The 72089-nt window shown below is 41.6% G+C and overlaps 1 protein-coding gene across 1 annotated transcript; it reads right to left on the minus strand.

Annotated features, from left to right (window-relative positions):
* Window positions 1-17279: 17279 nt before the first annotated feature.
* On the minus strand, window positions 17280-49416 carry LOC147641506 (GRF-interacting factor 1-like). Its single transcript, XM_086784285.1, has 4 exons — window positions 49097-49416; window positions 19131-19207; window positions 18103-18190; window positions 17280-17996 (listed from the first exon to the last, which is right to left on the minus strand). The coding sequence occupies exons 1-4, from the start codon at window positions 49244-49246 to the stop codon at window positions 17526-17528; spliced, it is 786 nt and encodes a 261-aa protein (XP_086640411.1). The 5' UTR covers window positions 49247-49416; the 3' UTR covers window positions 17280-17525.
* Between the last annotated feature and the right edge of the window lie 22673 nt (window positions 49417-72089).

A 72089-nucleotide genomic window follows, 5' to 3' on the forward strand; every position in this document is an offset into this window, starting at 1 on the left:
TTCTTTCCTTTCTTGGGACCTTTTGAGACATCCTTCCCAACAGAACCAACCTTCTGCATACCTTTTCCATTTGTCTTTTTCTGCCTAGGAATATCAATCTGAGCATTGTAGTATGGACAAGGCCATCTTGATGTCGCGCCTTAAGCGCAACCCATCATGCATTTAATTGTCTTCAAATCTCCCCCAAGATGCCAATCCACCTTGAACTTTCCTATGTTTTCTACATTTAAAAGTTGACCATCAATTTGCTTAAGCACAACCCATCATGCATTTAATTGTCTTTAAATCTCCCCCAAGATGCCAATCCACCTTGAACTTTCCTATGTTTTCTAAAAGTTGACCATCAATTTGCTTAAGCACAACCCATCATGCATTCAATTGTCTTCAAATCTCCCCCAAGATGCCAATCCACCTTGAACTTTCCTATGTTTTCTACATTTAAAAGTTGACCATGAATTTGCTTTTTGATTATCCAGGGAGTCCTTTCAAACATCCATGTCAATACCTCATGTGTCTCCTTTGGTACCTCGAATGCACCAAGCCACCAAACCTCTTTCTCAGATTACACACTAAAACTTGGATTGGTAGTCTTTTCCCATGCACATATCATGGCCTCATTCATGAGCGTAATGCTCATACATTCCAGCTTCCGACCTTTCACAATTTGGTACTCATCTAGCTTGAGCACAAATGAAAGTGTGCTCCCCAAAATTGCAAATAAACGATAATTTGCAATATTCAAAACAAAATAATCATCTTCATTTTCTATTGAAAAACATGAATAGTAGCAATTGCAAGCTCTCACCTTCTGGTGAAAGACCATAGAACTTCACCATAGCTTGTTGTATGTAAACATCATAGTGAAATTATGTACTTGTTGTCTTGATTTTCTTTCTGCTTGACCCTATGTCTAATGTTAGTGTGCCCTCAACGTGATAAAACTGTCCTACTTATACTTACATCGTGGTGGTGATGTAGCATTATGTCCATGTTCATATAAACATGTTGCACAAGGACCTTGATTGCACCATTTGGCCACCTCATTGTGATCCAGCCTGACTTCCTGAACTGTTGAGGGATCCAACTGCCATCAGCATTCTTCCTGTTGAAAAGCTCCACACTTTCAATGCTGCAGATGTGTTTTCTCCTAGAGCTCATCTACAAAGGGAAAATAGAACATTATTACCATTTTGTTGTTGGGCTCAACAATCTAAATAATGAAAATAAAACTTTAAAGAAATGTTGTGAACCTTGCATTCCGTTTTCCTTGTAGTCAAGCTGACAAATAACCCTGTAAGTTTTCACAAATGATTTAATAACCTTACAGGGTCAAGACGGTTAACGAACATAACAAAAAAAATAAAATCACAAAGAAATCATGATTAACAAACATAGCTTAACGAAGTTTACCTGACTATTAAGATGGAAGAAAAAAGAGGCTAAGAGAAGAAGAAGAAAAGAGATGAAGAAGATATGGTGGAAATAAGTGACGATGTAAGAGAGGCGTGAAACGAAGAGAACTAAGCTCAAATTATGGAGAAAGTCTTCAATCAGACAAGCTTTCAAATTATGGAGAAAGTCTTCAATCAGACAAGCTTTCAACAATCAATCTGGCCTCTTTTCCTCATATTCCTTCTGACTGGTAGGTGGTATTCAGGCCTGACATTCTTCTATTTTTGAGTTTTATGCCAATATCTTTTATTAAATTTTTTGAGCTCGAAATTATGGGGACCATTCTAACAAAAAAGATCCATGTTACATGGATCTAGAATCCAAGCACTCTCATTGGCTGGCCTTATATTATTAATGGACTCTAAAAGGGCCCATTTGGACCTCAAATTTCCCCTAATGGAAGATATTTTCCCTTTCAAATTTGGGAACTACACACATTGTCACTAGGATGGGAGAATTTTTAACCTTATTTTTTGTGAGGGAGAGCTTTCAAGCATGACATTTTGATGGGAATTTTTACCATGGTTGCATTGAGCTTCATGGATGATGGTTCACATTTCTTTCTTTGTGGAAGATTGAGTGCATACTTGTGTTCATTTTTGAGGGATACTTTGCCTTGTTCTTTTTACAGTCAAAGTGGTAGAATTTTTATGAAATGTTCGTAATGAAGAAGAAGTTGCAGAGTGTGTGAGTGTGGAATTGAAGAGTGTGTGAGAAGAGTTGGGAGTTTGTGTTAGGAGTTTGTGGTGAAAAAGAAGTGGAATGAAGTGAAGTGTTTGAGTTCTATTTCTTCATTGACATGATGCGGTTTCTTGAAGGCAAAGATTTCTTTTCAAAGTCACGGGGACGTTTGCAAGCTGTGGAGGAGGAATGTTAACCCCCAAATTTGTGCATTAATTTGGCACACTTATGGGCTCTTCATCAAAAAAAAATTAGCATTTTGGTTATTAAATCATTTTATTTTATAAGCTTTAAATGTAAAATGCAAGGTAAATTGTCATCAATTATTTAGCAGGTCTGCAATTTATTAAATCCATGGTAAATAGGTGTGTGTGCGTGCGTGCGTCCGTGCATGCATGCGTGCGTGCGTGCGTGTGTGTGTGTGTGTGTGTGTGTGTTCACATTTCAAAAGAGAGGGATAGGTGAACAGTTTTTCAAATTCAAATGGTTTGTATACCATTAAAAAATCAAATGTAATGAACTTTACATTTTAATAAAATAAAAAAATGAAGGGGTGGATCTAGTTGAGGAAGTTATGCATGACTCCTTTTTATGCATTCTTCTTCCTCTTCCTTATCTAAAATCAAAAAATGTAGGAGTGGAGTTAGTTGAGGAGTGGAGTTAGTTGAGGAAGTTATGTACAACTCCTTTTTGTGCATTCTTGTTCCTCTTTCTTTCCTCTCTTGGTTGGCATAACTCTTGCTTTCTCCTCTCTTTGTGTTTCTTGTTTCTTGAATCAAGGAAAAAAAGGGTGAGGATGGTGAGGATGATGACATTTTCTATGCGCCCAAATTCTTGAGAGTGAGTGGGCTTGATTTGCAGGTTTCATGATGGTGAGGGTCTAAGCCCTAAGCATATATTTTGATGCCTAAATACCCTTACCTTCTTTTGTACATGCTTTGTGTGTGATTAGAAACTGTTGAGTGTCTATAAGTGATCAGACTAGCGAGACAAGACTCAGGACCAACGATTGGCCTTCCTAGTCCCCAACGATTGAAATTCTAGTTAGCTGATTTTGTCTGGAAAAAGATGAGATTTGCCCATATCAGTGACTTTCTAGTCCTCTTGATCATTCATAATTGATCGGACTAATGATTGGACTCTGGACCAACAATTATACTTCCTAGTCTCCAACAATTGGAAATTCTAGTGAGTTGATTTCCTACATAGTTTTACCTTTAACCCCTCTTTTGGCCCAGATTTATCACCCAAACTCCTTACTGAATAGTTTGAGGCTCAATTTGATGGAACATTGCTATCAATTAAGCATCAAACACTAAAAATTCAAGAAATTTTGTAAAAGATTGAAAGTTTCTATAATAATGAAGCAAAAATTGGGCAAAATTAAATGAATTGATGCTAAATTGTACTTAGGGAGGCCATGGGACTTAAACCTAAGCACATGGAGGGTTGCCTATCCTTATTCCATCATCCATTGATCAAAACCAAGAAAATAAAGGACTTGAAGATGGTTAAAGTTAGCAAAATCCACTCAAACACTTCTTACTCTAATCACATTTTTACCACACTAATCACGCCAAATCTCAACACTAAGGCAATCTACCACAAGTTTTATAACTCACGGGAAAACTAAAACAAATAATGGATCAATAGAGTGTGTCTAAATTCCACTCCAGGACTAGTTTTATTCCCCATCAACAGTGCCTCTCTTGTTCATGGAAGTTCAACAAGAATTAGTATAATCCGTCTAGAGTGCGAAAGCACATTGAACATGGGAGGAATGGAAACCTCAAGGGGTGTTTAAACCCTCAAGTTTTACCAATCCAATGTTTGGACTTCTGTAACCTAATCACACATGAGGGAGAAGCTATCAAGCTTCCTTTCTTCTCTCTCTCTCTCTCTCTCTCTCTCTCTCTCTCTCTCTCTCTCTCTCAATCACCTTCCACATCTAGCTAATCGTATGCATGAATCAAGCAAGCTTACCTTAAGCACACACACTCAAGCACTCACAAATGCAAGCAAGAAACTCAAGAAGACTCCATAGCTAATGACTAACATAAGCATGAAAGGATGTAAGAATTAATACAAGCAAGAAATAAGGAGCTCCCAAGTTGAGCTCAAATTTAGATTGTATTACCAAAATTGTCTTTACACACCCCCATAAGTCTTCTATATACAAGTGGGCTTTTCTTGGTCCCCTGCACTTATTATGGGGTGCCCAAAACATGTTCTCAATAGAACTCAAGCCTTATATGAGCCAATTTTGTTACAATGGTAGGCCTTTGGCCATGTGTAATGTGAAATACCTAAACTAGGGCAGGGATTACGAAGTGGTATAGAAAAGAAGTAATAGTAACCAGGCAAGTAGTACTGCAATTAGTAAAAGTAGAAAGCTATGTGATCCAGATATGAGCCTTCATTGAGATAAAAATAAAGTGTGATATACTCCATGATCTTGGTCGTCTGTGACAGTGTGATATACTCTAGATATGAGCCTTCATTGAGATATACTCCATGATCTTGGCCGTCTGTGAATAATTAAGATGATGATGAGGTTGAGAAAGCACATCACACTGTCACAAAATATGGAGTAGGGTTATCTTTCCATTATAGGAGTAGGGAGAGTATGTACGCCATGAAGCCATGGAAACAAGAGTAATTTACCTGTTGGAAAGTTGTAGACATAGTTGGAATCGTGGCATTAGAGTTTATGAAACTCCAAACATGACCACCTTCTCTCATGTGGCATGTAAGTGGGCTCAATCCTTGAAGATTGAGGTGCATTGGCATAGATTTCTAAGTAGTAGCCAATTCTTTCTCCACTCCGGTTGATCACCATACCATCCTTTCTTCTATGTTCTTCTATGATTGTTTAACCCCCTATTCACACTGCATAGATCAATGTTCATTCCTCCACCTTTGAAAGCACTTATAAATGATAAAGATAACTATTATGAACTCCGATGGGTATTTTGAGAGATTGGCATTGCCAATATGTCCCATAGTGCTTTAGCTCTTGATGTCATAGCCATAACTCTATGATGACCTATCTGTTCACACGTGGTGCATAAGCCATAAGTGTCCTCTTCATGTCATCTTTTGGCAAGGTCAATTTTCCTAGGGGATCATATGGGGTTACCCATCTCCTAGCATTGTACAAAAGATCTGGCCTTTGATGGAATAGTTCCCCATGTTATAAAGTCATATTCCCAATATTCTAAGCTACCAAATATGTCATCCCCCAAGGTGATCTAACATTATGTTACATCTAGAATCCCTAGTTTGCATACAAAGTTGTTCACCTCATACGTAACCACAATCGTGTGGGCTTAACATCCCATTCCTCTTCTTCCTCAATTCCCACAAGTTTAGCCATTTTTGTGTGTATCTTTCTTTGGCCTCTTTTTGGGCTTCCCTTTGAAGCTCCTTCTTTTTCTTAACCTTCTCTTGGGCCTCATGTATTTAAGAGTTGTTCTTAAGGGCCCATAGTAATGGTGGAGGTTGTTGCCATTAATGAAAGTCTCCACTTGGACACACCTTTGAGAGTTTCTAAGCACATTGCTCTCTTGGAGAATTCATCCACTTTGTAACCTCCTAGTTCATAAAGTTTTAGTTTATTTTTTCCTTTCTTGATATTATACATCAATACTAGGTCACCCACATGAAACTTTTGTTTCTTCACATTGGCATCAATCCAACACTTCCTTCAGCACTTCTTTCTCCACATTCCCACCATTGCCCCATCCAATTTTTCTAGCTCTACCAATCATCCAGATAGATCATGTTTGTTAATATTGGCTTCTTTTTCTTCCCAAATCAATAGGTCAATATAGGGGTAATAGCATCTATTATATAAACAAAAGGTGGAAAGACGTTATGCCAGTTGCAACTTATAAGTTGTACGATGAGCCCAAAGAGTAGTTGGAGCTTTTGCTCATAGCCTGTGTACGAGGCTTCAACTATCTTTGTGAGGATTGAGCAAATGACATTGTTGGTGCTTTCAACTTATCTATTCACTTGTGGTGTTGACTTCCTATGGATTACCATGAATTTATCCACCAACAATAAGAAGGCCACTACCTCAATTAGGAAGTGCATGCCTTGGTCACACTATTGACAATCACTCTACAAGTGCTGAGTCCTTTACTAACGATTTTTTAGGAAGGCCACTACCTCATTTAGGAAGTGCATGTCTCACTGATAAATCGCTACAACCACTTGGTCCTTTACTAATGGTTTTTTTAAAGGAAAGATAGATTTTTTTTTCTCCCAATCACCATTAGATGACATTGGTATATATGTGTCAATATATATATTAGTAATAGTGTCAATATATGCATCGGTATATACCTCAGTAAAAGCGATGATATGTGCATTGGTAAACTAGAAAAATAAAAATTATTTAAGCATCAATTTTTTGAGAAAAAATCATTGACAATTGATTTACATAAACTTCATGATTGTTCATCTTCCACAATATTCATTGCTCTAAAGATATCAATTTCTAATGCTATGTCTATATTCCCTGCATCCCTACATCTTCAGCGGCCCGACCAGCATATGATTAAAAGGTAATTCATTAGAACCCATGGAAGGATGTAAGGAGATACTATCAGTGGATTTGATGGAAAGACATCATCATCGTCTCATCATGGTGTTCAGCATCATGATTTTCGACATCCTCATGAATTTCTTCATGAATATAATCCACTTCTTCCCTTGGAGATTCTATAGTAATAGTTTCCTCCTCCAAGTCTTTGTCTTTAAAAATTTATTTGCTATGAGAAGCAACTTGAATTATGTACCACCATTTCGAATTTAAAGGGTTTGGTTGAAAAATTACCTATTATTCTTTTAGTATGTGTTATTCTCTCACTAATGCTACAAAAGATAAAGGAATAAGAGGTAAGATTTAGAGAAAATAATACATGCTTCTTATGTGGTCTATATGGGGGATCCATGTGATCTTTTTTATGGTTATTTCATTTGATGTGTGGTCTAAATGGTTTGTATCTTATGTGGTCTATATGGTCTAAATGGTTTGTATCTTATGTGGTCTATATGGGGATCCATGTGATCTTTTTTATGGTTGTTACAAATGATGTGTGGTCTATACAGTCTAAATCGTTCGTATGTGTGGAAATATACATGCTTTTTATTTGGTCAATGTACATATTGCAAGTGGGATCCTTATATAGTCTATATGGTCCATATGTTCTATATATGGTTGGAATGGCTTGCATGCAATTTGTATGTTCTATATATAGTTGGAATGGCTTGCATGTAATTTGTATATGGTGGTTTTATTCTTGTCTAATTTGTTTGCTCCATATGATCTATATATAGTAGGGATAGGCTTGCATGTAATTTGTATATGGTGGTTTTATTCTTGTCTAATTTGTTTGCTCCATATGATCTATATATAGTAGGGATAGGCTCCATTTAATCTTTACATGCTTGATATAGTCCTTTTGTGATGCATATCATGTTATCGCTTTATGTAATCTGTATATAGTAGGGATGGACCCATTTTTATGTGCTTGGTATAGTCCCCGTGTGATGCGTATGATATTTATACTTTTTATAAGTTAGGAATTAATTTCATGTGAGAGTTATACTTGCATGAAATACATTCCTCATGTATGCACAAATGCATGAATTAAACATTCTCTTAGTGACAGAATATGTGGGAGACATTGTGTAGGTATGTATTTTTGTCACGATGTATGCATGAATGTGTACTAAGAATAAGTAGAAAATTCTTGCTTAGCAATGTGCATGCATGTCTATGTGACTTTGATATTGTTTTTCTTTCATGGCATATTGGCAAAAGGGCCACCAACAAACCATGGTGAATTGGCAAGGCATTACATAGGGCGGCAAAGATGGTATTGCTGATAGTTGGCAAAACACATTGGAAACATAGGAAATCACACTTGAAGGACAAACCACAATGCAATTCTTAACTCATAAAGACGTTTCATCAAACACCTCCCATGATCATGGAAATTTAATCAGTATAAGAAATTCACACTAAGACCTACCAACAAAACCTAAAATCAGATTTTGTATTTCCACAGCCATTATACAAGTGTAGAAAAATGATATGAATACAAAATAATATATTATTTAAATATTTTCGTTTATCCCATGTTCAATGAAGCCATGGCATGAAACCCATGTGAACAAAGGTATGATATTCCGACACCAGCTATGGCATTTTGAAACTTGGCTTAACTAATTTGGTTCCCGTCCCAAAGCAACTCTTGGAAGTTCATGAGGTGCCGCTCAAGAGAACCGATGACTTGTCTTGCATTTTCCACACTTTTTTCTTACATGACTCAAGCATTCTCTCGCTTTGGTTGACTGGCACTAGTAACATCTACATGAGATAAGCATGATCAAGATATTAAAACCATTACAATATCCAAGCTGTAGTGTACATTACAATAAGAGTATTCCCGCATTCTCTCGCTTTCGTTGACTGCTGCATTGGTAACATCTACATGAGACAAGCATGATCAAGATATTAAAACCATTACAATATCCAAGATCTAGTGTACATTACAATAAAAGTATTCCCCGTGAATGCATCTCTGATCATAACATTAAAACAATGTAGAAAACATGTGACGACAACATGCCAAAAGCACCACTTCTTACCCTTAGAGGATATCTTTCATCCACTATCCCTAGAATGCTTTTGAGTTGTGGATCTACTAAAAAGTGCCCAAAAAAAAAACTTCCTCTAACAAGCCTATGGGAAATTGAACCTCAAATCTTAGCATACTCCTTCCTCCGTGGTTAGTACAGGTTGAAGATAAATAAAAATATTGAGAAAATATACAAACCTATGCATATGTAGCCACATTGTATCCCCATATTGAAATCTCAAAAGAGAGTTGTCTGTATTTTGTACATCTACATAAAAGTATGTAATACACGTAGACAAAGATACTATTTTTGGGATGTAAAGGCAAAAGAACATTCAACTCCCTAAGTGTACAGCTTTAGATAGGTTGTGATGATGAGCACACAACATAATGAACATAATGTGAGATCAAATATATACAATGGTCAAACATAACCAAAGACAAAAGGCCAACCAGAAACCTTGTAGCTCTTTTTCTCACATGTATCGATGCAATTCTCCCTAGGGCTAGTGATCGATCTCGACTTGTGTGGTGGCTATACGGCTCCTAGAACAACAGGTGTGCTCGTAGCCATGATGGTGGCTACATCGACTCCGTCTGCTATGGCTACAGCTGCATCCATGGCTCCGTTCGCTATGGCTATGGCTATGTTGATGTGTGCTACTGGTGTGACTACGGCTACGTTGATGACGAGGGCCCCGGTTACATCGATGGCTCATGCTGCTATGGTTACGGCTACAGCTTTAGTTATGGCTATGGCGTGAGATGGCCATGCTTATAAATAGCATAAAACTCTTTTTCTCCTCTAATATGTGTCATAGCTTTTATTATGAGAACGCTTGGAGCCACGCTCATTGCGAGCAAGAGTGGACTAAAAAGTCAAAATTGGGTAGTTTTGGTCTATTTCGAGACTCACATGGCTCACGGCTCACGAGTTAAGGATCATATCTTTTTGTGTGGGATTGTGGGCTTATTGTGGGCTCATGTCCCCTACACAAGAGTTGATTTGGCTTGGTTTTTGGTGGTTTTTTTTAATTATGATTTTTTAGACTTAATAGAGTGTGTTGTTCTTAATCCTGATTAAAGATTGTGATACAACTAATTAAATGGTTTTTTAATTGTTTTTAGATGATTTTTCATGCTTCTTAACTACCAACTAATCAATTCATAAATAAATTATGAAAAAATATGAAACCCATGAACAAAAATTGACAAGTTCACTCTAATTCAACCTAATGGAGTTTTCGGAGTGGATTCCACTCCTAATCACAATTGTTAAGCTAATTCTTAGATCAACAAAATGAAATCTAAGCCTCTTTTGGGTTACAATTTCATGCAAATCATAAAAAACAAGGGTTTTTTCCAATAAATGAATATAGAATGCCCCGATGCGAAATAAACTTCAAATGGAAATCAAAATCAATAAATAAATACATCCAAGGGGCTGCAAAACCATATGTTTTTTAGAGTGTGATCTCCTAATCAACACTAAGCAATATTGGGCGTGATCCCAATGGCTTGGAATGGATTAAAAAATAGAGCTATAAGCCCTAGGCTAGTCCCCGACAGCAAAACGGCACCAAATATGTTCAAGTAAAGAGCTTACCTTAGCCTTGCCAAAGCATGTGTCATTGGTACTTGCCTTTGAGCTACAAATGCAACTTCCCATGTGGATGTGCTAGCTCGCCTGTTGCGTGCTCACTCCATTGTCACAGCATGATGCTCCTTGCCAAAGGGGTGAAGGGGGAGTTATCAATGCCTAGATGAAGGTGATAAGAGATGATTCTTTGCAATGGTTATCCCTCACAAACAACAGGGGAAGAAGAAGAAGCTAATTGTAGAGGTAAGCTTTCAAACAAACCTACTCAAGAGATGATTCTTTGCTATGAAAAGCAGGGGAAGAAGAAGCCAATCGTAGAGGGAAGCCTACAATCAAACCTACTTAAGCATGCATCCATCAAGTAAGCATGAATTCAAAAGCATACAAGAAATTAAGAAGAGGGAAGAAGGAGAACTCATAAGTAAAATATTACAAGGGAATGATTGTGTATTGCTTATTGTTAAAAATGACGTATATACAAATGACTAGCTTTCACACTAGGTTAGCCAAACTAAAAATGGTCCGGTGACCTCTATTTTACTAGTCTTAAGTGACTATGTACTAACTTTATAGAATTTTTCTATTAACATAGTAAGGATGATTTATATGTTTGAGCGCCATCTTATAATAGTTAAGTATCCGTTCTCGTGCAGGTAAGATGGTAAAGCATCTTACTGTAGGTCGACAGTGGGTCACCTTTGGAGAGGTCACCTTTGATCACAATGTTTGCTATGTCTCTTGGGTGTCTTGTCCTTATTTAAATCATGGCTCTTAATTCTAGGCAACCTTAGTCTATCTATTGACGGGATGCCAGTAAAGTTATCATCAAAGTCTATGGCATCCAAGTAACATTTCACTAGCATTTGATGCCTTTTGATGTATAATGCATTGTGTAGTTGTTTCCTTCTCAATCCTTCTAAGACTAGCAAAATCAACCTGGTTTAGCTTAGTTTTTCCTTTGTAGGGAACCTTGATTAATAAAGTCTCCATTGGTATTTGTTTAAGCTACTGAATTAATAGAGTTGAGTTATTGAGATACAATTGACACATGTCTTAGAGACTTGTCATAAACGCTAGCTACAAGTCTTCCATGGTTTCTCATTGGAAATCTTCTAACATTTGAAACCAAAGCAAAGTGTTAACATTTGAAACTAGAGCAAAGTGTTGTTTTCTGAAGGTAAGACAAAGGCATCTATCTTTTTTTGCTTGAGGACTATCCACCCTTTGCACGATATAGTCTTTTTTGAAAGCAGCTAGATGTAGGGATCCCCTAGCCCATTGAACTTTGAAATTAGTTTGGCTATGAGAGAGGATCTTATCCTAGGATGTACATACTCTATTTCCTCCCTCAATACCTTGGTAGGTTTGATTAGTTCTAGAACAACATCTATGTTTCTTCTAGTTTCTTTAGTTATATGAGTTTTGAGCACCCAGTTTCAGTTGGTCCTACAATAGGCTCTGGAGCCATTACGATTATTTATCTAGGTACCGTTCTCCAAGACGTACGTACTTGAGTGTAGGATGGTCCCACATAACCATAATTTGGCACCTTAAAATATGCTTCTCTTAGTTATTTAGGGGGTACAAAGCCTAAATACGTCCTTGGGTACCCATATATCAGTGCTCCTTGAGCTCTCGGTACACGTGTTGAGGCCCTTTATTTGTGGCTCTTAACTCTTCTAGTTCCCTGTCCTAATTGGATTTATACTATTGGCTCAACTTGGTACACTTGTTGAGGCCCTATATTTGTGGCTGTTATCTCTTTTAGTTCCCTATCCTAATTGGATTAATACTATTGGCTCAACTTGGGTTACCGATCTGATTCTTTCTAAAGGATCTCGCTTAATGGTTCTCATCCTGTGGAAGTTGAACATTCCTTCCATATAGGGTCTAACATGGAGGGAAGCTTGACTTCAACTTCAGGTGCGTGTGGGTCATTTTCCTTGTGGAATGGAAAGAAAATTCTCCCCTCACCATTGCACTTCCTAGACTTGAGGTGATTTCCTCACTTTTCTTGGCCTTCTCTAGGTCTAGATTGGATGGGAAGTTCCCCCCTAGTAAGATCATTCTATCCTTCTCATTCCTCAGCTATTCTTGAGATGTTTATGTTACCATAATCATCTATATATGTCAGTTGAACATTGGCAAGATGATAATACTTGCTCACTAAAGCTTTGATCGACTCAAACTCTCCTTGGGAAGAATTTGTCTATTACATTTGGGGGTTAAGTCTCAAGTGGCTCCGTACAATCTCTTGAACTTTCGACGAGGACTCTATAATGTCCATGTGCTCCTATATTGGCACACTAAATGATTAGACACTAGAGAATTCATGTGTTGAAATATACATATTTCCCTCTGAGTCTACATAGAATTTGCGCCCTATCACATGACGTGAACGACAACAACTTTTGGGGTGCCCAAGATCTCTGTTCATGCCTTAGCATTGTTGAAAGTGTCCGTCGCTCTAAGAGCACCGCATTATGGTCAATGTAGATTGGAATGTTCACAATTTGATGACAACTGTAGCGCAGTAACATATAGGTTTCACTTTCTGTTTGAGTGTGAACTTGTTCCCCAACATTCTCACGAATGGCTTGTATCTCTACAGTTTGGCAAGCTGTTTGAGCTCTTTCACCACCTAGGAATACCTATTGATCTAGGTTCACCTATAGAAGCTCTATAAGGTTTATACTCCACAATACTCATCTCGTCTCCTTCGTTTTTGACTTGGTCTTTTGAATTAGTGTCTAGCACAATTAGGGAGGTCAACTCCACACGTGGTCCAATACCACTCCCTAATGGCAAAGTGTGAGAGATGAAGTCTCATATTTAAAGATGGGGTTTGAGTACGACTTGATTGGAAATGCATAAGAACTTTTTCAATGTCATAATTGTTTGGCTGAGATTCTTTTTTATGAGAATTTTATGTTTTTTGAAGTTTTTATGGGTTTTAGCTAGAAATCTTTAACCACCCTCTTCTTCACTCTTGCTCAATCAAGCTAGTAATCATGCACACTCAGCACATTCTAATCACTCACACTCAAGCTAGTAAGCACATGAAAAGAAGAGAAGATATAAATATTTGTCATAGCCTATAACTGTCTTTCTCCTCCAATGTGTCACAACTTTAAAAACCTAGACTAGAAGGGAGTTGTATGTTCTTTATTTCATGGAAACTCGGTACAGAGAATGGTGACCCTCACGGGGGAAACCATGATCCAATGGAGCTCCAGAATTACGCATGTGACACACTAGTTTGCATGTTGATGCTAATGTAATGGCGACCTAGATTTGTTGGGATCTTGGTGCACACAAGAGCCATGTTCTTGACTCCTGCTTAACATTCAATGACCATATACTTGTTGTTTGTGCACATGACAACAAGGGCATTGCGTACAAGATGATTGGGACAAGATAAGTTCGCTACTACAAGAGAAACATAAAAAATTCAATTGGCACAACAAGAAATGTATGTGCAAATGTTTGGATGCCTTTCTATGCCTCATCGAAATGGTGTCTAGGATCCCTATTTCATCGAGAGAAGCACTTTGCTACCCTCTAGAGTTTCCCGCATAAAGTCTAGAAATTGGTTGTGAGTGCCGAATTCGCATAATCCATCTACCATCTCATGTTCTAGGTTAGGGGCCACCTACCCCCCGCGCGTACAAAGAAACACACAACAAGGTCACATCTTTGAAGCAAGATACACGGCATGGATTATTGATTGGATGTTTTATTTGCACCTTCTCAAGGGATCCAGCATAGGTTTGTCGAAAGTTATGTCCTTCCTGAATAATCAACGTGAGGGTATGGAGCCTCAAAAATCCAGTAGACTTTGTATGCTCAATGACATGGTGGACTTACTCTATCCCACATGTCATCATAAAGAAATCATCCCTCTTTCAGGATGGCCTTTGATATGTTGAACAGGTGGTGTCATCTAGACAAATGTGATGCATATGATTTATATGCAAGGAACATGACAAAAAGTTGGGCCGGAAAAAGAGTTAAGAACCACTGGGTCTTATGGTTCAGATATATAGACAATAACATCTATTATGGGTCAACATTTCTAGGTCAAGTGACGTGACAGATGCATCAGATGGCATCTCCTCATGGTCTAGGAGACCAAGGAATACCTCTACGTTAAAGGAATCATCTTCAGTCTATATGGAGGGGGATGGACGTTTGCGGTGTGATAGGGTGCACAGATGGCCAACATGGCATTTTTATATATGTTGCATTGTAAACTGAGGAGTAGTTTTGGTATAACAACTTCATAAGGCCCAAGTACATAAATTGGGCAACCCATAGGTCAAACCTGACATAGAGCTAAGGTCTTTAGTACCCCCTCTCCCCCGACAAGGTCCAGGGCGGCAACACGATAGAGTTTGCACCAGCTAAACACAACCCTATTTTTTATGTATATGATGCTTAGGATGACTCAAACATGGGATTTGATGCTAGAATGATTGGGCCACAACCGAGCACACATGAGACAGGTCAAGGTGACATGCCATGATCTCAGCCCCACCACAGTGGCAATCACAAGGCTACTGACAATGAAAAGTAGCCATTTTTGGCTTATCAAAAACCTAGGCCACCACCCATCTCACTTTCTTTGTAGGGCTCCATGGTGGCAGACTTGACAAATCCCCCACTCCCACCAAAGACCCTAATAGTTGTTTTTTGCATAGAGTGCAGGTAATTGGTTTTCACAAACATGGTTGACACATCGGCCCATCACCGGCTAGAGAGGACTTTTGCGTCTCTGGATATGGGAGAGTTGCCCATCTTTAGTGGGACCTTGGAGAGTGACTTTGGAAGGACCCCCTCTCACGTGAGGGAGCCCCCGATGTTCTCTTTTTCAACTACTCGACTTATTTGTGCTATAGGATCCAAATGCTTGAGATTGAAAGTCTACAGGTTCACATGTCCACGCTCACACTACAACAAGCTGACGTCTCTGAACTCACATCTACATGCTCACGTCTTTGAACTCATATCTACATACTCACGTATCCACCCCCCACATCTTTTTTCATGAGATTATGGGCTTACATTCTTTGAGAGTTGGTTTGGCTTGATTTATAAAGTTTTTAGATTTTTTGGAGTTAATGGAAGATTAAAAATCCTAATCCTAATTAATTATGATTATATAAGTAATTAAGTATTCTTTTATTGATTTTTGTTGGATTTGCATCATTCTAAGCTACCAATTCACAAAATGCATGAAAAAAATATAAAATGTATGAACACGATTAACTATCGCACTCTAATCAATACCTATGAAGCTTTAATGCTTATAGTTTCGGAGTAAATTCCACTCATAAGCACAATTGCTAATCTATTCCTTGACTCATTGTAAGAAGATTAAAGCCTTATAGGCTTCAAACTTATGTAAATCATGAAGAAACCAAGGTTTTCTCTTCCAAGATAAAAATCGAATGTCCTAATGCATCAAGCTTCAAATCAAAATCAAAAGCAAAACTAAACATATCCAAGACTCTAAAACCATATGTTTTTTGAAGTGTAACCTCCTAATCAACACCGAGCAATATTGGGCATTCCAATAGCTTGGAATGGACGGATGAACGTAGCTTAGTCCTCGACAAAAGCACAAAATATGTTCAAGCCAACATCACTAAATATGTTCAAGTTCAGAGCTTACCTTAGCCTTGCCGAATCATGTATCATTAGACCTTGCCTTAGAGGTGCAATTAGATATTGCCTTAGAGGTGCAATATTGCGCCTTCCCAATGTGGATGCGCTAGCTCATCCATCACATCGTCACTCTATTGTCCCATCGAAATGCTCATTTACCAATAGGATTAAGATAAATCTCTCATCTGTCGCATTCTCTCCGTTGTCACATCAGAATGCTCCTTTACCAATGGAGTTAAGATAGAGCTCTCTATGCCTAGATAGAGATAAAAAAGGGAACGTCCTTCACGGTGTTTCTCACACAAAAAGAAAAAGAAGAAGAAGCTAATGCAAGAGAAAAACTTACAAACCTATCTAGCATGCATTCATCAAGCAAGCAAAGTTCAATACCGTACATGCAAGCAAGCAAAGAGAAAGGTTCACAAATATTCTATTGCAAGAGAATGATTTATGTATTGCTTACTGTCAAAAATGACACATAAAAATGACTAGTTTCACACTAGGCAAGCCAAATTTAAAAATAGTCTGACATCTATTACTAGTTTTAAGTAAGTATATACACTAAGTCCTTAGACTTTTCCTATTTGACATAAAGCTCAAGGTAAGGCACTTTAACATGTTCCAGCACCATTTAACAAAAGATAATTGCCCATTCAAATGAGCAAGATAACAAAGCCCCTTACAGTACAGTAGATCGGGCGAGTGAAACCATGTTAACTTATGGAGTGGTTAACACCACACAAGTGCTTCCACAAGGTCAATGTTCTTACCATGTTCTAAAGACAAACAAGAAGTTTGGATGTCAAAGCACAATTTGCATTTGAAGCTTTCAATGGTGAAGCTATCTCAAGGCTACTGAATGATGATAATGGGACAACCCCTAGCAAAAAACTACAATGCTCACAACTAATAAGGCCACTGTACTGAATGTAATTTAGTTGAGCACATACATTCCCACAGCCCTATATTAATATGGGTAGACATTAGACGTGAACTATTCCAATGGTCTATCAGAGTTTGTTTTCCTTTGATTGATGATATTCTTACCTGAATCATCACTTACCTCACCCACATGGTTTAAGGCCACTCAAACCACATCATATGTCACCTTATAATACCAAAAACACTTTAATCACACTAAAGCACAGCATTTCAAGCATGCCTAGCATCAACCATTGCTGCCCCACAAAAAACACTCAAGTACCAACTTTTTAAGGCAAACAAAAAACCCCACAAAATCTAACTCATTAGCCCAAAAAACAGAATCAACATCAAATTTTGGCTTTCTTCAAGACAATCAAGCATATGCCAGCTGCAGTTTGCTGGCAACATCCAAAACTTTTAAATCGTGTCAAGACACAAAGCTGCAAATACTTGGAGTTAAGTTTAGCACATGCTACAAATGACGGCAAGAGAGAAGCCACATCACAACCGTGTGTGGCAGCACAAAATGAACTGCAAAGAAATACTTTTCAGTTTCCTTCCTCTTCAGAACCTTTTAAATAAGATGTCTCCGACTCCTCTGCAATATGCCCAGCACCATTGCCTCCATTGCCACCACCTGATGTGCCATGGCCAGCTTCTGTGGCTGATATAACGTCTGACTTGGCCCCTCCACTTAAACCCCTGCTCGCCTGTACACCATTGCCTGTGTTCCCACCACGACCGAAGTCAGGGAAGGCCCCAGAAGTAAGGGAATTGTTCCCTCCCATGCCCGACTCAGAGGCCATACCACTGAGAGAGTTAGTGCCCCCTGAATTCATTCCGTGCTGTGCCTGCATTGCCTGCTGCTGCTGCTGTGCATGATGCAGTGATGGATACGACTGCTGGGTATATTGAAGAGAATTCCTCGCAGCCATGAATGACTGCTGTGCCATCTGCTGCTGTGCTTGCTGATGAGCCATGTAGTGCAATCCAGGCTGCATGACTGCAGCTTGAGGAACCTGCCAGGAGAATCACGAAAAACATTCTTGGAGGTCTTAGTGCATATTTACTTGAGCGAATTTGCCTCATCAAGAAAGTCAACCATAAGAACTAACTTGAGCACACCTGTGCTGCATGAACAGGGGGTGGTTGAGGCTGAGAGTCAGCAATAGCAGCCAAATACATAAGATTTGCCTGCAACCTTGCTTGATATCTGCATTGAAAGATGGTCAGTGTCAACTTTAACAAACACTCTCAAAGTTTTTTTGGAAGCTATTGCATTAACAACCTGAAAATTAAACAAAAAATTGGCAGCAAGATTTGGTCGCAGTGCCCCCACAAGGCAAGAGCTTCAATGGCAAGGTGAAATGCTAGGACAGATTACAAAAAGGGGGGTACAGAGGTTACACTGAACAGAGGAAGTTGAAGATGGGAAAATTCCTTTATACACCTGGGAAGCTAGAGTGCAGCCAGGAAGACCAACTTGATGTGGTCGGCCATACTGCTTTAAACAATGGGCCCCATCAATACCCCCTAAAGGCTGGGCACTTTCCGAAGCCGCAGCTGCCATTGTAAGCCCACATGCATCCTAGGCCTTGGCAAGCCATGTTCGAGCTCATGTGAGATGTCCACCCTGAATGAACGTCTGCAATGACAGGCCAGCTGCTCAAATGGTCACATTGGTACTCCCATGATGTCACATTGCTCTGCCGCACCCGACCCTATCACAACCATCTGATTGATCTAATCTATGTCAGGTACTGAGTTGCTCAAATTGGTTTGTCTCCTCATGAAAGGGCTTGTTGGAACATTGATTCTTAAGATACCCTTCAAGAAAGCTCTCTGCTATCAAGGAACTTGAGCAGGACGGATTTGGGAAATTAAAAGGTCATGTGCATTAGCCACACTCCCATGTGATGGTTACACACTGCCACACTCAAACAACGCTGCTCTCTACAGTAAATGCATATGTACAAGAAGGAGAACCAGAACGGATTAAAATGTCATGATAAACTGGACATATCATCATAATAAAGCTACATGTTTGCAAGCATTTTATGAGACAAACACATCAATGTACAAGGCAGTACGGATGCAAAGCTCTCAGAAACCTAAGAATTATTCCCCCAATAAAAATGATGATTAACACTTACGCTGCACACTCGTTCAATTTACCGAGGTTTTGATTGTCCAGTATAGCCAAGATCAGCTGTTTATTTTCATCCAAATACTGCAGTAAAACCAAAGCCAAATTTCAGAAAAACTAAAATTATTATTACCTGTTTAAAAGGTTCTAAAATCCATGCACAAAAGATGAGTACCCTATGCAAACACTCAATGCTGGAACCAGACCACCTTGTGTGATCAATGAGAGAAGTAACCATAAATCTTTTGCACCTTAGCAAAGTCTCCAAGATGACAATGGATGTGTTGGAAATCAATGCTCCACCCTAGTCATTGTAACTGCACAGGTGCCAGCTGGCTGTGTTGTAAGGCCCCCTTTATGAAGAAAGGGGCTTTTGTTGGACCCCCCGGGCTAGTATCATCTCGCCCTTGTGGTGAACATGGTGGGTGTCATGCCCCATGGACACAACACCCCAGGTAACGATTCCAACAGCAAACCATAACGAGCATTTATCTCGGGATCTCCCAAGGGATTTGGTAGAGGATTCCCCCAAGCCTGTGATCAATGAGAGAAGTAACCATAAAGCTTTTGCACCTTAGCAAAGTCTCCAAGATGACAATGGATGTGTTGGAAATAAATGCTCCACCCTTGGCATTGTAACCGCACAGGTGCCAGCTAGCTGTATTGTAAGGCCCCCTTTGTGAAGAAAGCTGCTTTTGTTGGACCCCCTGGCAAGTGTCGTCTCGCCACTGTGGTGGACATGGTGGGTGTCATTCCCCATGGACACAACACCCAAGGTAACGATTCCAACACCAAACCATTACGAGCATTTATCTCCAGATCTCCCAAGGGATTTCGTAGAGGATTCCCCCGAGCAAGGTCAAGCTTCTAACACATAGTGGGCCCGGCCCACCAGCCACTCCGAGAGGCGATCACCAGGTTCTACCCTCTGTAGATACGATAGGTTGACCATTGTGACATGCAACAAAGCCTTCTTTAAACCTGAGTTTATGCAATCAACTTTAATTAAGAGAGAAGAAATGAGAGAGAAGATAAGAGTCGACACCTGATTGGGTCTCAATCACCCATTGAACGGCCCCCCCTGCAAGCAAGAGTTTATTACTTTGGAGAACTTGTACAATGGTGTGAATGATGACTGTGGACTGCCAAACTCAGGACGAGGAAGACCGAACGCAGGCTGAACCATATGCTGACCGTAGAAGACTCTATGAAGCCACTTATGCAAGTCCAGGTATGTTGAGGATATGCACATATGCTGGCTGAAGATGAGAGAGGATCTTCTATGCTGCCTAGGGAGCTTTGAGTCGAGCTGCACCTTAAAGTTGGTTGATGACAATGAAAAGAATGAGGAGGTGTCAAAGAACACCAAGCATCCTCTACGAGTTTCTTGAAAGTCAAGAAGCTTCTCTAAAGAAGCTAAAAGAACCAATGCATAACAAAACAAGGGACCCACCTAGCCTAAAGGATGAAGATCATTATTTACGCTATGACGAAGCCCTGAGAGCTACAAAGGAGTTCTGCTCAAATTGAAAGGATCTAATGAAGAAACCACATCACGATATCTTGGATATTGCCAGAACCTTAGCAAAGAAGGATTCTATATATATATACCTAGATGAATCCAGGAACATGCCCAAATTCACCTTTTAGGAACGTGCATGTTATATACTCATGGTAGTCAACCCACAAGACTATATAACTATCAACTCCATTATGCATAGTATGGACTAGATACTACGACATCCCCACTAACGTCCTCAGTGCCCAATAGTCGGTGTAGAACTCTGTATCAAGATATGCTCTGTTGATTCACCCTTAGTCGACTTCAAAAAGACTTCCAAGTCAAGATGGAGAAGACGAAATAAGGCCATACAAGAGGGACGAAACAAGGAATATTCTTAAGATGCTAATTCCAAGGGGAGTGATCAAGAAGAGTACTTGAGACAAGTCCTCTTGCATTTTAGAAACTACAAGAATGAAAATCCTAATGTATGTACCCCAAGACCAAAAAAGGAGAGACCATAGGAACCAAGTGTATCCTATGATGGACCTAAGGATACTAAACAGAGATGTGTTTGCTTGGAACTATTCAAACCCAAAGGGAGTCCCTCTAGAAGTTTGCTAGCACACAATTCCACTCGTGCATGGTGCTAGGCCAGCCATACAAAGGCCATACACATATAATGAAACCTATTCGAAGACTATCAAACACACTCATTGTCATAGGTTTCATATACGAGATAGAACACCCAGATTGGGTATCAACGGTGGTCACTGAACCAAAAAAAAGAATGGCAAGATCCACGTGTGCGTGAACTCGAAGAAGGTAAATGCCACCCTACAGTGAGAGACCACTGCCCTCTACCATACACAGAGCATGTGCTCCAAGGAGTAGCAAGGAAAAGAGGCTTACAGCTTCTTGGATGGATTCTCAGGATACAATAAAGTATCCATTGACCCAAATATCAGCATAAGACTCCATTCGCAAACAACATAGTGGGAAACATTTGCACATACCATTTGGACTCACAAACATGCCAGCTACATTCCAACAATTGATGTCCACTGCACACAAGGATTTCTTGCAAAAAAAGGCCTTCATGGACGACCTCTGTGTAAACTCAAAGTTGAGAAAATAGCATATTCCCTGTGTGTGGCAGGTGTTGGAAGGATGTCGATACTATAAGATGTGCCTAAACCCAGATAAATGTAAATTCATGGTTAGATATGGAAAAATCCTTGGACATGTAGTGTCCAAAAACGGAATCACCATTGATAAAGGGAAGATTTGAGTGATTGTAAAACTCGAAAGACCAGAAAGCCAGAAAGCTGTCCAAAGATTTATGGGGGACACGGGGTACTATAGGAGATTATCTTATGTACGTGAAAATCACAAGACTTCTATATGCTCTGTTTATATACCTTGTTTGGACAAAAGAATGCGAGGAAGCCTTACACAAGCTAAAACAAGCCTTAATCTCAACTCCAATATTGAGACCACCAAGGTGGGATGTGATCTTCCATGTGTATATTGATGCATCGGCCTATGCCATAGGATGCATATTAGCTCAACCAGGAGAAAACAACATAGACTTTCATGTCTGCTATGTTAGTAGACAATTGAATGAACCCGAAAAGAACTATATGACCACGGAGAGAGAAGTATTGTCAATGGACTATGTAGTTTTTAAAAAAATTCCCATTACAATTTGGCGAATAAATGTGTATTCTATATTGACCATCAAGCCTTACTCTATCTTGTGAACAAACCGTGCACAACGGATCGCATCATAAGGTGGTTATTGGTTCTTCTAGAGTTTGATTTTAATGTCTCAATAAGGAAAGGATCTACTTATGTCAGAGCCAACCATCTGTCAAGAATCTTGAGTGGAGAACCGCCAACAGGAGTGGAAGAAGAACTTCTAGACACTCCCATGTTCCAAATAAGTGTAGTGCCAAAATGGAGTTATGAAATTACTTAGTTCTTGAGCCACGGATTCCCATTAGAGGAGTCAATGTCCTTCAAAAGAAAGATACAATTGGTTAACACCGCAGCCCCATACACAATCATCTCAAGGGAACTTTACAAAAAAAAGAAAGGACGATGTCTTAAGACTGTGTGTGTGAGGATGAGTACGTGGATATTCTTAAACAAGCTTGTTGACAAGTGTCTAGAGTGCAACCACACACTAGTGGGGAGAAGAAGAGAGATGATAATCAACAAGATAATCAGCACAATATTAAAGGGATTGAGAAAGTACAAGATGTAGTGGAAGCATGAATTCATTATAGAAGTCTGTGAGCAAAGATAGCCCACTGTCTTCCTCAAAAACATTACCAAGATATATCATCCTGGCAAGGAGAAGTATGCACAGAAATTGAAGGCAAGGCAACAGGAGAAACAAACTCCTCAGATGCAATGAGCAAAACTAGCCCACTATCCTTCGCTGCAGGAACATCTCCAAAAGAAGTATCCACAAGATCACTGGCTGCATAGCACCCAAAAGTAGAAACCATCTGTCGATCACTGGCATCACCATACAGGTCACAAAGCAACTGCCACACATAAAAAGTAGAAGCATCATCAGGAGCATAGATGAAGTGTCGAAGAACCGAATCCTGACAATTCACGAGAAGAAAGCCATAGATCTGTCCGTCAGTCTTCCTCCACCGACACACATCCTCCACAGAGGCAAGGTTCGGCAAGCACCGATTCTTGTACGAGAGAAACTCCATCAAACCATACTCCCTGAGAATAGACGTAACCTGCAACTTCCATGACTGAAAGTTACCACCATCCAACTTGTCTGCCTCAGCTAGGAAATAACAAGAGAGGGGTACGGGAGCCAAATCTGAAGTTGTCATCATTGATCCAATCAATAGGACCAACCCTCATAAAATAAAAATTGTCCAAATCAAAAAACGCTGATATAGGGCCCTTCCTCACAACAAAACGCAGCCCTAAGAGGCTGGACAGCACCCGAAAATCCTCCTATAGCAAAAAACGCAAAAGCTTCTGTCGACTATACCTCCAGCCTTGAGGTCACCAGAAGAGGGAAGCAAAAAATGCAGATTTGATATAGAGAGAAAAGGCAGCCACACAGGGCCTGGGAATATGCTGTAAGAGGGTGCAAGAGGGGAAGGCATCAACTAGGACTCTACCTTGGATTCTCCTCAAGAAAAAAATTGCACAATCTCTGAAGAAGAAGTGTCCTCCACAAGTACCAAGGGTGCCACCAAAGCCCGAAACACCACAAACGCCCTTTGTAAAAGGGAATGACCACCGGAGAGGAAAACGCAGCCAAAGAAGGGCTGCTGTCCTGAAAAAACAGGCCACCTATTTCCCAACTCCACGTGGAATGAAACGCTGATCAGAAAATTACCTGATGGCTGCAAGTGATGAAGCCACTCTGAAGAGGAAGTGGTCAGCAGATGTTGTCCAGAAAACACAGCAACAAAGAGGCTGCAAATCTGAGAAAAACGCAGAGGAGAGGGTGCTGAAAATAGGGCTGAATCTGGGGCAGCAGAGGAGTCGCTGAAGTGGGAGCAATGATACCATGAAAGAGTGCACAGAGCGGAAGCAAAGGGGCACTAGAGCGTGCTGAATAGAGAGTGCAAGAGAGAGAGAGAGATATGGAGCAACTATGCTGAATATATTGAAGCAAAACAGTCCCAAGCAAAAGACACAGATAGTCTCATAAGTGAGGAGCAAAATATGTACAAGACTGAATGAAAAGTGAGAGGCCAGCCCCACCTATTTAGAGGTGAGGAGGGCTGGCCGACTGGAGCTGAATAGGTTGGCCGACTGGGAAAATACCAAACAGGCTGGGAAAAATCCCAGAAAAATATGTAAAATAGGGGTGGCCAGCCCACAATCAAGGGCCATGCAAAAGGGACCAAAAGGACACCAGAAATGGGTAGAAACTGGGGATGAATGTGCTAACAATGGGATGGTACAAACCGCCACTTAAGATTGAGGACAAACTCGTCCCAAAAAAAAGCTACCATACTTAATTTGGTGTGGACATGAACCCACTGGGTCCACCAAGGAATGGCCTCACCTTCCAAATACCAACTAGCCAAGATCACTCTGTCAGTATCACTTTTTCTACTTGCGGCAAAACATGCTTCAAACTAATGCAACCAGAAATAAAGAGTTGTGGGATCAAGTTTACTATTATACTTACTGAAGTTCATTTTCTCGGGAAAATGACTCGCAGAAGCCGTTGGTGTCATTCTTGCGTCCAAAGCCGCAAGGTACCTTCCGTGTTCCTCGCGTCGCCTGGCGTCGTCTTGTGTAGCAGCACGGGCTACTGCCGCATGGTCTTCCATCTGTCGAATCTCCATTGATCGCATCTGCAACTCGAGCACCGAACTTGGCTACAGTCGTACCCCTTCAAAAGGCTCATGTAGTAGAGGATCTGGAATCTGGGAAACGGAAGGAAGAGAGAAGGAGACGGAAAAAGAGGTACAGGAGAACGGGTGCGCTCTTCCAGGGGCCAGAACATCATCCGCTAGAACATCTCCTATACACTCATGCTTGCCGCCCTAGAAGGACTACCTAGTGCACTTTGGTCCCAAGGTTGTCATTCTCTCTCATCGTCGTGGCTCGCCATAGCAGGAAAATGCACTTTCTTTTCGGAGTGCAATCTGACCATCCACTATGCGTGTGGGAGACTTCCGGAGGCTGAAAACCAACCGTCCTTCGTGGGACAAGAGTCACACCGAAAGGGGATGGTCCACCAGAGTCTAGAAACCAACCACACAAGCGAGGAAAAAAATCTTTCTTTTTTTCTGGTTTTTCTGGCTGAATCTTCACACTTGAAGAAGGCTCTGATACCAATGTAACATGCAGAAGCTTCGTGGTCGAATCGGTAACTTCAATGCTCAAAATTTCACAACGAATATAACGCACTGCGAATATCAGAGGGCTGTGCACCTCCTGCAGCCAGCCCACCAGACTACCAGTAGCCAAAAAGAGGAGTAAAACCTGTCGGACTGCACCTTCTGTAGTCAGCCCGACAATGTGCCCCTATAGAGATAAAGCCTGTGCTGCAGCTCTGTGCGCCATCTGCAGTCTGCCCGTCAGCCTCTACAAAATAAAGAAGAGCGCGTTCAGCCCTGTGCGCCTGCAGTCCAGCCCACGTGTTCGTTGCAAGGAGAGAGAGAGAGAGAGAGACACATGTGTGCTACAGCCCGACCAGCCCCATCTTTTCCAAAAGAAGCCCCCCCCACGTGCAATTGCAGCCGACCTTGCTTTTCCCCCATTCCGAAGTGTATCTCTGCAGCCACCTGCCTTTTGTTATTGGGAAAAGCACACACGTCAGTAGATGCAGCCGACTTCCCCCAAAAAGAGCATGGGGCCCCCATAATAGCATATGGCCACGGTTCCTTTCCCAAAGGGGGGGGGGGGTGTTCCTTTTATTTTTAGATGTTTTTAAACCTTTGTCCCCTCCCCCCACATGGGGTTGTGAAAAAGGTCCTTATAAAAGATTGCCCCAAACTAATGCCATTCACACTGTCTGCCCTATTCCCGTGCACACTTGCATAAGGTCAAGAGAAAAACACAGGGTCGTAACAAGAGATGTCTACTAGTATGTCCAAGCATGTTGGATTTGCCAAAAAGTGAAGGTTCCACACTTGAAGAAGGCCGGGTTGCTACAGCCTTTGCCTATCCCCGAGGGACCTTTTCAAGACATCAGCATGGACTTCGCAGGTCCTCTTCCGACAGCTATAGGGACCAGGAATACACAAGGTCTAACCATTGTTGACCGGTCCACAAGTTTTGCATGCTCATTCCGTGCAAGCAAACGGGCACAACAAAACGCATCGCTCGCTTGTTCATCCGCCTTTGGTATCCAGTTTGTGGTTTGCCACGGATAATGACTTCAAATAGAGATCCCAAGTTTACTTCTCATTTTTGGAGATTGCACTTGTCTAGTGCATTTCATCCACAACCAAACAGTCAGACAAAGATATACAGTCAGCTAGCCTTCGATGTATGCAAATCGTATTGCCATGACAAGCAGTTAAAATGGGAACAATATCTTCCGTTGGTGGAGGCAATCCTCAACAACACTCACTCATCTAGTATTGGCAAGACTCTATATGAGGTAGCATTTGATTGCCGTTTTGTTGGGTTTTATGCTGTGTATGCACCCAGGGGAGTGCTAGTGATCATCAATAGGTTACTGGGGCACTTTTTACTTCAGTTAGTGGAGGTTTTTTCCCCCAGTTTAGCTTAGTTTCACTTATAAAGGTTTATAAGTGATTTGGTCCACCTTGCACTATTTATGACCGGACCATGTAGACACACTTTAGGTCACATCTTTTATATGTGGCTATTGTACTTCATTTTATCATTATCAATATATGAGCAAACGTGTTCCCTCTCTCTCACTCTCACGTTTCCTATTGGTGTACCTTCCAAAACCCCAACCCTAACAGCTCAACCCTACATTTTGGTATCAGAGCTTGTTCGCCATCAGCTGCCCATACAAGTTCGCCTGCCCTGTCCGTACAGGCCCTCGTCATCAGTTCGCCTGCCCGTACATCAGTTGTTTCGTACCCTGGAGCTGTCCGTACAGCTCGCCGTCAACTGCACGTACAAGCCCTCGCCGACAGCTGTTCCGTACCCTGCAATTGTCCGCACAGCTCGCCGTCAGCTGCACGTACAGGCCCTCGCCAACAGCTGTTCCGTACCCCGTTCTGTACAGCAGTCTGCTTCGTACACTGGCCGACCAGTCTGCTCCGTCAGCTGCCCTCGCCATCAACTGCCCGTACAATCCTGCACAGACAACTGTTCCGTACAGCTACTCCGACCAAACTGTTCCGTACTGCAGACAGCAGACGAGTACCTCCGTACACTGTTCCGTACAGCTTACAGCCGACCAGTACCTGCAAAATCACATGGGTAAAAATTTACAGCTTTACATGTTTTGAAATTTGGGCATTTTCTCTGTGAGAGTTTTTCTGGCAAATACAGGGAGGTTTTCTTGCAAAGAAACCTCTACAAGCTTTTTGCACGGCTTTGGGTGCAGAAATTTTGGGCATTTTTTGGGCATTTTGGCACAGTGTGAGCCACTTTTGTTGCTCTACTCAGTCAGTGGTGCATTGTTTTGCACATTCAGAGGATTGAGAGTGCAAGCATATTTGGGTCAGTTGTACTCAGTGGAGTACAGTTGCTTTCAGGGTTGTTGCTTTTGGGTTTTTTGATACACAGGTACAACATTGTGCACTGGCATAATGACAAATCAACAGCAGAGTGATGTGTTCACGTACTTGTCTAAGGAAGACAAGCTGGATGGCATGAATTACTGCTTGTGGAGTTTCATGCTGAGAAATGTGCTCGTGGCAAAAGATCTTTGGGATTTTGTTAGTGGTGATGAACCACGTCGAGGTCCATTGGCTCCAGAGACTCCTCCCCAAGGGGGTGTGGAAGAGGACAACAGGCACAGGCACCAGGTCAGCCACTGCCTGTTCAAAGAACAAATGCTCAGAAGACATGGGATGCCAAAGATGCACAAGCCTTATCACTTATTGCATTGTCAGTACAGAGGTCTATTATACCTCATATTCGTTCAACTGGCTCTTCACGGAATGCATGGGTGACTTTGGAGCAGATGTATGCTGCTCGTAATGAGGCACGGATCTCATTTTTTAAAAGAGAGCTGGAAAATCAGAAGATGCATGAAGGAGATGATATGTCTAGCCACTTGAACAAGCTGCAGGATTTGAGAGAGCAACTCATCAATGTGGATGAGATTATTCCTGAGACAGCTTGTATCCACCATCTTAAACTCTTTGCCAAGATTCTACTTGGTTTTTCATATCTCTTTGAACCTCAGCATGAGGAATGCTATTGAGCCCCTAAAGTATCAGGAACTTGTTGCTCTCTTGTTACAGGAAGAGCAAATCAGGAAGAACATGAACATGAACATGAACACAAGTGCTGAACAAGCATTTGTGACAAGTCAAAAACGGAAACGCAAGTCTCAGCCAAAGAGTTCAAATCAGAATTCAGGTGATGGTGGTTCATCTCAGGATACCAAGAAAGGTGATGGACAGCCCAAGAAGAAGGGCAAATGCCATTACTGTAAGAAGCCAGGTCACTACATCACAGAGTGTAGGAAGAGGATTGCCACAGAGAAGGCGAAGGAATCTGGGATGTCTGTAAACGATGCCTCTAAAGCTCCTCCGGAGATTGCTTCCTTTGTTGAAGACAGGGATTACTATTTCTACAAATGCAGTTATGATGCCTCTTGGTCTTCACAGGCACTCAGTGTGACTGAGCATGCATGTACTTGGTATTTTGATAGTGGTGCTTCAAAGCATATTACATCTCGCAGGGATTTGTTTTGTAATGTATGCCCTGCCCCTGTTGGCAAGACCGTTCAGTGTGCCAATAATGCTTCATATCCAGTTTGTGGCATTGGGGAGATTCAGCTCACAGCCATTGATGGCTCTATTCTTCGCCTTACAGATGCCTTATATGTACCAGGGATAAAGAATCTGTTGTCCATTTCTTCTTTAGCACAGTGTGGTATGCAAGTCAACTTTGATGATGACAAATGTAAACTGGCCTTCAGAAAGCAAAGGGCGGTGGAACAAACATTTGCACATAAAACACTTCAACACCATTGAGGACCTAGAAAAGGAAAACAAACAGGGGGAGCTAGAGTGCTCCTGCAAAAAGTACACGGACACCGATTGGCCCCAAATCGCAGTGGCGCCCCTTGCGGTATTTCTTTAATTGATTATCAGAGCTTTGATTACAATATAAGGCTGGGAACTCAGCCGTCACAGTAGAACCCTTGAAGCCTGCAAAGAACCTGCATCTGGCTTCTTGTCCACTCGGCATCCACACACAAGTCCAGCCATTGTTCATATCAAAAGACTCTCTCACATTGAGTCTGCATACAGAAGCTTTCTCCCATGATCAAGGCTGCCACAACCATCCATAGCCTCTCACACTATGAACAGCATCACACCCTGACACATCCAGTGCTTCTGCATCACAACACAGACTCCCAAACTGTCTCTCAAAAGAGAACTCGTATCACAGCACAGCATACCATACAGTTGACACACCTATACAAACCCTCTCTACCATCCAAGGGTAAATCCATCTCTGTCATGGATTCCCTGTCCCTTGTCCTATCAGTAGCAAGGCTGTACCAAGCATGTGTCCACTCCTGTACCTTCTGCCTGCATGTGACCTATCTCCTGGAGAAACCCAAAAACATGTTTCCTCGCCAACAACGGCATACATCTAGTTACCTGTTCCCTCATGAAACATCTGGCAACATAGAGATGCCCATAGCTGTAGTTCCCACTGTTCCTTTCTAGCAAGAGAAAACAATCTGCTCCATGAGCACGCAGCCATGCGAGCTTGCTTCACTTCCATGCCAAGAAACATAACCACATGTCCTGTACTTGTAGCCAGAAACCCAAGTACATTGCTGAATTTGCAACCAAACAAAAACAGCCCATAAACTATCCCAAAACAGTCCTGAATCCAAAGCATAGAGAAGCTGAAAGTCCCATCAGTTGAACGCCATCGACATGATGTCTATGTTCATGGAAAACCAGCCCCTGTCCACCTTTGTGTCCAAAGAAACCAACCCTTGTCTACTTTTCAGCAGAGGGAGAGAGAGAGAGAGAGAGAGAGAGAGAGAGAGAGAAGAGTCTTGAATCTCTGTTCTGTAGCACAGCCAGCAATCAGCCTTTGACTTTTCCCCCATGAAACCAGGCGCCTGTATCTACAGCAGCAGCCAGTCAAGGAAGCTTAGCCCATACACAAATTCTTCCAAAAACAGAGGTGCAGCCAGATGCGCAGACCCCTGTGGTTGTGTTACCAAGCCTGTACTCAACGCTGCCCACCCTGTGATCAGTGCAGCCTGCCTGTATGAGCTTTTCTCCCATGCTTGCAATCAGCCGCCTGTTTTCAGAAAGTCTCTCCACGCCAGCAGCCTGTATGCGCCCTGTTTCCAGAAAAGCTCTCCTCTCTCATGCGCTGCCCGCCAGCCTTCCTCAGCCAAGAAGCACACCCCTCCACAAGAGTTAGGCGCCTCCTCGCTTTTTCTGCCCAACAGCCCCTCTTTTACCAAAAAGCTCACACGTGGCCCCAAAAATAGCATAAGGGCCACGTTTCTTTAATGAAAGGCTTAATAAATGATTTTAAAGGTTTTTAAACCTTCAAAGCTAAAATCTCTTTGCCCCCTTTCACACATGGGGTTATCCACACATGGGCTTCCATCTTCACTCCCACCTGCTGCCATTCACACTGTCCACCATGTCCCCGTGCACATCTGCATCTTGTCCAGAGAAAAACACAGGGTCATGACATACCCCCCTCTTGAAAAATGGCAAGCGTCCTCGATTGCACTCAATGGCACAGTAAAGCATCTCATGAGTAAAGATACCCCATATGGCAAAAACAATGGCCTTCCAATGCATCTGGATGATAGAACAATCATCCTGCACAATAAGCCACACTGTCCTCTTGCTTGTTCCTTCAGAACCTACAGCAAAAGTCTAAAACCAAATAGAAAACGTTAACTGTGTTAGCCAAAAACAAAACCATGCATCATTCTACATATGACACACATATGCATTCGCAAACAATATGCTCCTCAAAATGTTCTACCTACTCCAAAGTAACAGTCTAAGGGCTACTCGCAAGCCTTACGCCCATGGGCATCCCACAGGACCCACGACTGATGGTACAACATGAGCATATGCAAGCACTCAATGCATCCAAACACTACATCTACCAAGTACTTTCCCACATATGTCTCATGGCCATCCCGCAGGAGTTACACCCAATGGTGCATCCATGAACATAATAAAGCACTTGATGTATCATACCAACATACATGCAGCACATGACAAAATGCAGAGTATTTCCCAATGTATTCTCAATGGTACCAGGATCCAATGGCACCAGAATACAAAAATACCTCTACCTCAAAAAGTGAATGCATACATGCACAAATAGAATTCGATCCATATTTCCATGAACCAAACCAACTCTAGGACTGCTCGCAAGACTTATGCCCTCCATAGAGTTATCCATAGTTGCAGTTAGAGTTCAAGGTGCGCGCGACTGTGAACCATACTCAACCATCATCTCATGTGTCTAGAACACAATATCATAGAAGTCCCATAAGCAGATGTACTGTCAGCCTCAGTACCTTCGGGTGAATACAAAGATGTCACCAAGCGACTCCTAGATAACAACTGAGCCTGTCTGTAACAAGGGAGCGGAGGTGCTACCCCCCTCTTGAGCATCAGGCAATGCTCGAGACCTATGCTCTGCTGAACCTGAATGAGCCGTAACTAGAGTCGACTCCAACTCATAGGCATCAAGATAAAGCTGCAAATCCTGAGGTGAATCTGCTAAGTCACCCTCCTCCATCCACTTCGCATCCATCAGTGAACCTCCTCCATCCACTTCGTATCCATCAGTGAACAGCTCTTGAACTTCACAGGATAGCGACGGGAAACCTTACCCTGTACCTTTCTTTCCTTAAGTGCCAGTATATGCTCAGGAATAAGAACCTCGTCAAGTTCCTCCACTTCCATCTGAGCCTCATCTGATACATCCTCAGGCACCCAAAACCTGCTTGCACTCCACCCAAGTGGTAAGCACAAGTCCTCGATGAAGCATAGTAGATCACCACTGCTAAACATAGAAGGAAATTGTCTTCCGAACCCATGAAGCCTCTATGAAGATACCACCGGTGACAAACTGTCGAAAGCCATAGCCTTCAACGCATCTCCTGCACCATAACACTTCAATTGCTTCTTGTTCCTGGCCGACTACTTCTTGTCCTTGGTGTCTTTTCTCCGGGGCTTCATCTTCAACTCTTGCTCTTCACCTCATATAGGCAAAGACACAAAATCCTATACTGTGTCCTACACTTCCTTTTCACTTTCCTCATGTTGAAGCTTTTGATGTGACTCTCATGAGACAACCACGAGCTCACCCCCTTAGGAAAGTTGGCGATTGTCCCGACCAAAGCAACCACGGACTCGCCTCCTTGAGAAAGTCGACGATGTGCCCCGGCAACGGAACCTTGTAAACCGGCCTTCAGAAAGCAAAGGGCGGTGAAACAAACATTTGCACATAAAACACTTCAACACCATTGAGGACCTAGAAAAGGAAAACAAACAGGGGGAGCTAGAGTGCTCCTGCAAAAAGTACACGGACACCGATTGGCCCCAAATCGCAGTGGCGCCCCTTGCGGTATTTCTTTAATTGATTATCAGAGCTTTGATTACAATATAAGGCTGGGAACTCAGCCGTCACAGTAGAACCCTTGAAGCCTGCAAAGAACCTGCATCTGGCTTCTTGTCCACTCGGCATCCACACACAAGTCCAGCCATTGTTCATATCAAAAGACTCTCTCACATTGAGTCTGCATACAGAAGCTTTCTCCCATGATCAAGGCTGCCACAACCATCCATAGCCTCTCACACTATGAACAGCATCACACCCTGACACATCCAGTGCTTCTGCATCACAACACAGACTCCCAAATTGTCTCTCAAAAGAGAACTCGTATCACAGCACAGCATACCATACAGTTGACACACCTATACAAACCCTCTCTACCATCCAAGGGTAAATCCATCTCTGTCATGGATTCCCTGTCCCTTGTCCTATCAGTAGCAAGGCTGTACCAAGCATGTGTCCACTCCTGTACCTTCTGCCTGCATGTGACCTATCTCCTGGAGAAACCCAAAAACATGTTTCCTCGCCAACAACGGCATACATCTAGTTACCTGTTCCCTCATGAAACATCTGGCAACATAGAGATGCCCATAGTTGTAGTTCCCACTGTTCCTTTCTAGCAAGAGAAAACAATCTGCTCCATGAGCACGCAGCCATGCGAGCTTGCTTCACTTCCATGCCAAGAAACATAACCACATGTCCTGTACTTGTAGCCAGAAACCCAAGTACATTGCTGAATTTGCAACCAAACAAAAACAGCCCATAAACTGTCCCAAAACAGTCCTGAATCCAAAGCATAGAGAAGCTGAAAGTCCCATCAGTTGAACGCCATCGACATGATGTCTATGTTCATGGAAAACCAGCCCCTGTCCACCTTTGTGTCCAAAGAAACCAACCCTTGTCTACTTTTCAGCAGAGGGAGAGAGAGAGAGAGAGAGAGAGAGAGAGAGAAGAGTCTTGAATCTCTGTTCTGTAGCACAGCCAGCAATCAGCCTTTGACTTTTCCCCCATGAAACCAGGCGCCTGTATCTACAGCAGCAGCCAGTCAAGGAAGCTTAGCCCATACACAAATTCTTCCAAAAACAGAGGTGCAGCCAGATGCGCAGACCCCTGTGGTTGTGTTACCAAGCCTGTACTCAACGCTGCCCACCCTGTGATCAGTGCAGCCTGCCTGTATGAGCTTTTCTCCCATGCTTGCAATCAGCCGCCTGTTTTCAGAAAGTCTCTCCACGCCAGCAGCCTGTATGCGCCCTGTTTCCAGAAAAGCTCTCCTCTCATGCGCTGCCCGCCAGCCTTCCTCAGCCAAGAAGCACACCCCTCCACAAGAGTTAGGCGCCTCCTCGCTTTTTCTGCCCAACAGCCCCTCTTTTACCAAAAAGCTCACACGTGGCCCCAAAAATAGCATAAGGGCCACGTTTCTTTAATGAAAGGCTTAATAAATGATTTTAAAGGTTTTTAAACCTTCAAAGCTAAAATCTCTTTGCCCCCTTTCACACATGGGGTTATCCACACATGGGCTTCCATCTTCACTCCCACCTGATGCCATTCACACTGTCCACCATGTCCCCGTGCACATCTGCATCTTGTCCAGAGAAAAACACAGGGTCATGACAACAAATGCATGGTCAAAGACAAAGCTAATGCTTTGACCTTGATGCTTACTGGTACATTATGTCATGGACTCTATCAGTTGGATGCATTTCAGCCAGTGGATCAGTCCGCTTATCATGCATTCACTCTTACTCCAGCGATGGTTGATGCGGAGTTATGGCATGCTCGCATGGGGCATGTAAATTTTGGTAGTATTATGCTTATGCAGCGACATAACATGTTGACAGACCTACCTCTTATGGAGAAGCCTCCATATCACATATGTGAAGGATGTATTTTGGGAAAAATGCATCGGTTTTCCTTTCCACGTAATCAGGCTCTACGAGCAACTGCAAAGTTGCAGCTTATACACAATGATCTTTGTGGTCCCATGCAGACGAAGTCATTAGGAGGTTGCTTCTATTTTGCTAGATTTATTGATGACTTCTCTCGTATATGCTGGGTCTATCCGTTGAAACGGAAATCACAGGTATATGATGCATTTTTGGCCTTTGTAGCACTTGCTGAAACAAAGTCAAGATGCAAGGTTAAGACTCTCCGTTCTGACCGAGGGGGGGAATATGTGTCACATATGTTGAATTCCTTTCTTGAGAGTAGAGGTATCAAGCATCAGTATACTACTCCTTATACTCCACAGCAAAATGGGGTTGCAAAAAGGAAGAATCGGTCACTCGTAGAGATGGCTAGATGTATGTTAAAGGCAAAGAAGCTACCACATGTCTTTTGGGTGGAAGCTGTTATGTGTGCTTGTCATATTTTGAATCGATGTCTCACAAAGGCATTGGTTTCCATTACTCCTTTTGAGGCTTGGCATGGCCGCAAGCCTTCGGTATCACATTTTCGTACTTTTGGGTGTCTTGCATATGCACACATACCCAAAGAGTTGAGGAGGAAGTTGGATGATAAAGCCACAAAATGTATTTTTGTTGGGTACAGCCGTGAGAGCAAGGGCTACCGGTTATATGACCCACTGTCCAAGAAGATATTCACTAGTCGGGATGTGATTTTTGATGAAAAATCAGAATTATCCATGGCTAGTTATGATGCAAATCAAGCTGAAAATGATGTGTTTGAAGGCCTGCTACCTATGGAGTTTCATTCCACAGTCGGTGATCCAACCCATGAGGGTGCAGGGCAGCCAGCTAATCATGAAGGTGGTGCAGAAATTCAGCAGGAGATTGACCCAGAAGTTGAGCCAAATATGGAACAACAGGCTCCACAGGTCAGACATATACCTAGATGGTATTTGAGGACATTACAGGACAGCCATCTAGATGCTCCTCTTGCTGGCCGTACTCGTAGGGAGACAAGGACCAATGAGCATGCACACATCATGGATTTAAATATGGTTATGGCAGCCAGTTTACAGGATGATGATGAGCCTGATTCATTTGTGGATGCACGAGACAATGTGCATTGGAACAAAGCCATGTAGGATGAACTTGATTCTATTAAAAGGAATCAAACATGGGATTTGGTTGATCTGCCCAAAGGCAAGAAAGCCATCGGTACCAAGTGGGTCTATAAGTTGAAAAGACATGCAGATGGATCCATTGACAGGTACACAGCCCGTCTAGTTGCAAAGGGCTATGCACAGAAGAAGGGCATTGATTATGAGGCGACATTTGCTCCTACATCCCGTATGTCGACACTTAGGAGTGTCATTGCATTGGCTGCACATCGTGGTTGGGTTGTTCATCAGTTGGACATCAAGACTGCTTTCCTACATGGGGACCTCGAGGAGGAAGTTTATGTACATCAGCCCATAGGTTTTGCAGAACATGGTCATGAAGGGAAAGTATGCAAGCTGAAAAAGGCCTTGCAGAAGCCACTTTGTATGTAAAGAAAGAAGAGAAAGATCTGCTGGTCATCAGTCTTTATGTAGATGATCTTTTGCTCATGGGATCAAATGATGACAAAATTACAGCTTTTAAAGAGATACTGCAACAGACATTTGCCATGTCTGATTTGGGGCTCGTACACTACTATTTGGGCATACAGTTTGTGCAGGATAACAGAGGCATTGGGTTGTTGCAATCTCGGTATGTTGCTAAACTTCTGGAAAAGTTCAAATTTCAGGATTGCAAGCCTATCAGCACTCCTATGGAGCCTGGGATGAAACTGTCACTACAAGATGACAGTATTTTATTTGATGCCACTACATATGCTCAGGCTGTTGGGTGCCTTATTTACTTGTGTACTACACGGCCAGATATTCAGTATGCCGTATCTCAGTTGAGCAGATTCATGCACAGCCCGCGATTGTCACATTGGCAAGCTATGAAGCGTGTATTTCGGTATTTGCAGGGTACCTTGTCTCTTGGATTGCTTTATCCTGAGGGGAGTGACATGCAGCTATATGCTTACAGCGATTCAGATTGAGCTGGTGATTTTGATACCAGACATTCCACTAGTGGAAATTGTTTCTTTCTTGGCTCTTCATGTATTTCTTGGCTAAGCAAGAAACAGACCACAGTGGCCACTTCGTCTTGTGAGGCAGAGTACAGAGCAGCCTACACTACTACCGTTGAGTGCGTATGGCTGCGTCGTCTTATGACTGATATGGATATTTCAGTGGAGGAGCCTACACCTATCTATACTGATAGTCAGAGTGCCATTGCCGTGGCCAAGAATCCTGTGTTTCATGCTCACACGAAACACATTGAGATCACTTTGTTCGAGAGAGACTCCAGGCAGGTGATATCAGTCTGTCGCAGGTGATATCAGTCTGATTTACTGCCCTATAGATCAGAATGTGGCAGACATATTCACCAAGGCATTACCACGTCCGAAATTCGAAGCATTCCGCACTGCTTCGAATTTGTTCCCTTTTGGTGGATGATGTACAGTGATCACATATCACTCCAGGGGAGTTTGTTGGGTTTTATGCTGTGTATGCACCTAGGGGAGTGCTAGTGATCATCAATAGGTTACTGGGGCACTTTTTACTTCAGTTAGTGGAGGTTTTTTCCCCCAATTTAGCTTAGTTTCACTTATAAAGGTTTATAAGTGATTTGGTCCACCTGGCACTATTTATGACCGGACCATGTGAACACACTTTAGGTCACATCTTTTATATGTGGCTATTGTACTTCATTTTATCATTATCAATATATGAGCAAACGTGTTCCTCTCTCTCACTCTCACGTTTCCTGTTGGTCTACCTTCCAAAACCCCAACCCTAAAAGCTCAACCCTACACGTTTCTCGTCTCTTCTTATGAGGATGGTGTCACCATCATTGCAGGCCAACAAGTCCATAGAGACATTCTCCAATATTATTGAGTCCGTGAAAGGAGCACCTAACCAAAGCACAGGAAGCATACACCAAGCAAGCCAAGAAGTCTAGAAGAGATGTCAACTACAAGGAGGGAAATTGGGTATTTCTCCGCATGCAACATTGGTATCAGAGCATTAAGGCTCAGCCATCTAAGAACTCATTTGTCCCAAGAAAAGGCGCCCAGATCCATAGAAGAATGCAGCCAGGGTAGCATTTATGAGGTGGTCTGCAATAGGCAAAGCCAGAGGAAAGCATTGCCTGGGAGTTGTGTGCTCAAAGAAGCATACCATTGGCTCTCATATCAATTCCAAAGGAGGAGCATTATTCTCAACAGGAGCCCATAGTTGTGTTAAGGAAAAGGGATTGCATCATGGAGACAAAGTGGAACAAATGCACAATTCTCTTACTAGACTCAGAGTGGAATCAAAGGAATGACAGGGTTTTCAGTAAAGTGTCAAAAGTTAGTTAAAGTCAATAGTCCAAGGAGGAAGAATGACAGGTTTCCAACCCATCATCAAGTTTAGCAGGAGGGAATGTCACGTGCACAGCCATGGACATGGCTAATCTCATATTTAATCCCTAATTTAGGTAGCAGTCTTAAGAGTATATTTAGGGCACTAGCCAGCTCACGCACGTAAGTAGAAGTAGGTCCACAAGCATCACTCAGGCTCAGCCTATAACCAGTGTTGGGGTAAAGGCATAATGCCCACCCTTATAGTGTGTATAAGCCCATAAGTTATAGTACATAGTACACTTAGTACTTTTAATGTACTAAGTGCACTATGTGTACTAGTGCAATATACATGTGTGATAGGGGAGTCACACACTCAATATCATGAGTTGACTTATCCCCACAACTCTCTCTCTCTCTCTCTCTCTCTCTCTCTCTCTCTCCCTCCCTTGTTTCTCTGTGTATGTCTCCCACATGAATAACTCTAACCCTAATTCATCTCTCCCATTCAACTGGTATCAGAGCACAGGCAAAGGCAAGAGCAATTGAGGACTAAATTTCAGTCGCATCTGTTGGGTAGAGTCGTTGCAAAACCATACACGACTGGCCAATAGGCGAAGGCAGCAAGCAGGCGTGATCGAGTACCCGTAGCGAACCGTTAGTGCGAAAGGAAGGGCAGCATGAAGTACGCGCTATCCATCCGCCGGGCAGCCCCAGCTCTGCATCGCTTCACGGGCTCTTTCGCCTCCGTGGGAACCTAAGTCGACACTACCGCTTCATCAGCCCCCGCAGGAGCTTCTTGGGCTCCGTTGTTTTCAAAGCTTGATGTTGGGTGCTGGAGCTTCTCCGCCTTCTGTCCCTGCAAGGTCTAAGGTTTCCGAGGCTGAACAGAGCATCAGATTTCTGCAGCAGCACCAAATTCAGCACACCCCCCTTTCCTGCAACAAAAAATCAGAAATTACAAGGTATTCTGCTTCAATTTTTTTTTGGGATTTGTAATTGAGCAAGTACAATCATCAATTGAGCAGGTACAGGTGCCGAATTGCTCAATTTTGAGCAAAATTGGCAAAATTGGGTGACATTGGTCACAATCAGGATCAATTTGCAAGAAATTGGATGTCGAAATTTGGGGCTTTTGATGTAATTGTGCAATTAAGCATTCATACATGCTGTATGATGTGAGAAATCGCACATTTGGGCAAAATTGCAGCAAATTGCAGTGCAAATCAAGGGGCTTTTGTGCCAATACGTGTTGATGCCTGTCAAGCACTCAATGTGCCTGTAAATCAAGGGGCTTTCATGTATTTGATGTATATGTGGCCAGGGGGAAGCACTGTGAAGACTCTGGATGCCTTCATGTGCATCAATGTACCATGTATGATCAGCAATTGATCTTAAATCAAGGGGCTTTTCAAGATTTTATGCTTGTTGAGCTTGGCAAAGCAGCAGGCAAGACATTTATGCCTTGAATCCTAAAAATCAGCTTGCAGTCAAGGGGCTTTTGCCCAATTTCTGTTCGGGACTGTTGTATGCAGTGTACGGGACTGTAAAAGTCTGATTTTCACTCATTTGGACAGCCAGGAGAGCATTTATTGCTACTGTACCTGCTGGTACAGATTTGGCACAGCTTTGTGCAAGTTTTGGCATGGCTGTACACTGATTTGAGTGAGCAGAAGGTTCAATTTCAGCTGCTGTACTTGCCGGTACAGGTTTGGTACATCATTGGTGAGCACTTAGTACTGCTGTACAGTACTTTGGAAGGGCAACAGAGCACATTTAAGGTGCTGTCCTAAAACTGCAGCAACCAGATTTTGCTGATTTCATCACATACAGTGGGAGAAAAGTTGCATTTGTGCTTCCGCAGTGGGAGATAAAGCTTGGGAGAACAACTGTGAGCACTTTGTGTGCTTTTGGTGCAGTGTTTGCACATTTTGCAGGGAGTCGGGCATTGACAGGTTGCATATTGCTATGGCAACCACAGGTGAGAGCTCTTCATTGCTTCACATCAAGAAGCTTGAAGGCTCACATAACTATGATATTTGGCAAACCCAGTGCTATAATGTGTTGCTCCAGAAAAAGCAGCACAAGCCTATCAAAGAAAGGGGTGTAAAGCCCGCTTCTCTTACTGCTGAAGAGTGGGAAGATATGGATGAGCTGGCAAGATCTACTATCATGTTGTCTGTGTCAGACTCTTTACTTTTCAGCATTCGTGAAGAGAAGACAGCTTGGGGAATGTGGCAGAGATTGCAGGACTTGTATGCCCAGCAAAGTGCCTCAAGCAAAGTGTATTGGTTGAAGAAACTCATAGGTCTTCAGATGAAGGAAGGGGCGTCTATGGCAGCCCATTTAAATGAGTTTAATGGTATTGTCAGCCAAGTTATAAATCAAAAGTTGGCAATGGACGATGAGTTCAAAGCCACTTTTCTCTTATGCACTTTGCCAGAGAGTTGGGACACATTCAGGACAGCCACTAGCAATTCGAATGCTATGCTGTCATATGCAGATGTTGAGGGTGCTCTCCTTCAAGAGGAGATGAACAGGAAAAACAACTCTGTTGGAAAGTCCAATGCAATGAATGCACATGGGAGATCCCAGCAAAGGGGTAAAAGCCAAGAACGGGGAAGGAGCAAGTCTCGCTCCAAAAAGGACTTGGAATGCCATTATTGTGGCAAGAAGGGACACATCAAAAAACAATGCTACAAATGGAAAAATGATCAAAAAGAAAAGGGAAAAGGCAAAGACAAAGACAAAGACAAAGATGAAGCCAAAGATGTAAAGCCAAAGGGCAAAAGTGGAGTCAAGATTGAAGAAATCAATGTGTCACATGCAGGTGACAGTGAGGATGAGGTCCTATTTACGTCTTCACTTGATGCCCATTCACTTCTTACAGGTGGTCATGGTATGCACTCATGAATCATTGATTCAGGTGCCTCCTTTCATGTCTCAGGTTGCAGAGACTTGTTTGTCACGTATACTGCTGGCAATGAAGGAGTGGTTTATTTGGGTGATAACCATGCATGCAAGATTCTTGGCAGAGGTGATGTGAGGCTTGTGTTTTCAGATGGCTCATAGCTTATGCTCCATGATGTCAGGCATGTGCCTGAGATCAAGAAGAATCTGCTTTCTACTGGACAGCTTGATGATGCTAATTATGTTACCACATTTGGTCGTGGAAAGTGGAAAATTAGTAAGGGCTCACTGGTTGTTGCCAGAGGCTCTAAGGTCGACACTCTTTATTTCATGCATGCAGGTGTTTGTCACCATGCTAATGTAAATGCAACCGAGCTGCTGGAAATCTCTGTGGCATAGCCGGTTGGGACACATGAGTGTCAAAGGAATGGAGCAATTGTCTCGTTTGGGTTACTTGCCTTCTCTAAAGTTTTCAAGTTTTCAGTTTTGTGAGCATTGTATATATGGTAGGCAACTACAGTGCCCCCACAAGAAAGCTCTTGGACAGAAAGATGCTCAGTTAGAGCTTGTGCATACAGATGTATGTGAGATGCCTCAGCTTTCTTTGGGAGGGGCAAAATACTGTGTGTCTTTTATTGATGATGCCACACGCAAGGTGTGGGTCTATCCTCTTCGTTTGAAGAGTGATACATTCTCAGTGTTTGAGAAGTTTGTTGCTCTTGTTGAGAATCAAACTGGCAAAACACTGAAGGCTTTGCGTTCCGACAATGGTGGAGAGTATATGTCCAAACAGTTTCAGGACTTTTGTGATGCTAAAGGCATCAAGAGGGAGCTCTCTACTCCTTATGATCCTCCACAAAACGGGACAGCAGAGAGGATGAACAGGACCATTCAGGAGAAGGTCCGTTCTATGTTGTCACATGCTGCATTACCTCATGGTTTTTGGGCTGAAGCTGTTATGACAGCCGTTCATCTTATAAACAGGTCACCTAACACGAGGCTTGGTGGGAAAGTGCCAGAGGAAGTATGGACAGGGAAGCCTCCGTCATACAAGCACTTGAGAGTGTTTGGTTGCGTTGCGTACGTGCACATACGCAGGGAAATGCGCACCAAACTTGATTCTAAGTCTCACAAATGCATATTCCTAGGATATGGTGACAGAGGTGAAATGGGGTATAGACTTTGGGATCCCGTAAATAGAAAGATTGTACGCAGCAATGATGTCATTTTTTATGAAACATGCATGTATAAGGAGCCTGCAAGGCAACAGGAGCCTAGCAGAGTCATCTTTGATGATAATGGACATCATGGACAACAACCAAGAGCTGTAAATCAGCCATTACAGCAGCAAAACCAGCCCTTAAATGGTGCTGAAAATGGTCCAAATGGACAGCCAGAGATGGCAGAAAATATCCCTATGGATATGCCACAGTTAGAGGAGATACCGGGCATGATTTTTCAGCCTTATGGCATGGAACAGGAGCCACCAATGGGTGATATGCAGGCTGGACAGCAACCTGCAAATGATGGTCATTGGGTACGGAGGTCCACAAGACCCTCCAGAGCCCCTGACAGGTTTGTTCCAGGGGTTGACTACTTGATGCTTACTGACTGTGGGGAGCCCTCATGTTATAAGGAGGCTTTACAGAGGGCAGACAAGGCTCTTTGGGAGCGTGCCATGAAGTCAGAGATGGATTCTCTGCACAAAAATGGAACATGGAAGTTGGTGCATTTGCCTGCAGGCAAGAAGGTTTTGCCATGCAAGTGGGTATACAGGCTCAAAGTTGCACCTGATGCAAAGCCAAGATACAAAGCCAGGTTAGTGGCTAAGGGCTTCAAGCAGGAATATGGTGTGGACTTTGATGAGATCTTCTCTCCAGTGGTCAAAATGACCACACTTAGAGCTGTGTTGGCTTTGGTTGCACATGATGATCTGGACTTGATTCAGATGGATGTGAAGACTGCTTTTCTTCACGGTGATCTCCATGAGGAGATATATATGCAGCAGCCAAAGGGTTACAGTGAGTGGAAAGGAGAAGCTTGTATGCAAGCTGAAAAAGAGTCTTTATGGGCTCAAACAGGAACCAAGGGAATGGTATCATAAATTTGATACATTCATGAAATCTCAGAAATTCAGGAGAAGTGACATAGATCACTGCTTGTACACCAAGAAAGCTTTGGATGGCAGTCTATTGATCCTCATCTTGTATGTTGATGATATGTTGATTGCCGGGAAATCTCGTAAAGAGATGGATGCCTTGAAGAAAAGGCTGCATGAAACCTTTGATATGAAGGATTTGGGTGATGCAAATCACATTTTGGGTATGCGGATACTTCGGGACAGAAATCAGCATGTGTTGTATTTGTCTCAGAAGGAATACATTGGCAAAGTCTTGCAGAGGTTCAATATGGACGGGGGGAAGAAGACTAGTACTCCTTTGCCTCCACATGTGAAACTCAGTGCTATGGACAACCCACAGTCGGATAGAGACAGGGCTGATATGGCCAAGGTTCCGTATGCTTCAGCTTGTGGCAGTCTCATGTATGACATGGTTGCTACTAGGCCGGACATTGCATTTGCAGTGGGAGTGGTTTCTAGATACATGGCCAAACCTAGCAAGAAGCATTGGGAAGCAGTGAAAGGTGTCATGAGATACCTGAAGGGCACACAGGATATGTGCATTTGCTTTGGCAAACAGGATGCATTAGTGCATGGTTACACGGATTCGGATTATGCCGGTCATCCAGATAACCGGAAGTCTACTACCGGTTATGTGTTTACATTCACAGGAGGTGCTGTGTCATGGATATCCAGGATGCAGAAGTGCACAGCCTTATCTACTACAGAGGCCGAGTATATTGCAGCCACAGAGGCTTGCAAGGAGGCATTATGGCTATCTCGGTTAGTGGTTGATTTGGGTTATATAGGGGATATTCCATTGTTGCATTGTGACAGTCAGAGTGCCATTCAGTTGGCAAAGAACCCTGTCTTTCATGCAAAGACGAAGCATGTGGATGTGAAGTATCACTTCGTCAGAGAGGTGATAGAGAACAAGCAAATTCAGCTTGTAAAAATTCATACGGATGACAACCCGGCTGATCTGTTGACAAAGAGTTTGCCTCCGGAGCGGTTTGCTCATTGCAGACACTTGATGGGCATTGGATGAGGCCAGTTTCAGCCTTGATATGGCCTTGTATATTATCATGTACATGCTGATTTTTTAATCTCTCAGGAACCCTATCCTCAACACCTAGAAAAGAGCTTCAGCCTCCAACAGCAAAAACGTAGCAGTTCAGCAGTACAGATGCAGAAAACGCAGCACAATGATGAAGCCTCTGCTCCAATCAGAAAAACACAGCAATTTCTTACCTGAAGATCAACGTTTGGCTCTGATACCATGAAAGAAAGAGGATCACAGGTTGTAGGCCCAAAGCACAAACTGTAGAAGGCTAGAAACAGTTGATTATTGCTGAAAATGAGCACGAGGGAAGCCCGTAGGTTCTTACAAGCATAAGAGACCGTTGCTACAACCAATGACATCCAAGAGATCAAGGTTGTTAGAGGCGTTAGGGGCATTTGGTATGAGGCGGGTATGGTACACGCCTCGAAAGACGCGTATTTTTTTAGAGACGTATGTTATATTATATATATATGTATATATATATATGTAACTTGGTTGAACACAATGCTAATCAATACACTTAAATACACTAAGATTTGAAGGACACTTGCTCAAATACAAGAAGTAAATTGCTGAATTGACAAGAGACACACAATGAGCCGGAACGGCCGACCCCTCCCTTGAGTAAATTGTATTACTATTGGAGAAATTCAATACATAGCTTCACGGGCATCCATTGCCAAATCCTCCATGCCAATGCATATGAAATTCAGCATTTAGAAAACAATGGTACGTCGATTCAAGAGCACGTAGGACAAGAGAAATACTACACAGGGCAACTAAACAAGGAGTCCTGCCCTTCTACTGAATAAGTAATGACAACACATTGTTCAATTAGCTTACCAGTCTTCATAGGAGTTGTTGCAAGCGGAAGCCTTCGCGTTGGAAGCTTTTGGAGTGTTCATATCTTCGATTTGCCGCAATCCTTCGCGACAAAAGTCTTCAAGAGGATGAAGGGAACCCTAGGAAAGCTTCCCCTATGGTTCGACTTGAGAAAGGAAGGCTGAAATTAGGGTTTTCAACAAAAAGACCAGAAATTACAACAAAAATGAGAGCTGTTTTGCTGAATTTCAGTCATTGGGAGTGAGTAGGAGAGTGATTAGCACTTGGAAACACTCTTGGAAGCTTGGAAAACACCCTAGCAAGTTGGGTATGGCTATGGAGAGCTTGGAAATGGAGAGAAATGGTGAAAAAACAGAGTTTTCAGCCTCCAAAAATTCATGAAGAGAAAACACAAATTTTCTCTTAATAAGTAAGTGAATTGGGATCCAATCAGGTGAAGGGACATGGGGAGATGCCCATTTATGAGTAAAAGGGGAGGATCAGGTCCTGGACATTGAGTCTTGTCCGCCTCGGGACTTCAGTGAGTGTGAACTTGGAAGCGGTCATAATTTATAAGTGACTTTCGGGCACCCAAACTTTAATGAAGTAGGAACTCACTCACTTATAAATATTGGCTAAGTCCTAAGGGCTATTTGAGCCTAGATTGGGTAATACTTACCACCTATTCACATGCCACACAACCATGTCAGCACACAGTTTCACAGCACGGTTCACGGGCGGGCGTCCCCTAGCCCGGAACTACACATAATAGGTCATGCAGGCATGAAAACAGCATGCAATTTCATTTGCAGGCAAGCACATAAAGATGCTATGCAATGCAACATTGGCATGAGCAATTTCCGTTCAGGCACAAGTCCCAACGGAAAGCCAATCCTCCAGGCGTTTCCGGGCATGTACACAAAGGCACAAGTCCCAGCGGAAAGCCAAGTCCTCCAGATATTCCGGGCATGATAACATCAAGTCCCACGGAATATCATATCTAACTATACACCATGACACGTGTCAATCACATGCATAGGTACATTCAATAAGCCATGGACACCAATCCAATATGTACATAGTGTGAAAGCAAGAGTGAACCATTCGGGTGGCCAAATGGTGACAATATATATATATATATAGATAGTGATAGATAGATAGATTATTAGAGAGAGAGAGAGAGAGAGAGAGAGAGAGAGGGTATCACCTGGGTGTGTATGAGGGAGGGAGAGAGAGTGAGAGAGTGTGTGTGAGAGGAGCTGCCTTAAGCAAGGTTTAAGCCTTAAGGAAGGGAGAGAGTGTGTATGAGAGAGGGAGAGACTCGAGAAAGTGTGGGAGTCTTGAGAGCTTAGAAGGGCCCTTATTATTTATAGCTTCCGTTAAGAAACTCAAATGGACGAAAATGGGCAGAAACCGGCAAAACTAGAAATGGTCCAAAAAAAAATCAACTATGCCCAGACACCTCGAACAAAGCCTCAAACAAAGCGGAAGACTCATATGCCTCAAACGCCTCTGACAGTTAGAGGCGCACCTCGTAACAACTATGCAGGAGATATGCAAGAATGAGATGAAAAGTGAGGGGAAGGGTGAGAAGCCTTATATATCCCTCCAGAGAGCTGGTCAGCCAGCTGTAGCACGCCAGTGGCATAAAATGCTATAAAATGCCTTTAAAATGGTAGAAAATGCCTAAATAATATCTGCTAAATATGCCAATGTAGGGTCTCATAAAGTGACCAGTACAAGCATGAAAAAAGGTGATGTAGACTCTCTAGAGATGATATATTCCAACACTGACAGCATGTATTCAGATGGGCATCATCACGACTGGCCAACTACAATATTCAGATTTTATTACCATTTTATATAAGTCGTAGACAAGAGGAAACGGCCAACGGAAGGTATGCTGGCTGACTTGTGAATATGGAGCTTATAAATAGTAAGACATAGTCAGTCATTAGTTCATCTACTCCCCACCATGGGGTTGGTCAACAGGCAGTCCATTAAGTCCTCTTTTGGAAGGCCAAAGGCCATAGAAATTGTACAGACATACACATCTTTTCGTACCATATCAATATACTAAAAAATCCAGTTCATCTCTCTCTCCTCTGCTGTCTATTCTTTACCATTGCCTGATTGTTCCTAATCACACGCTTAGGGCTGGATCAAGTACAGCAAGGCTTCCGCGCATGCAACACTTTGCCCCCCAGTCCACCCAGCCGGGCAACCGGCTCAACCCAGCCCGGCCGTCAAGGCTATCACAAGCTCTGCCACAGGAAACGGTGAGACTGTGGAGCAGGGAAGGAGCTGGCGGAGCTGACAGGGATGTAGCCGGCCGTGAAGTCATGCAGGGAGGGGAGGGAGGGGGGGGGCAAGAAGAGCCGCACCTTCGATGACACTGGATAGAGTTGGAGGCGGTGAAAACGAGCTCTGATACCAATTGCTAAACAAACTAGAATCAATGAGACATTTGATTGAGCTGTTCACCAAATGCAATGCTTGGCATAAGCCTTATCTTTTGACTCACTCACACACCCTAGAGTAGTGACACATGGAATATTCCATGACATCACTGCTTATCTAGCCTTAGAGGCTGTTCACACACAGACACACACACTACAAGTGGTTCACACACACACACACACAAAGGGCTGTTTCTCACATGTTGAGAGAAACTAGGTCTGATACGAGTATGTAGGGCAGAGCTAGACATTAGACAGTAGCCCCAATGATTAGAGTCAGACAACGTAGGTGACACATGGCACTGCCTCGTGCTAGCCTCAAAGCAGCGGAATCACAAATACAGGCCTATGAGAAGACTTCCCCAACCCCCTCTTCTCCAACCCCTTCCCACTTTTGTGAGCAGCCTGGAACTGCAGCAAAGAGCAGCAAATCAGCATTCCCTTCAGTTCAGCCAGTGATCATCCTGCAGACAGAGGTTCTAGGATTGGCATGGGTTGCTTGGGAAACAGTTCTTTAGCAGAATTCTGTAATAAGTTTTCTTCAGTTTTCATCCTTCAGCCACTTTGACACACTCTTCGTTTATTCAGATACACTTGCGCTCTAGAGAGTCCAATGCTGTCAGTCCCATGAATGTAGCTCCCATGAGTATAGACACAAGTGAACTTGCCAAAAACAGTGGTATGAAGTGCCTCTCATGCCGTGCAATCACATTGTGTCTCTGAAATAGGTGAGACCCCACATGCTTTGAGCGTATATAACGGCCTCTTAGCTCATAATAGAGCCTAAGTCTCCCAAGCAAGTCATCTTCTTTTCCCAATGAAAATTCATCTCTGTTCATCCACTGCTTCAAACACATCCGTGGCTTGTAAAAGGAAAGAAACAGCAGATAGATATCAAAGGAGCAATGGACAATTCCAGCTAACTTCCGAAACTGTCCTGAGCGTGATAGAGAGAAGCATGCTGTGGATATCAAGAGTGACCGTTCAAATTTGGTCATGACTTGTACCCAATAACCTACTCTAGTAACCCAACAGTAAACAACCCCTCTCCCCACCACAAACCACCACCACGACGGAAACAAAGCAGATATAAAATCAGTCTGGTGATGTCGTATATGTGCTTTACCATCAGAAAGTTTGACTACAGCTCCACCGCTTTTCAGAGAAGTTAGCTAGGCTACCAGACCTGTCTAGCTTAGAAAACCCATCATCCTAAAGTGTATCACTCAAATTCACAAGCTAGAAGGTTGAAAGATTGCAAGCTATTCTCAGCGGTGCTCAAAGACAGAGAGCCTCCAAATTATACTCAAAGGACCTCCGAAATTGTTGGTTTTGGGTTTTGTTTTGGTGGGGGGAAGGGGGGGGGTGGGATTTTCCCTTCTTCTTTTTCTGCGACTTTCACGACAAATGGGTTGTGAGTTCTCATGTCATTTGATCAAAAAATGTTTTCTGAGCATTCAAAATCCAGCTAAATGGTCAGTACTTCTGCAAAATTTTGAAAAAAGGAATGAAAATGGGGTACCTTCTGGATGAGTTCTGTGGTGACGTTGTGGGCGGGGTAGGCCCCCATGTGGGATTGCATGGGGTGCTGCATAGAACAAGCTTGGGCTGGGAGGGGAGGGGAGGGGAGGGGCTGGGCTGGGCTGGGCTGGGCGTAAGAACAAAAGAGCATAAAGCAGGTCTTGTTTCTTCACTCTCTCGGCTCCTCTCCCACTGCTGGGCTGCAACTTGCAACAAACCAGGCACAGTAAACGAGTCGCATGGGCAGCACGCTGCAGCACCTCCTTGTACTTTCGACCCAGTGAGCGTCCTTGCCTTCAAATGAGTCGGTCCTCCACCTTCAGTCTCCTTTTAATAAGTGTTTGCATTTGGGGCGCACCAGGTTCAGCTTACTCTCAGATGGACGGGCACTCTGTCCCGGGATCTTTTGGGACTGCCTTTTTTGGTTCCAACCCTAAGCAACTTTCACATTTTTCTTTTTTCTTTTTTCTTTTTTAAAAAACGCGAACTATATTGAAAGGATGAAAGTCAAAACAAGATACAAAATTGTTTTCTCTAGAAGCATAACTTTTCTCTTTTTCGTGAGATTCAGGATGTATTTCTGTAATTCAGAATCTTTGAAAAGCAGATCTATTTCTTCCGAGACCACTTGGCTGTCTTCTTCCAGGCGTTCTTTGTCTTACATTTTTCAAGTCATCCCAAATCTCTTGGTACTGGTGGATGATTTTTGTCTTGCATAAAGCTCGTATCAGAGTATCAAACGTGTTTTTTCTAGGTGATATAAATGTTAAAATCATAGTAAAATATATATTTTTTCCCTCGAACAAATGTTAAAATCATAATGAAATATCGGGGGAATGGTTGATGTTGTACAATAAGTGTGTTAAAAATCAAGCCTAAACATGGCCACTTCACTTTAGAACAAGTCAAGGTGTCACCCGTTGTATTTGTGGATCTCTACTAGATTTACTCATCTAAAGCAATCCTAAAGCATGGTTTCATTTGCATGTCCTACCGCCGTAAGGTGCTTTGCCATCTTACCCACTCAAACGTGCACTTCTCTTTTGTAAAACGGGACTGGAATGTATAAAGTGACCTTACTATGAGCTTAATATCAAATAGCAGAAACTAGTTGGCGAGCTCTTCTCTACTCTACTCTGCTTTTGGATTCTTTCATGCTTGATGGATTACTTGCTTGAATAGGTTTGCTTGTTGCAGATTTCTCCCTCTCATTAGCTTCTTCACGAAGGTCATTCTCTTATTGCCTCCAGAGCTCCTCCTTTACCCCCATAACCATGAAGCATTCCGGTATAACAACCGAGTGAGGACGCAATAAAATGAGCTAGTGCACCTACATTGGGGAGTTGCATTTATGGCTTGAAGGCAAGACCCAACGACACTTGATTCAACAAGGCTAAGGTAAGCTCTTGACATGAATATTGTGGGGACTAGTCTAGGGCTTAGTTCCCATTCTTCCATCCATTCCAAGCTGTTGGGATCACCCAATATTGCTTGTTGTTGATTAGGAGGTCACACTCAAAAAAAAATATGGTTTGGAGCTTTAGATGAGTTTAGTTTGTTGTTTTTTATTTTGTTTTGAAGCTTGGAAGGGAAAAACCTTGGTTTCTTGGTAATTTGCATTAATTTTCTATAGAATCTTGGGATAAGTTTTACACAATTAGACAGTGCCGAATCACATCCCTGTTTATGTTATAAGAACTCAGAGCGAAACCTCCTTGCCTTGAGCTAGAATTTCTCCAGAAAGGCCACCTAGCTATGTTGCCAACCTTGATTGATAATGAGATTGGTCACAATGTCTTGCTGTGTGGGAGATGTGGACCTCATTAGGCACCCACTTCTCACACCATCCACCACTACCCTTACCGTGGGAGATGTGAACCTCTTTAGGCCACCCACTCTTCACACCATCCACAACTACCCTTACCATGGTGAACAAGTCCCAATATATAACAGTCGATTATTTTGAGACAGAGTTTTACATTAAAACTAAACCTACATCGTTGTGCAAGTTTTATGTGACACCTGCAAGTGCTGTGAAAGAGAGAATCATCCTTGGGATAGGATGGATTGCAGCCACTAATTGTGTAGTCAATAGATTGAAAAGAACCTTAACCCTTGAACTTAGGATGAAGTCCCAAGTGATGTACTTCATGGATATATTATGAGAGTAGTCATTGCAATAGCATTAGGCCTCTTATGAGCTGTTTTTCGAGGTCAAAATTGATCATGTAGGTGTCAAAATTAATATTTTTGGGTGTTCTCGGAGCATCTAGATAGATTGAAACATATAATTGCATCGATTTCTCCACCAATTAGGAAATTTTTTACTCTCTTTAGCCTAATTTGTATAAAGAAAAGAGCCAAAATTAAGGGCTTAATTAATCTTTGATTATTAGTTGTTAATTCACACTTTGGATTAAGCACAAAGCTTAGCAATCCAAGGATCTATCTAATGATGTGCTTAATGGTGTGGATTAATTGAGGATTAAGGATTAATTAAGGACTCTTGATTAATCCAAAAGGGAGAAAGATTAGTGAAAGAATTAATCTTTGATTAATTTTTAATCACATTTTAGCACAATTTTAGTGGCTAATGAGCATTGAATGTAAAGATAAAATTCAAAAAATATTCCCTCCACACAAGAAAACTCGAATTTTCCTCTTAACTCCAAATTTTTTTTATGTGAAACAACTTGTACGTGTGATACATTTCACGTCGTGAAAGTTCCCTGGCTTTCACGGCGTGAAAGATCCCTAACTTTCATAGCGTGAAAATGGTCCGTGAAGCAAAAAAAAAATTTAATTAACGGCATGAGATCCATTTCGCGGCGTGAAAGGTCTGTGACTTTCACGATGTGAAAAGGGTCCCAGAGGGGAGAAAAAAATAGAGTATAGAAAACAGCCCTGTTTGGAGGCTCATATCTCCTAAACCGGTGAGGCCGATGAATGCGCTCTAGTGCTCATCGAAAAGCCTGCATCGAGGTCTTTGAAATTGGTCTTTAGCATCCGAGAGTAAAATCCATTATTTTGGCCTCCAACCAGCAGCCTCAAAATTCAATCTGGAAATCGAGGCAAAAAAGGGCCTTGAAGCACAAAATCGCCCAAAGTAGCCCAAAAAAGACCACGTACAAAGAGACAAAGTTGTAGTACTACAACTCTCTCATACCTGGTTTTTCCAAATTCCTTTTGGAACATATTAAAAAACGGGCTGCAAAATAGGAAAAATCTTTCTGGAAAAAAATTTCGTCTTAAGACAGTGATGGAAAATAGGTTTTGAGACCTCCTCTTCCATCTGGGATGCTACTATCATGCACTTTTTTGGAAAAAGCTCATCCTAAGGGCGTTCACATGCGCTTTTGAGACCTCATCTTCCATATGGGAGACCAGTGGCACATACTTTTTTTAGAAAAATATCTCTAAGGTCTTAGCGCCTAAGCAAATTAAGGCAACAAACGAACGCTCATTTAAGCCAATGAAGGGTGTGTCAGGTCTCCTGGGGCTGTAAGAAAACATAAAAAGCACAAAAAAAAAAACACATGCACTTGCTCATTAAGGAGCAATTGGCAATGTCAAGATATGGCAACAATAGAGGGAATACGTGGGTCCACCCAAACTGAACCCAAGGGCTGAAATCTTTGAGCTATTGAGATTCATGGCCCAAATTCAACTTCCAATTCCATTGCCATGCCAACAACAAGCGTGTTATCGGGTCTTACATCCCATGTCACATTAATCCCTCCGGGATTTGGTCCCTTGCCTACTAGCACTACCACAAGACCTAAACCTTAGATACCAACCCTTTGCAACCCTTAAATGCCCAAACCTTGGATATATTGACTAATCTAGGAAGGGGGGTTGTCTAAGGACTAAATGAGGTCCTAACCATAAGAGCACCCACACACAGTCTCAGTGGCTCATCCAAGAATGTGGCCGTAGAGATTTCCAAAATCATGGGTAAGTATGATGGAATGATTGATCCTGCTCAATTCATGCAAATGTTTGAACACAGATGTGAAGTGTTTGGAAATCCAAACTACCCCACCAAGGTACACGCGTTGAACCTTTGCTTAGTAGGAAAGGCTAGTCGATGGTTCATCACACTGATGCCTGTGATTAAGGTGAATTTCAGGACCTTGAAAACAGCCCTTATCCATGGCTTTTCTAGATAAGGTGATTGGTGGAGTGTATCAAGAGAACTGTATTTGATTGAGCAAAAACAAAACGAAACCATTAGAGATTTTATTCTTCAGATAAAGATCTTTGACTCACGATGTGAGACATGGGAGAAACTAAACGATGCTCAATTGAAGTGATATTTTATAATGGGCATAAAGAAAAAAAGCTTACACAACTTGATCATTGTATCCAATCTAGAAACATTCGATCGATGTTGTAAAGGAGCAATACATTTAGATGACAACATGATGGAGGATGATAATGATATGAGATATTCCTCATCTAACCCCACTGAAGCAATGACTCAAGAAAAATTGATCCACGAAATTGTCATTCCCTGAATTCTACAAAGCCTTGCTTAAAAGCTTTGAACAGGAATCTCCAAGAGAGGATGTGCTCCCTCAAAACCAAACATCCTTAATGCCTCTCAAAGTGATAGGCGAAATGTCTTGTGTTCATTGCCATCACTACGTCCATCCTAATCCCCAATGTGCGTACCCTAGGCTTGTCTTTTTGTACTACATACATTGCAAAACCTTTGGTCACGACATACCCCAATGTCCCTATTTACCTAAAATTACCTCAAAACCTCAATCTCTCGTGCCCCAAATAGAAATAGTCCAAAGGGTAGAAACTACTCAAGAAGCAGTTAAGCAAACACTGAAGTGTTTCTATTGTCGTGGACCGCACAGTTTGTAATACTTCCATGCCCATAGTTACTGACACTTTGCAACCCATATGTAAATGATGTGGCATCGATCACATATTCCAAGATTTCCCAAGGCGAGTTGCTTCAATGTGCAAGCCAAGGTACAAGAAACAGTAAAAAAGAATGCAAAGGAACACACTTTAAAATGGATAGAAGAGCATGTTTTAAAACAGAAACCAAAAGAGGATGTAAAACCTTTTAAACCCAAGAAAAACAAGGGCCGACAAACTGTAGAAACCAAGGTTAAAATAAAGGACACAGGAAAGGAGCCTGTGGGGGGACCTAACCACAAAAGAGCCAAAAGCTAAACATGTTGCAAATGCACCCACCTCAAAGGCTAACGAAAACCTGGCGATCCAAAGAAAGAAGATGAAACAAGTTCTAGTACATCACTTAGTGAGGACGAAACAAGTTCTGACTCGTCACTTAGTGCACCTCACAAGCCAATCAAGAAACTAGAACCTGCCCAACCACCCCATATTGAAAATTATGACCACATGACATATGAAGAACACAAAAAGCAAGCTCAGGAGAGCATGCCTAGCATTGTTAAGTGTCATACAAGATCACAGGTTGTAATTAAACCGCATAATGTCTAACCTAAAAAAGAAATCAAAATACAAAAACGGAGGAGTATCGCTTTCCCTTTCAAGAGGAAGACATACTCTCTACCAAAATAAACTCATTAGAAAAAGATTGCACCAACGATGCAGTTGAAAAAGCACGTGAGGAATTTGATGAATCCTTTGCAAAATTTAAGTAGTCTCTCAAATCCTCATTTGGAGGAGTGTTCTTCTCTTATGGTGAAGCTAGCATAGCTTTAGCCCTTACACCTTTATAGGCTAACCCATGAGTTATACCAAGACATCAAGAGCTATATAGAATAGGACTGTAAGGATTCACAAGTTTCCAAATAGACCTCAGTTAAAGTGGTCAGTGGACCCACAGTACCATTGTACACATTGGGCACTCTTAAAAAAGCTGAGCACCAAGAAGAGGATGAAAGTGAATGGGAAAATGAAACCGAAATAGAATTGAAACTGAATCGTATATGGGAACATCCATGGTTCCACTTGAAGATTCTATCATGGTATGGTTAGATTTCCCTAAGGGCAATGACGTTAAATGCAAACAAGCACTGATTAGCCCTTGAGCTAGTCATAACATCATGGCAATAGACACTTGGGTGCCATTAGGATAACCTAAAGTCATCCCTAAAGACTTGCAAGAGGTGCCAATGGACAAAACATTAAAGTTTCAGGTTGCTTTAGCTATGCTACTCTAACAATCGATGGAAATGTGGAATTTAGATTCCATGTTACCTCAGATCCCCTTGAGCATGATGTCATCCTAGGTGAAACTTGGGCACGTGACTCGTGGTATTCAATTGACAAATCCATGCAAACAGTCACCTTGAACACACTTGTAGCAACAAGCATTGTGAAATTGCTATTTTACAGGAGGTAGAGTCCTTGGAGGAGCTGGAACTCCCATCATATCTTACTCAAAAAATCCCAAGAGTTATGGTTGGCTTAGAACTTTATAATAAAATCACCACAATCCAAGCACAACTTTATCCACAAACAAGAACACAATCTCATGACCCTTGGATTTGTGAGGTCAACCAACACTCAAGGCTCATCCTAAGAAAATTCTATTCACAAAAGACATAAACATGCCATGTTTGGGATACTTTGAACAAACAATGTATATAGAATCTAACCCCCTTACTTGTTGCAAGTCTTTTGTGGTTGAGTATTAGATTTGATCTTGGGGCATAAATGAATGTTAACCCAATTCTAGGGTTAACAAGAGCTACCACCATTATCTGACATCAAGGAGTCATGATAGATACACCAAAGGGTCATACATTCAAGATATGAAGCAATAGTGTCCAAAGCTACAACTTGGGCGGGCACCCGTAATGGTGTGATGGAGTATTTATGGCGATTTCCGCTTCAAGAGCGTGTGGTAGCAAGTTAGGATGAAGTCCTAAGTGATGTACTTCATGGATATATTATGAGAGTAGTCATTGTTGTAATAGCAATAGGCCTCTTATGAGCCTAAAGTGCCCAGCTGGCCACAGTTTAAGTGAGTGTGAACACTTATTTCCATGTATATAAGTGAATATCTCTCATAATACAACATACTCTCCTATTGTGCAATTGAGTCTTGCTCTTGCTAATCTCTCTCCTTCTAATGTATGCTAGTGAGTGTGTGTGAGTGAAGTGAGGTGAGAGGAGGGATGAGTACCCGTAGTGCAACGCGGCGGTGTGACAACGCTTGCGAGAGGCGCAATGGAATTGCTTCTTAAGGAGTTATAGAGCTTGGAGACCTCAAGGGTTATGAGCTCGCCCATTGGAAAGATCCTCACAACAATTGCAGTTCACTAGGTAATCTCTTTTTGGATATGTTTCAAGGAGGGTTAGGGTGAGCCTTAACAATGCTATTACAATGACTACTCTCATAATATATCCATGAAGTACATCACTTAAGGACTTCATCATCCTAACTTGCTACCACATGCTCTTGAAGTGGGAATCGTCATAAATACTCCGTCACACCATTATGGGTGCCCGTCCAAGTTGTAGCTTTGGACACTATTGCTTCATATCTTGAATGTATGACCCTTTGGTGTATTTATCATCATGACTCCTTGATGTCAGATAATGGTGGTAGCTCTTGCTAACCCTAGAATTGGGTTAACATCCCCCCCTTCTTGATGGCAATCGCGTCCTCGTGATCGCGTTGAAGACCTTTATGTGGAGAGAATGGACAAGCGTTGTCAATGGCTTTGATGTTGATTTTGACGCTCAATGGTCTTTGTCCCTCCAGAAGGAATAAGAAAAGAGGTTTATTGGGAATTCTAACGGAGTGGGGGTGGGGTTTTTTGCGAATGACTGCATTTTAATATTTGTGTGAGCATGTTTTTTTTTTGGCTCTTTGCTCACTTTGTTTTTGGCAATCATAAGCAATGTTACATGGGATTTGTGTTAGTGGGGATGCTAAGAGATGTTAATAATGGGAGAGAAGAGAGGCAAGGATTTGGAGGAACGTAGACTCAATCATCAGAACAAGATGGTGATTCTCATTTCCTCATTTGATTCATTGAAGCGACATTTATTATTTGAGGAAATTAGCCTTTGATGATGTCCCTTTGTGTGGTAGGATTCTTATCAAATGTTGTTGAGTAGGACCTGTTCCTGCTTTCTTCTGCCCATGTACTTTTTATTTTTTATGTATATTTAAGTGCTTTTATAAAGCAGATATACATGGAGTATAAGAATCGAGTCATATAGACTCTTATTGATATTCTGTGAGATGGCCTAATCCCGTGAAAGTGAATCCCATGAAAGTGCAGGTCGTGAGATGGAATTCCGTGAAGTGTAATTCCATGAAAGTGCAGGTCATGAGATGGAATTCCGTGAAAGTACAGGTCATGAGATGGAATTCCGTGTGAAGTGTAATTCCGTGAGATGGAATTCTGTGAAAGTGAAGGTCGTGAATTAGAATTCCGTGAGATGTAATTCTGTGAGATGGAATTCCATGAGATTACAGGTTTTGACCCTGTGAAGTTATAGGTTTTGACCTTAATAGTTTTTTTTATTTTAATTGATTTTATGGGTCAGCTAGGTCATGACTTGCGAGCAACAGCTTCTTGTGCACTTATTTCTCACATCTAGAGGGGCGATAAGAGCATTGTTATTTTGTCCTTGATGCGCTCATAAGTCTTCATTGGTGGAGACGTGGGTATTGATTCTTGAATTTGTTGCTCAAATGTTGTCGAGGCAGTGGGAAAGACTGTTGATTGTTTGCTTGAACACACAAGCTCTTGTGTTGGTGCTGAATGCACGAGAGTGGTTGAATGATTTGCTTGTTGTTTCTTGGGCCTCCATTCTTGTCGAACTTTAAGTGAAGCTGTTGGGGTTGAAGTCAGTGGTGAGGTTTTCTTCACATTGTTCGATTTTGGCAACCATATGATGGAATTACCATCATTCTATTCTTATTGTTGAAAAATATGCACAGGCATCCATCTTTGATGAACATTATAAATGGTTAGCCCATGTGCTTGGTGTGCTGAGACTTCCTCCTTTGGGCAAGCTTAGGGGACTTTGTGATACGCTTGGGTACCCAAGCTTTGGTATTTCTTTGGTAGTACCTTTGTGCCTGTAATAGTGTTTTTGGTACCCACACTTATTGACTTGGTGGAGTTCTTTTCTTCTTCCTTGGCCTCCAAGTGCTGCATTGAGGAAGAGGCTTTGACTGTCGAGGCACCCAAATTTGATTGGCACCTTCATAGTAGCCTTGAGCTACAAGTAGCTGCTTCTCCACCCACATCTTGATACTATTAAGATACCTTGATTGTGGTTATCGTGGTGGAGGTTTCTTTTCGGTTAATGTGGAAGGTTTGGGGCCCTCCTTGACTTTAGTTGGCGAGGAGGCTACAGGTTTGAGACTCATGGGCATTGTTGATGATGATGAGGCTAGAGTCTCTTGTGGAGTGGTTGATGATGATGAGGCTAGAGTCTCTTGTCGAGACGATGAGGTAGATGCTCTAACGGAGTTGGTTGTTGACGCAGATGGTAGGTCATTGTGTAGAGGGGATTCTATGGAAGAGGCTTGTAACTTTTTGCGTTTAGAATCATAGAAATCCATCAAAGTTGAATCATCTTCCTTGCAGTATGGTATTATCAACTTTTTGTCATTTGACCATCATGATGACTTTATCGCTAGCAAAGCACAATGGTGCTTGGGAAGCAATAGTCTATTTATGCTCCAAGATCAAATCTGCTTCCAACACATACTCAAATCTGCTTCCAACACATACTCAACCACAAAAAACTTGCAAGTAAGGGGGTTAGTTTCAATATACATTGTATGTTCAAAGTACCCCAAACATGGCATGTTCAAGTCTTGTGTAAAGGGAATTCTTTCAGGATGTGCGGTTGACCTAACAAATCCCATAGCTCGAGGGTCATGAGATTGTGTTCTTGTGTTGGATAAAGCTGTGCTTGATCTGTGGGGTGATTTTATTTGAAATTTCCAATCCAACCAGAATTCTAGGGATCTTTTCAGTAAGATATGTTGGAAGTTTCAGCTCCTCCAAGGTCGCTTCCTCCTGTAATAACAATTGTACATTGCCTGGTAGGAGTGTTCAAGGAGGTGACTATTTGCATGGATTCATTTATTGAATACAACGATTCACCTATCCAAGTTCCACCAAGGATGGCATCATACTCAAGGGAATCTAGGGTAACATGGAATGTAAATTCCATATCTCCATCGATTGTTTCAGTAGTGGACCTAAAGTAACCTGGAACTTTGATGTTTTATTCATTGGCTCCTCTTGCAAGACTATTGTCTATTGGGATGTCCCTACCCAAGTGTCTATTGTCATGATGTTATGAGACTAGCACGAGGGCTAATCAATGCACATTTGCGTTTAACATCATTGCCTGTAGGAAAATCCAACCATACCATGATAGAATCTTCCAAAGGAACCATGGATGTTTCAATTGTTGTTTCAGCTTCAGATCCTATTTTTGTTTCATATTCCCATTCACTTTCATTCCCTGTTTGGCTCTCAGCTTTTTCAAGAGTACCCAATGTGTACACTGGCACACTTGGCCCTCTAACAATTCTTAATGAGGTTTGTTTGGAAACTTGTGAATCCTCACAATTTTGTTTTATGGAGTTCTTTATGTCTTGGTATAACTCATGTTGAGCCCTTATTAAAGGTGCAATGTCGATGTGATGCTGGCTTCATCAAGAGAGAAGAGCATTCCTCCAAATGAGGTTTTGAGAGACTGTTTTAATCTTGTAAGAGAATTATTGAATTCTTCACGTGCTTTCTCAAGTATATAGTTCGTGCAATTTGTCTCAAATGACTCTTCTGTAGAGAGTATGTCTTCCTCTTGAAAGGGAAAGCGATAATCCTCTAGGCTTTGTATTTTGGTTGCTCTTTTAGGATTGGCATTATGAGGCTCAATCACAACCAGTGACCTTGTAAGGCATTCAACCAGTGACCTTGTAAGGCATTCAACCAAGCTAAGCATAGTTTCCTGAGCTTTCTTTTTACATTCCACATATGTCATATGATCATTATTATCAATTTGGGGTGGTTGGGTGGGTTCTAGTTTCTTGATTGGTCTATGTGGTGCACTGAGTGAAGAGTCAGAACTTGTTTCATCCTCACTTAGTGACACACTAGAACTTGTTTCCTTTTCTGACTTTCTTTGTATTGTCAGTTTTTCATCATGTTTGCCTATGCGACGAGATCAAATTTTCTTTTGGGCTTTTGTACCCTGTGTCGCACATATGGGTTTTGTAGTTTGTATGGTGGCCTTTGAGGTGGATGCTCCTGCATCATGTGTAGCATTTGGTTCTATTGGGTTTATGTCCCCTTTTGGGTTTATGTTCCCCACAAGCTCCTCTTTCTTGTCTTTTACTTCATCCTTGGTTTCAATAGTTTGTTGTTCTTTGTTTTTCTTGGATTTAGAAGGTTTTGTTTTCTGTTTTGGGTTCTGTTTTAAAGCATGTTCTTCTACCCATGTTAAGGTATTGTCTTTTGCGTTCCTTTTGATTGTTTCTCGTGCCTTGGCTTGTAAGCATGTTAGCAACATTCAAGGGTACCATGGACAATTGCCCCTTTTGTACACTTAGATTTGTTCTCGATGTCTGTTCAGAGCTTGTTATATTTGGTGAGGCAAGTTGCATTGCAGCAACTCGTCCCTGGGCAATCTTGGAACATGTGGTCAATGCCACATCGTTCACACATGGGTAGCAAAGTGTTAGTGACTATGGGCATGGAAGTATTCCAAACTATGTAGTTTGCCACCTTGCGAGGTCCATGATAATAGAAACACTGAAGTGTTCGATTAGTTGCTTCTTGAGTAGTTTCTACCCTTTGGACTGTTTCTGTTTGGCGCACGGGAGATGGAGGTTTTGAGTCAATTGTAGATGAAGCCGGACACTTTTTAGTATCATGGTCAAAGGTTTTACAATATATGTAGTATAGAAGAACATGTGTCTTGTATGCACAATGGGGATTGGGATGGTTATAGTGATTGCACTCAACACAAGGCGGCATTTCGTTCCTCACTTGTAGAGGTATTTAGGATGTCTGGTTTTGAAGGTTCTCATCCTCTCTTATAGATGTTGATTGGAAGGTTTTAAGTAAGGCTACATAGAGTTCGGGGAATGTCAATTCCGAGATCGATCTTTCTTTTGCCATTACTTGTAGAGGTATTAAGGATGTCTGGTTTTGAAGGTTCTCATCCTCTCTTATAGATGTCGATTGGAAGGTTTTAAGTAAGGCTACATAGAGTTCAGGGGATGTCAATTCCGAGATAGATCTTTCTTTTGCCATTACTTCACTTGGTTTAGATAAGGAACACCTTGTAGTAGCATGATCATCTTCCAGCATGCTGTCATCTAAACGTATGCTTCTTTACAACATTGATTAAATGTTTTCGGATTGGATATAATGATCAAGTTGTGTAAGCTGTTATTCTTCAATCCCATCTCATGGAACATCTCTTCAATTGAACATCATTTAATTTTTCCCATGAGTCACAACGTGAGTCCAAGAGTTTTATCCGAAGGATTAAATCTCTAATGGATTCATTTGGTTGATGCTCAATTGAATAGAGTTCTGTTGTTGCACTCCACCGATCACCTTGTCTGAAAAGCCTTGTATAAAGGCTGATTTCAAGGTTTTGAAGTTGGTTTTGATCGCAGAGGCATCAATGTGATGAAACATTGACGATTAGCTTTTCCCTCTAAGCATAGGTTCAACGCATATACCTTGGTGGGACAGTTGGGATTTCCAAAGGCTATACATCTATCTTCAAACATTTGAATGAATTGAACAGGGTCTGTTGTTCCGTTGTATTTACCCATAATATTGGAAATTTGTACGGTCATATTTCTGTATGAGTTCACTAAGGCCGTATGTGAGTGCTCTTGTTGTGTTGGGAGAGACTCACCGAGTCCTTGGGCTACCCCCTTCCTAGACTAGTCAGTATGTCCAGGGTGTGGGCATCCAAGAAAGGGTTGGTACTTATAGGATTTGCGGGAATATTAGGTAAGAGGCCAAAGCCCGGTGGGATCGAAGTGATAGGGGGTGTAAAACCGGATGACATGCTTGTTATATTCATAGCCAATGGTATCGGGAGGTGCATTTGCGGCATAGATCTCAATGGCTCGAAGATGTCAGCCATTAGGTTAAGTCCTTGTGATCCTTGGCAATCCCTCTATCGTGGCCATGTCGGAGTGCCTAAATGCTCCTTAATGAGCAAACACAGGTTTTTTTTTTTACTTTTTATATTCTCCCATAGCCCGTTTTACAGCCTCAAGAGGCTTGGCGTACTCTTCGTTGGGTCAAATGGACCCCTACCCTAATGTGTTGTGGGAAGTTGCCTATCCGTCGCCGCTGAGCTCGAGCATGGTTTAATAGCTCCATCGTAGTTGCTCTTCACTGCCATCCTCCTACCCTCGTTGTCACACCGAGGCAATTGCTCTAATTAAACGGGTGATGCAAGCTCTCTTTTGCGAGGATCGTGTGGGATCTTCGCGGAAGAGAATCACGTTGCTTTGCCTAATCACTCAAGAAAGAGAGAGAGAGAGGAAGCAAGAGGAAAGCATGAGAAACAAGTGATTAGCACTAATCACTCCCAAACCCAAACCCTAAGCAAACCACACGTGCTAGATTAGAGTTGCAAGAGAGAGGGAGAGAGAGAACACTCCACTTCTATTGCACAAATGGGAGAATGAGTTACAAACAAGAGAAATTGGCTTTTATAGTTCCAAGCCTTTTTCCACTAGGCCGCTGCCCGGGAGTAAGTGACCCGAGGCGCCCAAAACATAGTTATAAGGCTTTTCTCTATGGTTTGGGCAACTGACCAAGATCCTCTTGTTTGTCCTTATTGTGAAACCCTACCCTAATGTGTCATGGGAAGTTGCCTATCCGTTGAGCTCGAGCATGGTTTAAGAGCTCCATCGTAGCTGCTCTTCACCGCCATCCTCCTGCCCTCTTTGTCACACCGAGGCAGTTGCTCTAATTAAACGGGTGATGTAAGCTCTCTTGCGAGGATCGTGTGGGATCTTCACGGAAGAGAATCACGTTGGTTAGCCTAATCACTCAAGAGAGAGAGAGAGAGAGAGAGAGAGAGAGAGAGAGGAAGCAAGAGGAAAGCATGATGAGAAAACAAGTGATTAGCACTAATCACTCCTAAACCCTAACCCTAAGCAGACCACACGTGCTAGATTAGAGTTGCAAGAGAGAAGGAGAGAGATAACACTCCACTTCTATTGCAGAAATGGGAGAATGAGTTACAAACAAGAGAAATTGGCTTTTATAGTTCCAAGCCTTTTCCCACTAGGCCGCCCACAGGAGTAAGTGATACGAGGTGCCAAAACATAGTTACAAGGCTTTTCTCTATGGTTTGGGCAACTGACCAAGATCCTCTTGTTTGTTCTTCTAAGCTCAATACTTGGGAGCGTCTTTAGGGAGTCTCCCTCATCAAATGATGGGATTTATATAAGTGTGCGGACATAGTTGTCGTAGGAATATGTTAACCAAGATGTGGTCTTCATCCTCATCTTTTCTTGGCTTCTCTGGGCTTTTCTACTTATCACCCCTCTCTGAATCTTTGTCCCATTTTCAATCTCCGCCAGCATGCTCATCAAGCTCTAAACAATTAGGGTATGCAACGTGCTCTGTGTCATTTGAAGTAGGCATTCTATTCTCTTTGCTTTTTCATCTATTTGAAAATTCTTACGTTTAACACTAGGAATAGATCTAGAGGGTAGTCTAGTTACTTAAGTGTATTAAGTTTTTTATACCTTATGATTGCCCCTGTCTGCTAGCCACTCTATATCTTTGTTACACTGCTCCACTTGGAAAGGTGCCCTTTGTCTATACACCTGTAAGATTCCTCCCTCCAGCTTTTGTGATGTAAAGTTGTAAGAACCTCCCCTTCAGTTTCTGTAATCATCCCCTATTTCTGAATACAAGAAAATATTATTTTCCCTTGTTTTTTGGCCTAGAGAGAGAAAAATGTTCTAGAGAGAGATAATACAAAATTGAGATGTTTTGGATACAAAGTTTCTCCTAATATCTAAGATGAATTCCCCTGAAACAGAAGTTCAAAAAGAATTTTCCAATGTGCATTAGAAATTAATTGAATATGTGTATAAGAGACCTTAGACTAAGAGACCTTAGTGTATAAGAGACCTTAGACTAAGGGTCCACTGTTTCAAATTTTTTTGATTAAGATCCAAATAAGGTTCCAAAGGGCCAATAGGATTAATCCAAGCGTTGGGATGACAAAAATACAAAGAATAAAAGAAAATACCCTAAAAATGAGTAAATGCTCACATAAGCTGAAGAGTTGACCAAGTACTGGGTTTATTAGTTAAAAATTAAGGTTTATTATTATTAGTTAAAAAATCAAATTTTGACACCTCAGTAAGGAGGGAAAGGGCTCATGAAGGAGGCACCTTTTTTTCATCATTACCTTGCATTTTTAATTCAACAAATGAGATAGTTTTATCTCTCCTCTCTCCTCCTGCAAACTGGATCAAAAAGTGAGCTAAACTGGTCCAAAACTTGTCCAAAATGGATCAAACTGAAGCTGGAAGCCTCTAGATCCCAGTTGGACTTGGTTAGTGACCTCCCTCACCTATAAATAGACCCTCATTCCTTTGTATTTTCATCTTTGAGTAATTACATGCCATTATTATCTTCATTTTAGTGTAATTCTATTATCCCTCTATTTTGCCTCTACTTTTGGAAGCTTTGGAGCTTCACAATTCTCCATCCTCTACTTTTGGAAGCTTTGGAGCTTCACAATTCTCCATCCTCTCTTGGAGATTACCCTCCCCAACTTGGTGGCCAAATCTTGCTTTGTGGGCTTTATTTCTTGCTTTAAAGAATCACGCCAAAATCAAAGGTAAGCCTTAATCCAATGGTTTTTCTATATTTCTCAATGATTATCTCCTTTCCAATCCCTCTAATTCTTGGAAAACTTTCAATTAAATGGTTTTTTCTTGAAATCAAGCTTTCTAATGATTCATAATGTTTAAATGGTTTAATACTAATCTTTATGCTTAATTATAGTATTTTTATTAGTAAATATCTCTTTTTGGAAAGATTAATCATCTTTATGGTTAGATCCTTATTAGAAGGATGGTTCTTAATGATAAACTCATTATCTTAAACAAAACTCTAGGCTTGACAAGCTAGAGAAAAATATTAGGTATTTTTATGATTTTAATCTAGTTAAAAAATGATGATTAATTTCTTTAAGCCTTTTTATAATTAAGAAAAATCATATTAATTCATTTTAAGTTGAAAGAGGGTTATGCTAACATTTTTGGAAATGAGGAATGGATATTTAAGAATAATCAAGAGATTTAATCGTAATTATGCTTATAATTATGTTATGTATGCATAAAAAAAATTAGTTTAAAAGAGGAGTTCTTATCATATTTCAATTATGAATATTCATTTAAAGTTAGAAAATTGAACATTCTCAGAAGTGGCAGTGAAGCTATGGCAAAATTTTCCAGAAAAAGGATAAATCTTATTTTTATGCATAAATTTAATAAAGCAAAAAGAGGAATTCCCATCATATTCTAGGCATAGATATTTTTATGCTAAAAGAATGATTTTTATCATATTTATGGAAAATACTTTTATAGTATTTATGCATAATTGTTTAAATAGAGAAAAGAGAAATTTTTTATATATTTATTTTTACATGCATAAAAATTTAGATGCAAAAAGAGGAATTCCCACAATATTCTAGGTACAGACATTTTTAATATTAAAAGAGGAATTTTTGACATATTTTAAAATATGGGTATTTTTATTTATTTAAAAGTGGAATTTTGAGTATTATCATTTCTTAGAAAATATAGGGAAGCTATGGAAAAATTTATATCATTAGAGAATGAATTTATGCATAATAAATTTTATGCTAAAAGTGAAGTCTTGAGCATTATTCAATTGTCAGAAAAATAAAGAAGGTTATGCACAAATTTCCTAGAATCATTCAATTTATGAGAATTATGGAAATGATTCATTTAGATGAATGGATGTAGGAAGGATGTGAATGGATGTAGGAATGATGTGAATGGATGTAAGATGACGTGAATGGATATGATATGATATGATGTGAATGGATATGATATGATGTGAATGGATATAGGATGATGTGAATGAATGTGATATGATGTGAATGGATATAGGATGATGAGAATGGATGCGAATGGATGTTGAATAATGTAAATGGATGTGAATGGATATAGGATGATGAGAATGGATGCGAATGGATGTGGAATGATGTAAATGATGTAAATGATGTAAATAGATGTGAATGGATGTAGGACGAGATATAAATGGATGTGGAATGATGCGATGTGAATTGATGTAGAAGAATGTGGAATGATGAGAAATGATGTGGAAGGATGGGAGTTTGTTGGAAACTGTAATTGAGACCTATTTTTAAAGATTGTTTTATGTCAAGAATGCTGGGGAAGCATTTTGACTATCTTGTCGAATAAGTCGTGGACCCAAGTGAAAAGGTTACAACAGCTGACGGAGAGTCAATGGAGGACGTCTCGTGTGACAAGGTCGGCTGAGGTCTTGACCAGCCTTGGTTCGATTAAAATAATGAGCTTCTAGAACGGTGGATGAGGGACCAAGGAAGCGGCCTATGAGTGAAGCGCTAGGTGACCTGCGAAGGAGCCTAGAGGGTGTTGACCATATGGTGCTCAGGCGCTGGGGGGTCGCCCCACAGGATACCCACGCGTGCGTCGGGGAAGAAAATGAGTTGGAGTTGTTTCTGAACACGGGCATGGATCTAGTTGATTGGCCTTGCTGGTCTTCAACGGATGAGTTCATGGCTCTTTTACATGGATCTTGTTAGTTGATCTTGCTGATCCCCAACTGAGAGTCCATATGGTTTTTATGTGATTAAACTCCTAGGTACTATGGGCTAGGAACTATTGAAAAGGCCCATGAGTGAGCAGGTGGTGAGCGTTCTAGTTGCCAATGATGCCATAGGTATGCCGAGCAAGGAATGACTAGAAATTGGATCCTGAAATTGGAATACTGAGGACTATGATGGAAACTCTGTGGTTTTATTACAATGCTGTTTTGAAAATAGTTGAGTCTAAGAAAAGGCAATTTTGTATAGGGTGCGTAAATATTGTGACTATTTAAGTTTTGCATGAGAGCTGGCTAGGGGGCTTGGAAACTCTTTTCCCTGGTACCCGGGACAAAACATAACCAAATTTTCATAATGGATCCTATCAATACAGTGGTTGGGCGGTTGGCTAACCCATGGGAGTGGATGGGGTTAGGCTGGACTAATGGATTCCATAATAAAATTTAATTCTGTTCAAGTTATGATAGTTGAAGTAAATCATGGATAATCCTTGTTCTATGGACAGAATCAACGGCTGTGCCTCTTAACGGGGAAAAAAGTGTTGGTCTCTATGATCCAAGTGCAAGCTCCTCACTTGATCCGGCCATGTGACTTGCGGGTTTGGTTGGAATGCAAAAGGGTAATTAAGGCTCTTGACTACGTTAGAATAAATTTTCTTGGAGGAATTGCCTATGCCTGGGAAGTTTTTTCGAGTTCGGTTTTGGAAGAACCGAGGGATTAGTCTCTTGTCTGAACATTTGTGGGCGAGGCCCCGAGTGGGAAGCTCTACCCTGTACAAGAGGTTGCTACTTCCGCTACTAGCTCCCCGAATTCTTGTGCGCGGAGGGGGCAGGGGTCTCACAACACCTCTGCTTCCAGTTCTATCCTCCACTCTTGATCCGGCTTCTCTGGGGTTGCATTATCAAAAAGTAAAAACTAGGCTATGTAGTTGGCTATGACTGGGTGTTGGTCAGCAGCATAAATGTCCATGGAATCTTGCGGTGAGATCGATCCTTAAAACACTAGCATTGTGATGTAATTGTCATCAACACTGGCACCTGTTTGTTTATGGTTTCCAATTTGAGTAGCTAGCAGAGACACTTCTAGTGATATATTTTGATATAGGGCCATTGGGCCGAGTGCATGCCTTATCAACTTCAGGTATTTTTCTTTGGTGAACAAGCTTCAAGAGCTCTATGGCTATTTGACTTAAGACCCTATCTCTTTATCATCTTACTCTAAGGATGAAGAGGAGGATGACGAGGGGCTTCCAAATTCTCACCTCTTCCTCTAGCCTTTTGATGCATTCATCTTTTGCATCCAAAAGAGCCTTTATGCTCATATTTGTGCTGTCAAGAGCCTTTTGCATAGTTTCCAATTGAATGTTCAACCCTGCCATGACACCCCTGGCCTTGTTCAGCTCAATGTTAATATTTTAGTTGGTCTCCACCTTTTGCTTGAGGCACATTTGCCTTATCCAAGTGGCTCTATAGGGTGTTGACTCTATGTGTTTCTTCAGAAAGAGTCGCCTGTTTGTAAGATGTAAGTGTTCCAAAGCAAATCATATTTCACCTCCACTAGCAAGTCCTTCGAGCCATGAATTTGCTGATTCTCCATGTCTAGCTTGCTTATTATAGTTTAAGCTTCTTGGAGAGCTGAACTTCATTCTATTACTCGGTTTTGGAAGTGTGGGCTTACCACAACTTGAGAGTGCTAAAGATAATGGATTCTGCATAAGCCTTTGCAACTTTTGGCTTCGAAGTGGAGGGAGCTGCCTCCTCTGTCAACGCCTTCTTTGCTTCTTCGGAAAGCCTCTTAAACTAGCCAGACCATTGAGATGGGATCATTATCCATGTCCCCTTCTTGGTTGTCTTCTTGCTTCTTGGTCTCTTGGATATTCTCTATGGGCTACGATTTAACTTCCTCTTTCTTGTTGTTTGTCTTTCTTTGCCTCTTCTATGTTTGTGTCTATCTCTGAGCCCAATTGTTCCAACATTTAGCCCTCCTTATTGATGGTGACAAACAATTTTCTCCTCCTTTTCTTTGGTTTCTCTAGCTATCAAGTTCTCTCTTTTGGCTAGGCTCTTACTCAGCTAGGGGGGTTTGATGGGGCTTTTGTTCCTTCTTTGGAGTCGAGCTGATAGGCCTTTTTATAATGGGGGGTAACTTCTTGATGGCTTGCATTCCCCAAGCACCCTGCCCAATACCGGGGTGGGAGCTGCCTCTGTCCCTCATATCGATCATGCTCATAGTACACCCACGTCTGGTTGAGATGAGTCAAGGTCATCTTCGTGGCACGATTCACCACTCGGGTGACATCCCCCGAAAAATCTCTCACGTGTGCAGATCCTTCATAGGGATTCCACAAGAAAACAAGCAATGAATATAGTGTGTCCAAATAAGTAAGGCATGATCCATGCAATCCATGCATCACACATGAAGTTTGAGACTAGGTAAATCATCACAAGTTCAACAAGATGTTCTCCCCGCTCTCATTTTTGCAACTTTGAATGATACTATCTCCTATCCTCCCCTTGACCACTTTGAAAGTTATAATTGAAAAGAAGTTAGAAATAAGTGAATGCTGCTAAAAGCTAATAAACTTGATAAGCATCCCTATTTATTTTATAGTTCTTTAAGAGAAAGCATGGCAATGCTCACATACTATGTAGTGTCCCTTACCTATGTATATATTATAAAGTGATCCTTTCCCACATTTTATAGTCTTTTGAGATACGTCATTCCATTACTCATACATACTTTTTTTTTGTGTGTGTGTGCACATGCACATATGTGCATGGGCATGTGTGTATATATATATGTGCACATGCGCATGTATGTGTACACCTATGTGCATGTGTGCCAGTGCTTACACATGTGGGCATGTGACACATAATGCATAATACATTACCAAGACACATGAAATATTCAATAAAGGGCCTATTCCCATATATGTGTGTGTCTACATGTGTGTGCATGTGCATGCGTGTGTGCGTAGACATGTTTACACATGTGTGCATGCACACGCATGCACACACATACATGTGTAGGCATGTGACCTAATATATAACCATGACACATGAGATATTCAATAAAGGGCGTATTCTCGATGTTAACTTGTATGGTTATATTCGATATTATGAGACTAAGATAACCATGCTAATCGATAATTATCTTGGAAATGAAAAGCATAAGCTATTTGATGATTCTCTTTCCTTAGTAATCCAATTTTATACTGATGTAATATCTATCCTAGCTCCACATGATTCCTACTTTGTGTAAAGGCAAGTATAAATTTACTAGAAAAAATAGGATATGCTTGCCATAGATTATATTTTTATTTGACAACCTACAACTTAAAACTAATGGACATAGCCCCCAACAAGATGAGATTTCATGTCACAACTTGGTTTCTTGTCTTGCCACTTGGATGACAGCTTCACTAAGGTGATAATAAATATGCTTTGAAGCCATAAATTGTGTGGAGATTCGAGTGGTTCTATGTCAACATCTTTCTCCAATAAAGTTCTTAAAAGTTCTATGTTCATGGAAAAGCAACATAATGAAACATTTGTACACGATTTGTGTTACAAAAGAGGTCCTAGAAAATGCTTAATGCTAAATAATCATGTTTATTGTTTGTGTATTATGTTTTATTGAAGTAGAACTCTACAACTAAGGCCATTGCCATCACTCAACACATAGATATCCTTATGAATAAGGAATGATGGGAGCTCCCTAGTCACATAACATGGCACTCCATTTCCTTTGTCTTTTCCAAAGTTTTTTGTAGTCTTGTGTGCACACGTGTTACGTGTGTGCGATTGAGGATGATGCTTAATCTCTCCATAATCCGGATTATCGAGAGATTATGGATTTGCACGCTTTTGCCGACGGCACTGAAGAAAGTGGGGGAGCCGAGGAGCGCTGCATATGATAATTAATACCTGCGCGGCAGCACGCTTGTGCCACTCATAAATATTTGTGCAGGGTCCAGGTGGATCTCTTTCACGGACTTGGTCCAGGTGGCAAAGAGGTCTCTCTCTCTCTCTCTCTAACGCTCACTCTCACACACAACGTACACCGTTCTCTCTCTCTCTCTCTCTCTCTCTCTCTCTCTCTATATATATATATATATATATAGTTCTCTACACACGTCCTTTTGAAACATTGCCTAGACTCGTGCACAGTTTGCCCCTTTGTACACTGCTGCCATGTGGCTAACGGAGGAAGAGAGACGATGGCCTTAGAGGAGATGCTAGAGAGAGTGACACGTGGCACGTAAGAAAACCTGTGCTGCAAATAATGGATAGATATAGAGACATACATGCGCTCTTTTTTTGTGTTTGGATGGTGATTTGAAAAGAATATATCTAGAAGTGTTCCTAATCATGTATCAATTCCATAATAAGCGTTTCTATGACAAAAATGCATACAAAGCATCATGTCAATGCATATAGCGTGTGTCAAATCCTGAAAGCTTGTAGTCTTGAAAATGTGCTTGTATTTGTTTAAGGCTTTGCTTTCAACTTTACTCCTACTTTGCCAAGTAAATGTGCGATTAGACTCAATCAATCTAGTGATCCTTCCTTAATGATAGGACAAGGAGGATTGCACATTAAAATGGGGGCACTATATAAATAGATGTTGACCTATATGCGGCAATACTAATTTGTTGACCTATATGTGGCAATACTAATTTGTTGCTTTTGTGGAAAGGTCCTCTATAGTATCTACTTTTATAAGACCTTGCTATGAATCCCCTACAAAATATTATTTTTGTGGAAATAGTAGCTACTTTTATAAGACCTTTCTATGAATCCTCTACAAAATATAATGAAGCTCTAGTTTTAATATATAACTAATTTGCCTATGTGATAGTGCCAACTTTTCAATTTGGTAGCATTTTACAACATTTTTTTGAAAAAAATATATTGCATGTGAAAAGGTTTTACTTTTCTTTTTTCTTTTTGAAATTTGTCTATCTTTTATAATTTATCACTTGTTGATAGGCCAATAACTTGTGAGAAACTTCTATTTTTGTCACTGGGTTGTTTATAATGCCATATCTAAAAACTTTCACACAAGGATAATTCCCTAGAAAGGTGTTGTTTAAAGCTTGTAAGAGATGTGATTTTTGTACAAGACTCTTAAAAAGCCACTTAACAATATGT

The sequence above is a fragment of the Cibotium barometz genome, chromosome 1, assembly GCF_041138505.1.
Source record: "Cibotium barometz isolate CiBa-2024 chromosome 1, ASM4113850v1, whole genome shotgun sequence".
NCBI classification, from domain to species: Eukaryota; Viridiplantae; Streptophyta; class Polypodiopsida; order Cyatheales; family Cibotiaceae; genus Cibotium; species Cibotium barometz.

What these genes read in the sequence shown, in the direction of transcription:
- LOC147641506 (XM_086784285.1), bottom strand. Translation starts at nt 49,246, where the DNA reads ATGCTCTTTTGTTCTTACGCCCAGCCCAGCCCAGCCCAGCCCCTCCCC. An exon ending in CCACAGAACTCATCCAGAAG is followed by an intron (nt 19,208 to 49,096) that starts GTACCCCATTTT and finishes GTTTTACTGCAG; the next exon opens with TATTTGGATGAAAATAAACA. An exon ending in CCCCTGTTCATGCAGCACAG is followed by an intron (nt 17,997 to 18,102) that starts GTGTGCTCAAGT and finishes TTCTCCTGGCAG; the next exon opens with GTTCCTCAAGCTGCAGTCAT.